Source organism: Triticum aestivum, chromosome 7B, assembly GCF_018294505.1.
Source record: "Triticum aestivum cultivar Chinese Spring chromosome 7B, IWGSC CS RefSeq v2.1, whole genome shotgun sequence".
In the NCBI taxonomy this organism is placed as follows: domain Eukaryota; kingdom Viridiplantae; phylum Streptophyta; class Magnoliopsida; order Poales; family Poaceae; genus Triticum; species Triticum aestivum.
The window spans coordinates 38,675,582-38,747,137 of record NC_057813.1 but is presented as its reverse complement, the minus strand read 5'-3'; the positions used below and the strand labels follow the sequence as shown (position 1 = coordinate 38,747,137).

The 71,556-nt window shown below is 46.6% G+C and overlaps 3 protein-coding genes, 1 long non-coding RNA gene and 1 pseudogene across 7 annotated transcripts in view; 4 read left to right on the top strand and 1 right to left on the bottom strand.

Annotated features, from left to right (window-relative positions):
• The window catches only part of LOC123161052 (COBRA-like protein 10), a 2,410-nt gene extending 691 nt beyond the window's left edge, over positions 1–1,719 (top strand). The window contains exons 1-2 of the mRNA XM_044578905.1: positions 1–44; positions 125–1,719. The exon at positions 1–44 is cut by the window's left edge and continues 691 nt beyond it. Of these exons, the coding sequence (XP_044434840.1) occupies positions 1–44; positions 125–1,554 (1,474 nt within the window). The 3' untranslated portion in view covers positions 1,555–1,719. The remainder of the gene's footprint in view (positions 45–124) is intronic.
• Positions 1,720–16,250: 14,531 nt separating this feature from the next.
• LOC123159304 (4-hydroxyphenylacetaldehyde oxime monooxygenase) lies at positions 16,251–18,325 on the top strand. Its single transcript, XM_044577132.1, has 3 exons — positions 16,251–16,672; positions 16,838–17,415; positions 17,593–18,325. The coding sequence occupies exons 1-3, from the start codon at positions 16,324–16,326 to the stop codon at positions 18,205–18,207; spliced, it is 1,542 nt and encodes a 513-aa protein (XP_044433067.1). The 5' UTR covers positions 16,251–16,323; the 3' UTR covers positions 18,208–18,325.
• A 15,005-nt stretch (positions 18,326–33,330) lies between these two features.
• LOC123159305 (4-hydroxyphenylacetaldehyde oxime monooxygenase-like) lies at positions 33,331–38,013 on the top strand (annotated as a pseudogene).
• Positions 38,014–48,506: 10,493 nt separating this feature from the next.
• Positions 48,507–51,450, top strand: LOC123160117 (vesicle-associated membrane protein 711). Its single transcript, XM_044577938.1, has 4 exons — positions 48,507–48,862; positions 49,737–49,927; positions 50,205–50,368; positions 50,962–51,450. Exons 1-4 carry the CDS (start codon positions 48,643–48,645, stop codon positions 51,050–51,052), a joined length of 666 nt encoding a protein of 221 aa, XP_044433873.1. The 5' UTR covers positions 48,507–48,642; the 3' UTR covers positions 51,053–51,450.
• Positions 51,451–53,777: 2,327 nt separating this feature from the next.
• LOC123161206 (uncharacterized) lies at positions 53,778–67,870 on the bottom strand. 4 transcript variants are annotated; one of them, XR_006480602.1, is made up of 9 exons: positions 67,512–67,870; positions 67,317–67,376; positions 67,163–67,240; positions 67,023–67,094; positions 61,349–61,525; positions 61,027–61,230; positions 60,543–60,653; positions 60,389–60,468; positions 53,778–60,123 (listed from the first exon to the last, which is right to left on the bottom strand). It is a non-coding gene; the product is annotated as an uncharacterized lncRNA (long non-coding RNA). The 4 variants fall into 4 exon arrangements; XR_006480601.1 differs by having other exon boundaries at positions 67,023–67,240; XR_006480600.1 differs by having other exon boundaries at positions 61,349–67,094.
• Positions 67,871–71,556: the final 3,686 nt, after the last annotated feature.

Sequence of the window (71,556 nt, the reverse complement as noted above, 5' to 3'; positions counted from 1 at the left end):
GCTCACCAATCCCGGCTACCGATGCCCCGCGCCCACCCACAAAGGTACGCAGTGCTCCGCCATGACTTACCAAAATCGCAGCATGCAATGCATGCGTGCTTAAACTTACACAATGTGGGTGCAGATAGCGTGATGTACGTGTGCTGCGTCAAGGACCCCAAGTTCAAGGCGAAGAAGGCCAACAGCACGCGGTACCTGCCACGGCAGAAGGCCGACCTGACCATGGCGTACGACGTGCTGACGTCGTACGGCAACAAGTACGTCGCGCAGGTGACCATCGACAACTGGAGCCCCATGAGCCGGCTGGACAACTGGAACCTCACCTGGGAGTGGAAGCGCGGCGAGTTCATCGAGAAGATGCGCGGCGCCTACACGCTGCTCAAGGAAGGCCCCGCCTGCGTCTACAGCCCGGCGGCGAGCTACTACAAGGACTTCGACTTCACGCCCGTGTACAACTGCGAGAAGCGGCCGGTCATCGTCGACCTCCCGCCGGACCGGGAGAAGGACAACGACGTGGGCAACCTGCCCTTCTGCTGCAAGAACGGCACGCTGCTGCCGCCCATCATGGACGAGTCCAAGTCGCGGGCCATCTTCCAGCTCACGGTGTTCAAGATGCCGCCGGACCTCAACCGGACGGCGCTCTACCCGCCGTCCAACTGGAAGATCACCGGGAAGCTCAACCCGCACTACGTGTGCCGGCAGCCCATCCGGGTGAGCCCCATGGAGTTCCCAGACGGGTCGGGGCTCATGTCGACGACCCCCGCCGTGGCGTCGTGGCAGGTGGCGTGCCACATGACCCGCCCCAAGAAGCGCGCCTCCAAGTGCTGCGTCTCCTTCTCGGCCTACTACAACGACTCCACGGTGCCCTGCAACACCTGCGCCTGCGGCTGCGGCAACGACACCGCCACGTGCGACGCGGACGCCCACCCCATCCTGCTGCCGTCGGAGGCCATGCTCGTGCCCTTCGACAACCGCACGGCCAAGGCCCGGGCGTGGGCCAAGATCAAGCACTGGCGCGTGCCCAACCCGATGCCCTGCGGCGACAACTGCGGCGTCAGCATCAACTGGCACGTCATGAACAACTACAAGTCCGGCTGGTCGGTGCGCATGACCATCTTCAACTGGCAGGACTACACGTTCAAGAACTGGTTCGCCGCAGTCAAAATGGGCCAGCACTATGGCGGCTACGAGAACGTCTACTCCTTCAATGGTACCAGGCTGGACGCGCCCTTCAACAACACCATATTCATGCAGGCCCTGCCGGGGCTTGAATTCCTTGAGCCCATCACCGACGGCAGAACGTCGGCGTACCCGAGGCTGCCCGGGAAGCAGCAGTCCGTCATCTCGTTCAAGAAGAAGGACGTGCCAAACATCAACATCCCCAAAGGAGGAGGCTTCCCCAAGCGGGTGTACTTCGACGGCGAGGAGTGCGCGCTCCCCCACAAGTTACCGTCGAGTGCACGCCGGCGGGCAGGGGCTCCCAGCCTCTTGCAGGCTGTCACCGGGGTGGTTCTTGTGGTGATTGTTGCTCTTGTGGACTCCTCGTGCTTATGATCTGTGAAAATCTCTGGGGATTGTATCATTGTATAGAGATTTGTGTTAGGGTGCTACATCTGCTGAACATTTTTATTTGGTGGTTGGGGGATATATTTTCACTTCAATTCAGATGTTACAGTGACCCCCAAACGAAGGAATTGCTCTCGAGCAACTACAGACTTACACTTTACATATACTTCAGGTGACTGAAAAAATTATTATGGTCAGTCGATTTTCCAAAGTGTGCACACACCCGTACACTACTGCATGCATGCAGCAGAGCTAGTGCGTACATGCAGCCATTGAGAGCATTAATGGTGCATGCATGTTTGTGGAGAGTAATTAAGATCAACCCAACGACCTCATTTTAGTTTGAATTTAGCAACATCTTTTTATGAATTTTGTCTATCATGTGCAACGTGCAAGTCCAAATGTTTTCCATGTCTTTTCTTTGTGTCCCCTTCGTCTTTTCCTTTTCATTTTTAAATGTGTGTGCGCACATGCGTGCGAGTGTGGGTGTGTTGTGTCGCGCGTGTGTGTGGGTGTGTTGTGTCAACGTCAAGGTCAACCTTTTTTTATATTATAAAAAGACGTACACACTTATTTTTGCACGTTCCGAAAAGATGCAATTCTATGTAAATTGTTCGTAAATTTTATCATTATCTGTTTTAGTTTTAGTTTTCATTTTTAAGGTAATACTAACACCACAAATTCATTCTACTTAGAAAACTTCATTATTTTGATTTCATTCTTCCTCTGAAGTTTTTATTATTTTTATTTTGTTTCAGTTTTTATTTCATTTTGTTTCTTAACTTCTATGCAAATTTTGTCACTATTTGTTTTAGCATTTTTTATTTTCTTTTGCCTTAAAGTGTAATACCAATGCCACTAATTCATTCCCTCAGAAAACTCATTATATTGATTTTGTTATTCTTCCTCGGAAAACTTTATCATTTTGATTTTTTTCTCTGTTTTTATTGCATTTTCATTCTTCTTAAAGGGTAATACCAATACCACTGATTCATTCTTTGTTAGCAAACTTCGTTATTTTGAATTTGTTTTGGTTTTTCTCTCCTTTTCTATTAGGGGTAATACCAATGCCACCAATTCTTTACTTCTTAGGAAACTTTTGTTTTGCGGAAATTTCACTATTACGTGCTTATTCTTGCACACTCTACAAAGATGCAAATTATGTGTAAATTGTATGCAAAATTTGTCATTATTTGATTTAGTTTTATTTTTTATTTTCTTTCTTCTTAAAGGGTAATTCATTCTGAAAGACTTCTTTATTTTCATTTTGATTTTAGTTCTTATTTAACTTTTTTTCCTCTTTAAGGGTAGTACTAATGCCACCAATTAATAACTTCTTACAGAATTTTATTTTGCAGAAATTCCACTATTACGTACTTATCCTTGCATATTATAAGAAGACGTAATTTCTGTATAAATTGTATGCAAATTTTGTAAAAAAAATCAGTTTGTTTCTTTTGGAAGGGTAATATCAATGCCACTAATTTATTCTTTCTTAGAAAACTTTATTATTTTGATTTTTGTTTTCATTTTCTATCTTCTAGAAGGGTAATACCATTGCCACTAATTCATTCTTTCTTAGAAAACTTTATTATTTTGATTTAGTTTTAGTTTTTCATTTTGTATCTTCTTCAAGGGTAATACCAATGGCACTAATTTCCTTTCTTCTTAGAAAACTTCTTCAAGGGTAATACCAATGCCGCTAATTTCATTTTGTATCTTCTTCAAGGGTAATATCAATATCCCCAAAGGAGGAGGCTTCCCCAAGCGAGTGTACTTCAACGGCGAGGAGTGCGCGCTCCCCCACAAGTTACCGTCGAGTGCATACCGGCGGGCAGGGGCTCCCAGCCTCTTGCAGGTTGTCACCGGGTTGGTTCTTGTGGTGATCGTGGCTCTTGTGGACTCCTTGTGCTTATGATGTGTGAAATTTCCGGGGATTGTGTCATTGTATAGGGATTTGTCTTAGGGTGCTACATTTGTTGAACATTTTTATTTGGTGGTTGGGGGATATGTTTTCACTTCAATTCAAATGCTACAGTGACCCCAAACGAAGGAATTGCTCTCGAACAACTACAAACTTAATAGCAAAGTGCAGGTCTGTTGCAATGGATCCAAATGGATTGCATATGCATGTTTACTTACTTGAAAAAAATCACCCTAGTTTTTCATCTAGAATATATCCCTCTTAGCAAATATAAATAAATATGGTGTGTGTTTTGGCATGTGGATCCCATTAGGTAGTGAGCTATTTGTTTTCATCCTTCACCACGTATCATTGTGCCATCAATTTTCCCATCCCATTTTCTACTGGTCGCCCACACCCCTCCTTCAGCCACCCGCACCTCTCACATCCACACCGCGAGGACATGTGAACCGTAGAAGCGGCAACCGAGAGGACACACAATGTTGGTGGGCCCTCGCCCCAACAGCGGCGTCACACGCGCATGTGATGGATCGATGAGGTGGTATCAACATGCCAACTTGCGACAATTGGTTTTGGGGGCTAGGGTGGTGGGAGTAGGCGAAGCCAGCGACAATTGGGTATGGAGGCCTTGTTGCATTCTAATGAACCCATAGTACCGAGTGTCGAGCCTTGGTGTGGGATTGGGCCTGGCCGATATCATCCAAGTGCCTTGTTGCATGCTAACAAAACTACATTGAATAGTTGGGGTTAGCCTACTAACTCTTTCTTTAGGGGTCCCCTGATGAAGATCCTTTCGAAGTGTCAGCAGACGACCTTCCTGTGGTTGTACATTTGGTGAAACTCACATTAGACCTCAGCATTTCCGACAGGGTTCACGCATGGTCTTCAAAGGTCAAGGACGCCATAAAAGATTAGTGTAGATTGGTATTCGAGAACATGAGGTACATACATATGTGTAATTTTCCATGATCAAACCTTAATTAGAAAATGTAATTTTATTCATCAATTGTTGGTCAAACTTAAATCTTGAGAAATCAGTTGGGCCGTACCCACGAAGATTGAAAGCCGATAGCCCGCGCAAAATGGACGGCACGGAAATAACTCGTGGGCGCCAATACCTTCAATATATATGAATTGTTGGTCAAACTTAAATCTTAAATAAAATAATAAACAGACTAAGATGAAAAAATTTGATCCAAAGTTTAGACTAAAGAGCGACAAGAGATTTTGGAGAATTACAAAGATGAATAGAGGACAATCAACTTAACGACTAAAATGAAACAAACAACGTGCATGCCTACATCCATAGGAAGCATGCATGCCCACAAGGACAAAGGCATACCAAATCAAGGAACCACTCAGGTGGCATAACAAGCGGGCGCCTCATGTCCTCGTCGCGTCGTTGCTCTTCCAGCGATCGTATCCCTCCAGCGCGAGCTCCGCACGACGCCTCACCTGGTCCTCGACCTTCACAGACTGCTGTACTGGAGCGTTTTCATGGCCCACCTTTGTTTTCTGTAGCTGCTCGCGTAGAGCCACAACCTCCGCGTCCCGCGCCGCCAGCTCCTTCTCAAGCACAGCTCTTGCTGCCTTCACCTTCCCGAGCTCGGCATCCAGTGCCGCCACCTTATTCTCCAGCAGAACTCTCTTTGCCTGCTCCTTCTCGAGCTCGGCATCCAGTGCTGCCACCTTATTCTCCAGTAGAACTCCCTCTGCCTTCTCCTTCTCGAGCTCGGTACACCGTGCAGCCAGCAGCTTCTCCAACATAGCTCTCTCTTCTTTCACATTGTCCAGCTCGGCATTACGTGCCGCCAACTTCTTCTCCAGCTCCAGCGCGTACGAGGACGTGTAGTTCACTGTCTGCATGCGTACATTGTTTCCGCGTGAGAAATAAACAATGTGATTCTGACCACACACACCCAACTACGGTAAGATGAACAATTTGCTCATGCAGCATACCTGGAGCATTGATTCGTCGGCCTGCGGGACGACGCCGGACGGCTTTGCCGCCGTCAAAGGGCGTTGCTGCGCCTTTGTCTTGCTGTCATGGCCGGCGCTGTCGATGTCGTGCGTGTCCGGCAGGGGCAAGTGCAGTGGGATTGGGCCGAAGCCCGGCGGGGCGCTGGCCTGAGAGCATCTCCAGCCGGCCCCCAGGATGCCCCCCACTAGCACTTTTTGGCCGCCGGCGCCTAATTTTTCTCCCAGCCGGGACCCCAGGAGCTCAGTTTTTGCCGGATTTAGCGAAAATTAGCGCCAGCGCGCGCAGGCGAAACCCAGCCTGTCGGGGGGCTCTTGGGGGCGGAGAGAGAAGATTTTGCATGCGTTTGGCCCACATTCGGCCTCCCACTTCCTTTCTCTCCAACCTTTTTCTCTGCGCGGGCACTCCTCCCCGCCTCGCTCACCGCCTCCACGCCAGGAACCCGTCGCCCTCGTTCATGTCGCCGCAGCCGAAGGCCACGCCGGGGAGCTCCGTCTTGGCCAGCGTCAAGGACTCGGCGGCCGGCGACGCTGTGGGCGGGCGCGGGTGGCGAGGCCTGCCACGGGCGGCCCCGGCACCGGGCGCGCCGGCCACGGGCGGCACCGGCCCCTCGCACGGGCACGATTGGCGGCGGTCGGGATCCACGGGCGCGCCGGCCAGCGGCGGCCAGGGCGGGAGGCTGGGCGGCGCGTGGGACGTGGCGTGTCGGGCGCCCCCCCCCTCCCTCCTCCTTCTCCTCTCCATCCTCGGCGGCGACGGCCAGGCTTGCCGGCGTCGTAGTGGTGAGCCATGAAGCGCTGGATGGACGCCAGGGTTGTCGCAGAGGTCGTGGTTGAGGAGGTACGCGGCCACCTCCCGCAGCACGGCGTGCTCGCCGCGGGCAGTCTCCTCCGCTCCCCTGTCCGCGCTGCCGACGGGTTGGGGTCGAGCTCCAGCCCAGGAGCACGCCTCTGTCGCCGCTCGCCGAGTCCGGCATGGCCGGCGTGGCGGACGGGCCGGCCGCGCCCTGCTTCCTCCCCGCCTCGTCGCGTGGCGGACGACGCCTTGCCCTGCTTCCTGGATGCCAGGCGGACGCGCGCGCCCTGCTTCCTCCTCGTCGTCTGGCGTGGCGGACGCGCGAGCTGCGGGACGTCGCGGTGGAAGCGGCCGCGGAAGGCCGGCGAGACGCAGAAATCGTCCACGCAGAGACTAGCAGCCGGCGGCGGCAGTGGCGTCAGCGTCGTCAGGAAGCAGCCGCGGTCGCAAAGGAGGGGAGCTCGAGGAGAGGGGGGGGGGGGGCGTGCGTGGGGGCGAAACGAGTGGATATTTTCTCGATCGCACGCAAAAAGTTTCGCCGGCTGCCCCCAAGAGGCGATAAAAATGTCTCCTGGGGGGCTCTATGGCTGGAGATGCCCTCAGTAGGCAGCGGCGCACTCATCTCAGAATGGTGAAGTCCAGTACTTGGACTAGCCTCCTCATGCTTCCTCTTTTTCCCGGATAACGCCAACGTTGGCATGGTGCGGTCGGGCTCAGTTTTCACCTGTCCAGTTCCGAGCGCCGGCGCCTCCCCATTCTTCACGGATAGACCTGACCCTATTATGCAGCACAAAAGTGAATTATTTGCTCAAGAAATCATGGATTGGATACTTGAAAGAAAGTATACCTTTAGCGATACTGGAACCATCAGAATTTTGGGGCGGTTGTGGCGACGGTGTGGACTCGCCGGCCAGGCTAGATGACAAAGCCGTGGTAAGATCGGTCTTGAAAACGTAAGTTCGGAGATCAACCGCAGTGCCATGTTTCTCCCGTAGCTTTGCCAGCAATTGCTTATCCTTACTAGTCAGCACCAGATCGGTCTTTGGCCTAGCGCAAGCCCAAAGTGGTTGAGCACTTGGCAGAAAAAGCTGGGCAGCGGGAAGCATACTCCGGCCTTCAAAGCGTGCTCGTAAACGCAGACGGCGCTGTCTTGTTGCGGCGTGCAGGCGCGTTGGTCGCCGGCGGGACGCGCCGTGTACCCCGTCGAGACAGGGTACTTCCTGCAGACGTCGTCTACTGCGCCCTGGGTGAGGAGCGACGAGGCGTAGCGCTCAGCGGCGACGGGACCTGATAGCCCCAGGGCGGCAGTGGCGGGGGTGGAGCGAGGCGGGTTGGCGCCGAGGAACTCGACGGAGGACGTGGAGGAGTCGGACTCGGACGAGGAAGGCATCGCGTTGGGTGCTTGTGGCGTTGCTGCGTACTCCTATGGAATGGATAAATAGCCGAGAGAGAAGCAGAGTCGTGCTGTAGTGTGTGACCTCGAGCTCTCTGCAGCTTTGACTCGAGTGAAACACAGTGGGAAAGGGCGCCTCTCGAGTAAACAAATAGTTTGCAATTATAGTTTTTATGACCTGCATTAGCATTTTATTAGTTAAATTTTTTTCTAAAATTTGTCATAAAATATAAAGGGGACCAATAAACCAGGACGAAGGTAGTACTTTCAACATATTTGTCTTATACCAGTATAATATAAAAAAATACATTTAAATTCTGGTGGTGCATCTAGCATCATCTGAGAGCATGTGTTGGTGTGTCTAACAGATTTGACAAAATCTTGTTGATGATTGTCTTTGGTGAATCTGCACGAATCTGATTTTTGCTTGTCTATGTTCGTGCATCTTTAGATTGGATTATTTCGATCGACGCTTCTCTTAATCGGTCTTATGAGTCTTTAACACGATGACTTCGAAAGAAATATGTCCTAAAGGCAATAATAAAGTTGTTATTTTATTATTCATGATAAATATTTATTATTCATACTAGAATTGCATTAACCGAAAACTTGATACATGTGTGGATACATAGACAAAACTACGTGTCCCTAGTATGTCTCTACTACACTAGCTCGTTGATCACAGATGATTAAATTTCGTAGCCATAGACATGAGTTGTCATTTGATAAACAAGATCACATCATTAGTGGAATGATGTGATGGACAAGAGCCATCCGTTAGCTTAGCATAATGATCATTCAGTTTTATTGCTACAGCTTTCTTCGTGTCAAATGTATATTCCTCCGACTATGAGATTATGCAGCTCCCGGACACCGGAGGAATGCCTTGTGTGCTATCAAACGTCACAACGTCACTGGATGATTATAAAGATACTCTACAGGTATCTCCGAAGGTGTTTGTTGGGTTGGCATAGATCAAGATTAGGATTTGTCACTCCGAGTATCAGAGAGGTATCTCTGGGCCCTCTCGGTAATGCACATCATATGAAGCCTTGCAAGCAATGTGACTAATGAGTTAGTTACGGGATGATGCACTACGGAACGGGTAAAGAGACTTGCCGGTAACAAGATTGAACTAGGGCCCTGTTCGGATATCCACCAGATCCGTGAAATTAGAGGAGTTGCGGAGCACCTAATTTGCAGCTCCAGTATTTTAGCGTACAACTCCGCCGGCTCCGCGGAGCCGAGTCTGGGAGCGAAGGGACTTCGAACACTCCCTAGGTATGAAGATACCGACGATCGAATCTCGGACAAGTAACATACCGATGACAAAGGGAATAACATATGTTGATATTGCGGTTCGACCGATAAAGATCTTCGTAGAATATGTGGGAACCAATATGAGCATCCAGGCTCTGCTATTGATTATTGACCGGAGAGGTGTCTTTGTCATGTCTACATAGTTCTCGAACCCGTAGGGTCCGTACGCTTAACGTTCGATGACGATATGTATTATATGAGTTATGTGTTTTGGTGACCGAAGGTTGTTCGGAGTCCCGGATGAGATCACGTACATGACGAGGAGTCTCAAAATGGTCGAGAGGTAAAGATTGATATATTGGAATGTGGTATTCGGACACCGGAATGGTTCCAGAGTGTTTCGGGAATTTATTGGAGTACCGAGGGGTTACAGGAACCTCCCGGGGGAAGTAATGGGCCTTATGGGCCATAAGGGAGAGGCAAGGCAGGCCACAAGGAGGTGCCCCCCCCCCCCATGGGAGTCCGAATTGGACTAGGGGAGGGGGCTAGCCCCCCCCCCCTTTCCTTCTCCCTCTCTCTCTCCCATCCCCCTTTCCCCCCTCCGGAAAGGAAGGGGGTCCGAATTGGACTAGGAGTCCTAGTAGGACTCCCCCCTTTGGGGGGGGGGAGCCCTGGCCGGCCCTCTACCCTCTCCCTCCTTTATATACGGGGGCAGGGGGCACCCCAAAGAACATCAATTGTTCTTAGCTGTGTGTGGTTCCCCCCCTCCACCGTTTACTCCTCCGGTCATATTGTCATAGTGCTTAGGCGAAGCCCTGCGCGGATCACATCACCATCATCGTCACCACGCTATCGTGCTGATGGAAATCATCTACTCCTTCGACCCACTACTAGATCAAGAGTTCCAGGGACGTCATCGAGAAGACGTTCGACTACATCAACCGTGTTAAGCTAACGCTTTCGCTTTCAGTCTACGAGGGTACATGGACTGATACGTCTCCATCGTATCTATAATTTTTGATTGTTCCATGCCAATATTCTACAACTTTTACATACTTTTGGAAAAAAATTATACTATTTTTTGGACTAACATATTGATCCAGTGCCCAGTGCCAGTTCCTGTTTGTTGCATGTTTTTTGTTTCGCAGAAATCCCATATTAAACGGAGTCCAAACGGGATAAAAACGGACGGAGAATATTTTTGGAATATTTATGATTTTCGGGAAGAAGAATCAACGTGAAACTATGCTCGAGGGGCCCACAAGGCAGGGGGTGGGCGCGCCCCTGACCCTCGTGGACAGCCTGTAAGGCGGTTGCTGCTCTTCTTTTGCCGCAAGAAAGCTAATATCCGGAAAAAAAATCTTATTGAAGGTTTCAATCCAATCGGAGTTACGGACCTCCAGATATATAAGAAATGGTGAAAGGGCAGAATCAGGAACACAGAAACAGAGAGGGACAGAGAGAGATAGAGAGACAGATCCAATCTCGGAGAGGCTCTCGCCCCTCCCACGCCATGGAGACCATGGAACAGAGGGGAAACCCTTCTCTCATCTAGGGAGAAGGTCAAGGAAGAAGAAGAAGAAGAAGAAGGGGGGCTCTCTCCCCCTCTCTCCCGGTGGTGCCAGAACGCCGCCGGGGCCATCATCAGCACTGTGATCTACACCAACACCTCTGTCATTTTTATCAACATCTCCATCACCTCCACCCATTTATCTACAGCGGTCCACTCTCCCGCAACCCGTTGTACCCTCTACTTGAACATGGTGCTTTATGCTTCATATTATTATCCAATGATGTGTTGCCATCCTATGATGTCTGAGTAGATTTTCGTTCTCCTTTCGGTAATTGGTGAATTGCTATGATTGGTTTAATTTGCTTGTGGTTATGTTGCTGTCCTTTGGTTCCCATCATATGAGCACGGCGTGGATCACACTATAGGGTTAGTTGTATGTTGATAGGACTATGTATTGGAGGGTTAGAGCGACAGAAGCTTCAACCTAGCATAGAAATTGATGCATATGGGATTGAAGGGGGGCCAATATATCTTAATGCTATGGTTGAATTTTACCTTAATGAACATTAGTAGTTGCGGATGCTTGCTAATATTTCCAATCATAAGTGCATAGAATTCCAAGTCAGGGATGACATGCTAGCAGTGGCATCTCCCACATAAAACTTGCTATCGGTCTAGTAAAGTACTCAATTGCTTAGGGACAATTTCACAACTCCTACCACCACTTTTCCACACTCGCTATACTAACTTTATTGCGTCTTTATCTAAAAAATCCAAGTTTTTATTTATGTGCTCTTTATATTCTCGCAAATCTATCCAACAACACCTACAAAGTCCTTCCAGTTTCATACTTGTTTCAGGTAAAGCGAACGTTAAGCGTGCTAGAGTTGTATCGGTGGTCGATAGAACTTGAGGGAATATTTGTTCTACCTTTAGCTCCTCGTTGGGTTCGACACTCTTACTTATCAAAAAAGGCTATAATTGATCCCATATACTTATGGGTTATCAAGACCTTTTTCTGGCGCCGTTGCCGGGGTGTTATAGCGTGGGGTGATTATTCTCGTGTGTGCTTGTTTGCTTTATCACTAAGTAGATTTTATTTGCTGTTCTAAGTTGTTCTCTATCTTTAGTTATGGATATGGAACACAAAATACCAAAAAAATAGGTGTGCTTTCTACTCATGGAGATGGGGAACCTCCTAAAACCCTCGATGCTAGTTATGTGAAAAATATTATGTACTACTTTAATAATCCTAAAAAAATCCATTCAATTATGTAATGGGAGACACGTTGGATCAACGTGAATACTTTAGGGATTATCGCTTGACTCAAAAAGGGAAATTATTATGGGATCAAATTCATATGTTGCATTGGTATGCTCGGGAACTATGCTTGAGATATGATTACACTTGTTGCTCTAGGATGAAGGCTTCACACCTTCCCTTTTCATGCAAATTTAGTGATGATAAAACCTTGGCTTCTTATGCTAATGGTATATATATGATTACAAATATGTGGAAAAAATAGAAGAATTGGTTGCTTTTATGGGTGATTATGAATTTAGTTTAGGAGGTTCACTAGCAGTGCAGTCTACAAATGTGACCAGCTTGGTTTTGTCCTTATTGAGAGTGACAGTTCTTGCTTCAAAATCCAGAGATATGGGGCTGTGCTTTTTGAGCATATCACAACCCAGGACTACATCATACCCTTGCAGATCAAGCACTGTTAGGTCATTGGAAAATGTTTCATTCCCTATTCTGAAACTTGCATTTGGTGCAATTGCTCCAGAATTCAATGATCCTCCTCCAGCAACTTTTACTCTTTTTGTGGGTGTGTTCAAGAGGGGACAATTGACCTTAAGAGCAAATTTCATGTCAATGAAAGTGTTTGTACTTCCTGTGTCAATTAGTGCCACTCCTTGTTTGTTCCCAATCATGATCTGGACAGCTAGTGTTCCTTCAGAAGTGTTGCCTGAAACTGCTTGTGCAGATATTTGCATGCATTTGTCAGAACTATCAAAAAATTGCCCTTCAGCAGCTAGAACTGCTAGTTGTGCTTCTTCCTCTTGGGACATTTCTTCACTTTCATTTTCACTAGCAATAGCATGAATGCTTGGAGATTGCTTGCATTTGTGCCCTGGGACCCATGGCCCATTACATCTCCAGCAGACACCAGGTTTCCTAGTTGCAGGTGCTGCTGGTGGAACTGAGGTATTTCTAGCTGTAGTAGTAGGAGTTTTGTTCTGAGTAGTATGGAATTGCAACTGCTTATCCTGCTGGGTGACATAAGCTTGGTACTTAGCTTGAATACCACTTTCAAAATCCTTAGCCATCTAGTAAGCTTGGGTGAGGAGTTTGGGTCTCTGTGGTCTTAGGTTACATCTGGTCGTTGGTTTCAGTCCATTGATGAAACTCACAAGATAGTAGTGCTCTTGCAGGTAGGGGTGCTCATCTCTAACCACACCCATGATCTCTTCAAACTTATCAATGTAAGCTGCCACTGTCAATGTTCCTTGCTTGACATTGTGGAATTTTTCTAATATCTCATAGATACTAGAATCTGCAAAGCGATCACATAACAACCTGCAGAAATCTTTCCAGGGTATAGCATAATTCTCTAACTGTGCACCTCTGACCCAGTTATCAGCTCGCCCAATGAAATAGGTGAGGGATAAGTCTGCCTTGCATTCGTCAGGAACTTGAGCCAGTTGGAAATACTTATTTACTTGTCTGATCCAGCCCAGAGGATTGTCACCATTGAAACATGGGAAATCAATCTTAGGGCCTTTGGAGATGTTTTTGAGAAACTGAGTTGCACGTTCAGATCTGTGCTGCTCACTTGTGGTCAGATGAGTTTCTGCTGTTTTTGGTTGTTGCTCCGCTTGTTTCAGATGTGTTTGTACAAGTACTTCCATTTGTTTTTGCAGATCTTGCACTGTGAGCTGTTGACTGGGAGCAGAGTCTTGTTGCACTGCTGTGTTGCGTGACGACGAAGGTGAATCAGGGTTGGGAGGGCGGGTATTTTCACCTTGCATTTCTCTCAGGAGAGCAAAAATCTCGGTCTGAATCTTGGAATTATTCTCGACCAGTGTTTCCACCTTGCCGATCTGGGCTTCCAAGGCTCCTACCTTGGACAGGCGGGAGTTGATTTCTTCCACTTGATCTTGGATCTGACCTTGCTTGTGCGTCATCGCCGTGACTTCGGCGCAAAGAACATCTAGTTCTTCTGAGATCTCCTCCATGTGCTTGGTGCGCGACGGCATGGTGAAATCACTCGTAGCTCCAGAATTTTACCACGGGAAGAACCCAGAACCCTTGCTAGAGATCACCCTGATCGGTTGCCAACAGTGGGATTTTACCGAGCCGAAACCCAACCACTGCAGCCTCGATCTGAATTTCGCCGAGATTCGACTGGCTTCTGGTACCAATTGTCAGGCTGTAACTCTCTTTGAACGCGATAATCACTCGAACTAGCCCCGATTGTATTGATGCAGCGGATAATTCTCTTACAATTCAGGGTACAAGTCAAGGATCGACCGAATTCTACCAAGTATATCTAGGGTTCTACGATAGTTCTAGCTATTACAACTTGGAGAAAGGGGAAAGATGCTGGGGATCCCGATCCGCTGAGGCTTAATAGCTGGCGAGGAGGTGGCTGCGCACGTGAGCGCTGTAGCTGTCTTGGCGTAACGGCAACGGCTGGAAAAGGAACAACGTTCCATGACTGGTGCCAGCCGTTGATCTTCAGGCGATCATTTCATCGTAGCCGTTCATTTCCCAGGTGCGTAGCTCTTCGTCAGTGTCGCTTTCTTCAGGCTGGGTGTCCATATCTTCAGTTAAGTGTTGTTGATCATCAGGGTCCTGACAAAGCTTCACACGGGGCTCCCCCACCGCCGCGCCCTGCGCCGCCTCCACCGCGGCCTCTGCATCTTCACCCGCGACGCTCTCCCTGGCGGCCGCCATGCGGCGTGATGGAAGGGAACGCCAGCGGAGAACCGGCACCCACTCTTCCTTGCGCATTGGTCCTTGGTCCTGGTAGCGAGGGGCAGATGTTCGACGAAATGCCGGACGACGGAGCGGCAGTTCAGGGCGCTGCTTGTGTTCGATCAAAAGGCCCAGCAGAGGAGAAGCGTACTTAGGAATCAATGCAAAGTCTTGGCCATTAGTGGTCGTACTTTAGGAATCAATGCAAAGTCTTGGTCATTAGTGATTTGGGAGACGATGCTCAGATCAGCTCAGCTCGACGGCATGCTTGACAGGAGGCGCTCATATACAGCCGGCTTGTTCGAGCTGCAGAGATGTATGTATCCAGTGGCACAGGACTGAATCAATGCAAGGGCCTGGCCATTTGTGGGCTGGGAGACGGTGTTCAGCTCCGCTCGATGGAATGCTTGACACAAGGCGTGCATGTTCAGCTCCGCTCGATGGAGCCTGCCCTCCCGCCACGATGGATATGCAAGCATGATAACTTATATGCTGTTTTATATCTCCATGAATCTAGGAACTTTTGCTTGCATTGTATTATTTGGTCTACGTACCGGAAGGTCCGGAACTGATAACATTCGAGATTATGCAGGATTATACACGAAAGATCCTTTTTTGGCCCACTTCCTATCTAGGATTTTATTTACTAGTCCTTTATATTCCAACGTGTCAATCGCCAAATGCTTTGGCAATTTCCCCGGGTCCGATGAAGCAATATAATTTTGAACCAGACCTTTTGATCTTTGGTTATCTTTCGGAGTGAAGAAGTGCTGGGCTCCTTTTGGTGGCTCGAGAGCATTGCATTCGGTGAAGATGTTTAGTGCTGCAGAGTGCAGACATGTGTACCCAGTGGCTGTTTTACATGGACTGATAGCAACAGGAGATACTATTGAATCAGTTGGTTGACACAAGCAGCCACATTTGGAAGTTGGACCAGCACCTCTCCTAAAGTCAGTGTTCATCTTCTATCAGTCAGGCAAGTTGTAAAGAGAGATGAATATAGAAACAGGAAGGGGGGGGGGGTCTTTTTTTTAGATCAATGCAATTCCAAAGTTTGTCATTCAAACATGATTTGGGATTGAATCCTTACTAAGATTCCATGAGCCAATTCAATGAACAACCAAACAACATAATTTGTATTTAGACCCATTTCAGTTTTCCTGGTGAACAGTATTCCAGCCCAATGCAATGCAAAGCTCTCCAATTCATACATCCAAACAGAGCCTAAGTTTCTGCTCAAGATATATCTGCTTGATTGTTTTTTTTTTTCAAAGTTAACAATTTTGTTTTTCAAAACCTAGAATGTGGGTTTGGGTGTACACCATTGTAAACGTGCTATTGACCTAGAAAGTGTCATGTTTATACTAGACAGGCTATCATATTATCGACTCTGGGAACGAATGCCACATGTTTAAATTTTAAAACTTTACAATAGTAAAAGGCTACATGTATCCATTGATGCAGAGGCCGGGTTTTTACCCTCTTTTAAAACTGTGCTCCTGATACTTGTATCTCCCGCCAGCAGTGTCAGTGGTGTCAATTACCCTCCTAGACAGTAACCCATGAGCTCACTTAAGAGTTAACCCATCTAGCTATCTAGAGTGTTCCATCTTGGAATTATTTCCTTTTCTTTGTCCATAAAAAGGATTACCAAATTGAGTAGTACTTTGTGCACGTGCTCTGTTTCTCAAAGTCCAATGCGTGATACGCATGATCGAGACTGAAAGATGTTGCAGATAAGTTTCTGCGTTGGCTGAGCCCCATGGTGATCGCGACATGCCAACTTTCCACAGGCACCTCAATCATTCACCTGGACTACACAACCCAATCAATCAGGTGCCATTTTCTCCCAATCTCTCTGTGTGTGTATATCTAGCTGCCTACACTGTCTTCTCCAAATAGCACAACAACAATGGCGCCTGATCTTAACCCATTTCCAGACCTCAAGCATGTCCTCCAGTGGGCCGTACCACTACTCATCATAGCTCCCACGGTAATCTTCTTGTACCTGCATGCCATTGGCAACAAGAAGAGTGGCATCCGTCTTCCCCCGAGCCCCCTGAGGCTACCAATCATAGGGCATCTGCACCTGATGGTGCACGAACCACACCGCTCACTGCAGAGGCTAGCCCGAAGCCTCGGCCCCGTCGTCCACCTGCAGCTCGGCGGCGTCATGGCCGTCGTGGTTTCGTCGCCGGAGGCCGCCAAGGAGGTGCTGAAGACGCACGATGTCCATTGCTGCAGCCGACCCTCTTCACCAGGCAAGTTCTTTCGCCCCCCTAATGCTACTATCTGCAAGGTCGACCGGTTCTCAAAACATTTGGAAAATAAACAGTCTCTAAACATCTCCAAATGTTTGAGAAATATATTTGTAAACTAAGCAAGTTATTTCTATCTGAAAAGAAGATAGTAGTATTGAATTCCAGGTGCCAAATTGATCACCTACGGCCAACAAGACATCGCCTTCTCGCCGTACAACGCGAGCTGGCGTGAGAGGCGCAAGCTGTTCGTCTCAGAGCTCGTAAGCACCAAGCGCGTCCAGTCCTTCGCCTACGCACTAGAAGCTCAGGTCGGTGAGCTAATCCAGTCACTCTCACTATGGTCTCCGCCGATCGAGCCCGTCAACCTTAACGAGACCCTGTTCACGCTCATCGACGGTTTCATCGGCACGGTGGCGTTTGGGAGCATGAAGGGAGCCAAGCTCATGAAGTACGCCAAGTTCCAGCAGGTGTTCAGCGAGGCCATGGTCGCCCTCTCCGCCTTCTCTGCGCAAGACTTCTTCCCGGCGTCGCCGATGAGCCGGTGGTTCGACAAGCTCGTCGGGCTGGAGGCGCGGTACCGGAGGATATTCCTAGAGCTGGACTCGTACTTCGAGATGGTGCTCAACCAGCATATGGATCCGGGAAGGGTGAAGCCTGACAAAGATGACCTTGTGGATGTGTTGATCAGTCTATGGAAGGGGCAAGGAAAGGTCACAAAGGACCACCTCAAGGCTCTTCTAATGGTACTAACTGAACTTGTTCTTCTCTGAAGCCAACTGCATATTTATACATTTTAAGTACTCCCTCCGTAAACTAATATAAGAGCATTTAGAATACTGAAGTAGTGATCTAAACATTCTTACATTAGTTTACAGAGGGAGTAAATCATAGTTAATATGGTCATATTTGCTTTTGATTAGGATGCATTTATCGGTGGCACGACCACGAGCTCGGTGACATTGTTGTGGGCTATGTCCGAACTGATCAAGAATCCGAAGGTGATGAAGAAGGCACAGGCAGAGATAAGGAGTTTGGGCAGCGGCAAACAGAGACTAGTGCAGGTCGACGACCTCTCTAAACTCAACTACCTCAAGATGGTCGTCAAAGAAACACTACGACTACACCCGCCGGCACCGCTGCTCGTCCCTAGGGAGACCATGGACCATGTGAAGGTCCTCGGGTACGACGTCCCGGCAAAGACAAGGATCTTTGTGAACGTGTGGGCTATGGGGAAGGACCCTGCCTGCTGGGACAAACCTGAAGAGTTTTACCCGGAGAGGTTTGATGGCATCGACACTGATTTCTATGGATCGCATTATGAGCTCCTTCCATTTGGCGCCGGGCGGCGGATCTGCCCTGCTATCCCCATGGGCGCCACAATCGTGGAGTTCACGCTTGCTAGCTTGCTGCATTCCTTTGACTGGGAGTTGCCTGACGGCATGAGGAAAGAAGACGTGAGCATGGAAGGCACTGGCAGACAGGTTTTCTGTAGGAAGACTCCCCTGTATCTTGTTCCATCTTTTTATACGGGCTAAAGCATGAATTTAGACTGCGAAACCACATCTTGTATTTTCGAATGGAGATAGCAGTATTTTGCTCTCTTTCCTTTAGTATTTAGAATATGAAGAAAAAAAAACTAAGTTGTCGCCTGCATATTTTCACTAGTGAAAATATTCTCTTTATGACTTAATAATCTGTTAAATTGCTTTGTCAACTCTAGCACATATGTAAAATCTGAAATAAAGTTTAAACTTTAAAACACCCTCTGACTTGTTTGTTTGCAATAATGTGCTTTTGCTTTCTAATACAGCTTGCAAAAGTCTATTGTTGCACATGTTGCTGATGCATTCATCTTCAATAATGTAACTGGGTTCTTCAGATTGTAGCCTACAACTGTAGTATGGAGGAAACTTCGAAAATTACACTTCTAAAATGTTACCTAGGCTAGCATTGGAAGCTTTCGCCACTGTTGCCGCCTCTTCCTCTTCCCCAAGGTGAGTTTCCCTATTTTCAACCCTAGAATGCATGGATGTGTGTGGTATAGATAAAGAAATGGATGGATGGATTTATGCTTGCTCAAGTCAGATAAAGAAGTGTATATTAGAGAAATGAATGGGTAAATGCATCGGGTATGCATGTATTAGGGCTTAGATGAGTTGATTGATCAAGTCTGAGATGACAACTTATATGAATAGTGGGATGGATTTAATTTTTTTTTCGAGAGTACGCAATTGCGTACCGTAATTTTATAGAAGAAGGAGAATCAAGATTTACAAGATCCCGCACGACAATGCGAACATCATCGTGGGGCACCCACTCCACACGGATATCTAGGCTAATGTCTCACAAAACGTTGCAATCCTCCTACTCTGCTAACCGCTAAGTTCCACTCTCTAATCTCCTCTAAGATAACGCCAGCTAGATCTTTAGCCGCCATTTGCTGCTCTCTTCTGTTGAAGACTCTGGCGTTTCGTTGCTTCCACAACGCCCACGCCATGCATATGACCAGACTATCGAAACCTCGCTTCTCCTTGCCATGAAAGCTTCTGCGCTTCAGTAGCCACCAATCCACAATCGTGTCCTCCGTCGATGGAGCCGTGGTTGGCAACTGCAGCCTGTTCATGCAGGTGAACCAGACTTCTTGGGCATACACACAGCAAGCAAGGAGGTGCTCCACATTGTCTTCCTCTTGCAGACAGGTAAAACAAGGCGAGGGGAGCTCTTGCAAACCATGTCGAGCTCTCCGATCCGAAGTCCAAATCCTATGTTGCGATGCCAGCCAAGCAAAAATCTTAAGCTTTAACGGCGCATAACTTCTCCAAATGGCGGTGGCTGCCGGAGCTCTGATCAGACCTTGACAGAGCCTGCCGTAGGTGGCGTTAGCTGAATAAGTGCCCTCCTCACCAGCGCAAGGCCAAGTGAACTTGTCCTCCTCCACGGGATCTCTCCGGAGTGTGGCTACCGCATGCCTGAGATGCATAAGTTGTAGCTGCGCCATGAAGGACATATCACCTTGTATGTCTTGCTCCCACCTGTTGTCCGCCAATGCCTCCTGCACGGTCCTCGTGTTGATCACTCTAGTTGCCACCATTGCTTGTATGGATGGGGCAAAATCCTGAGTTTTGAAGCCCTATATCCATCTATCCTTCCAGAAGAGGACGCGATCTCCACGCCCGACCTCAATTCCCACCAGTCTATCAAACACCATTGTGGCATCGTCGTCCACCGAGAGCGCAAGGTTGCTCCATGGCCTATCCTTATCAACTCTTCTCAACCATTCCCATCTGACTCGAAGCGCTAGGGCTTGGAGTTTCAAGTTTTTAACTCCCAGCCCACCGAAGCAAGTAGGCCTGCATATGGTGTTCCATGCCACCAAACATTGACCTCCATTTGTTTTATCTTTGCCCGCCTAGAAGAAAGATCTCACCCATGCATCAATCTCTTCAAATACCCAATCTGGAGCATCCATGATAAGCAGTTGATGAACAGGCCTGGCCGTGACCACAGACTTGATCAACACCAGTCTGCCCGATCTCTGAATAAACCCTCTCTGCCAGCCAGGGACCATTTTCCTCACCATGTCGAGCAGCGGCTGCCACTCATTTCTTGTTAACTGTCTAGTGGCCAGCTGCAATCCAAGATATCTTATAGGAAACTCTGCCAGCGAGCATTGCAGCAGGTTGGTCACCCTAGCTTTGTCTTCCTGATTCCCTCTGATGACCGTCGCCGTCGACTTGCCATAGTTCACCTTCAGGCCCGAGGCCGATCCAAACACAAGCAGCGCCTCCCTTACGAAAAGAAGGTCTTGGAGCGTGGGGCGAATGAAGAACGCGACATCATTGGCATAGATAGAGATGCGTTGAGCCGCCGAGATGCCTCTAAAAGAACTGAGCACTCCCTCCTCCGATGCTCTAGAGACTGTGGCTGTGAGAGCGTCCATCGCAATAACAAACAGCAGCGGGGAGATAGGATCACCTTGCCTGAGACCTTGCGCATGTATGATGCTTCTTCCCGGCCTGCCATTGACAAGGATGCGCGTGGACGCTGTATGCAGAAGTATGGACAACCATTTGATCATCCTATGCCCGAAACCTTTCACCTTGAGCACTTCAAATAAGAACGGCCAGGAAAGGGAGTCGAACGCTCGCGAGATATCCAATTTGAGGAAGACTCCCTTGCATTTCCGTGCCTTGATCTTTTTGGCCACTTGTCTAACAAGGAGAAAGTTATCATGAAGGCGTCATCCTTTGATGAAAGCCGACTGGTTGAAAGTGACCAAGTCCTTCATGAATGGCCTGACTCGAACAACCAAAAGCTTCGCGAAGATCTTCGACAGGCTGTGAGGAAGACTGATCGGGCGGAAGTCATTCACCTGCTCTGCATTTGGCCTCTTGGGAATCAACACCGTTAGCGCTCTGTTTAGTTTGGCAAAGCCTCTCCCATCTCCCACATAGAGCTTCATGATCGCAGCCATGATGTCGTGCTTAATGACAGGCCAAGCACACTGGTAAAAATTTTCAATGAAACAATCCGGTCCGGGGGCGCGGTCAGGGTGAAGCTCCTTGATCACAGCCCACACTTCATCCTCGGTGAAAATGACCTCCAAGTTTTGTAAATCCTGCGCCTCCATGCCCAAGAAGTCCATGTCTAGCGTATAGGGTCTGGCCTGGGCCGTGCCAATGAGAGCATGAAAAGCATCAGAGAAAACCTCTTCCATTCTACTTTGCTTTGTTATGATTTCATCCTCCCATTTGATGTGTGGAATGAAGTTTTTAGCTCTCCGCCCATTCGCCACAGCTTGAAAGAATTTAGAGTTTGCGTCACCTTCTTTGAGCCATCGGAAGCGAGATCTTTGTCTGTCGATGGTTCTCTCTAGCGAGGCCAACCCAAGCAGGCAAAGTTTCAGCGTTCGCTGCAGCCAGGTTTCCAAAGGCGAAAGCTGGCGATGGTCCATGACCTTATCTAACCGGAAAATCACCCATGTGGCCACCGCCATTGACAACTTGATGTTCCCTGTTTTCCTCTGCCCCCACGCTTGCAGGGCCGCACCCGCATTCCTGTAAAGTGCATCCAGTCTCTTAAAGGGATCAGTGATTGCCTCGTCGCATCTCCAAGCACTCTGGACAGCCTCTTCAAAACCCTCTAGTTTCGTCCAATAGAGCTCGAACCTGAACCTCTTTTTCTGGGCAAAAGGCGCACATGTTGTTAGAAAGAGAGGTGCATGATCAGAGATGCCAGTGGACAACGCTTGAAGTAAGCAGTCCGGGTATTCCAACTCCCAGTCGACTGTTACGAGAACTCTGTCGATCTTAGTTAATGTCGGGCTGGCCCTTTCATTCGTCCACGTGAATAGGCATCCGTGCATGTACAACTCCTTAAGCTCCTGATCGTCCACAAATTGTCGGAACCTGTTCATCATGTTCCTGTTGATGTTCGCCTTATTCTTCTCCGAAGCTCTCAAGATCATGTTAAAATCGCCAAGCACCATCCACGGCCCTGGGCAAAGCGTCCTTCGCTGCGCCAACTCCGCGAGAAAGCTAGTTTTTCTAGCATCTCCTTGTGGTCCATACACAACAGTAACCCACCACGCCACTCCCACCCTTAGGCAAACCATACCAGTGAGTGAGTTCATGTCCATTTGTAGGTTTTGGACGTCAATCACCGAAGAGTTCCATGCTAAAAGAATGCCACCACGAGTCTCCATCGCCGGCAAGTACGCAAATCCGTCAAATGACGGCCCCATGCATTGCATTACTACAAAGGAATCTATTACATCCATCTTGGTTTCTTGAAGACAAACTAAGCTAGCTTTAGTGGTATCTAGGAACTCCTTAACTGCCTTCCTTTTCGCCGGATTGTTCAACCCTCGCACGTTCCAGCATACAATAGATGGGTGTGTATCCATGGAACCATAAGCACTCCAACGCCTTGACACAACGCGGCTCACCGAGCCTCCACCATCACCCTTGTCTCCTCTTCCATCTCAAAGGATGGCACCGGCTTGCCAAACAAAGCCACAATGATCCGAACATGTTGATCACGCAAAGGCGAGTCGAATAGGTCCTTGAGCTCTTGCACATCTTCCTCATGAGGCACTAGATTAGCCGGGACTAATCCAAGCGCCCGCAGTAGCACATTTTCAGCCGGGGTGGCTTTCGTCACTGACACTGTTGAAGATCTCTTTGAGGCTCTCGTGGTGCGCCTAGGAGTGCATGGCTCTGGCTCCAACCTTAGCGCCGAGGCCTGGACTTCCTTGAGCAGAGGTGGGGCGAGTCGCTTCACAATGTTGGAGCAAAAGGTCTTGAGTTTGGCGAACGCTGCTGCCTCTTGTCTTGTCATTCCTTCGGTTAGCGCTGCGAGCTCCACTTCCTTCGCTGTTGTCCCATCCTCCGCTTCATCCGCAATGTCAGCCAAGCTGAGCGCGAGCTCACCCATCCCCACCTGCTCAGTCTCAGGGATCATGGCGCGCCCAAGCTCAAACTGCGCCGAAGTATCCTTAGGAATCGTACGTGCATGTGTGCCGGTCCGATCAAGCATCCCCTCTTGCTGCGCAGTTGCACTCTCTACGTACGGTCGTGCATGGGTGTGGGCCCATGCATGATTCCCATCCACCTGCTCCGGCCCCCTCTCCACGCCATGCAGAATTGCAGGGCACTCATTGGCTGCAGCAAGTGGCCCACAATCTTCCTGGGGCCTAATCTCCTCGATTGGCGCCAAAGTGCGCGGTGCCACTACTTCCCTCTCCTGCGTCCCGCCAAGGCCAATGATGGGAGACACCGGAGATTCCATCGCCGCTGTAGCATCCACTGGTGGTGATTTCTCGATCGTGGGAAGCGGTGGGGTCCCCTCTGGCGGAGGCGAGTTACTCTGCTCCCTGTCCCCTTGCAGTGGGACCCCCCTTTCCTCAAAATTCTGCGCCACCACACACGTCTCCGTCTCCACCATCAAACCCGCGCCCGGCCCCACCACAATCTCGCTAGCTGGCAGGTGCGGAGTGGATACCAGAACTTTCTCCTCCTTATCCTTCCCATCAACGCCAATCATTGGGGGATCCGTTCTCGAAGCCGCCACCAAACCGCGGTCTCCATTCGCCGCCTGATTTGAATTATCGCTAGCTGGCGCCCCTGGCCCCAAAAGGCGGTCAAAAGCTGACGGCCTGACGGAGATCCTGTCCCGGACCGTCACTCTTGGATGGACCTCCAACGGCTCCACTACCGGTGGCATGGCGGCAATCTCCAATCCTGCACCGCCGGCGGAGAGCCGGTGACCTCACCGCCGCACCCGGCATCCCTCCGGCGACGGTCGCCATCAGAAGTCGCCGCCCCTCCTCCCCGCGCATCCCTTGTGCTTCTTTGCCATGGTCGGCGCGTTGTGACCGGTCCCGCCCCACCCGAGAAGGAGCCAGGACTCGGTACACCACTCTGTCCACTGCTAGACGAATCGACAGCACACCAAGCCGGCTCAACCACGTCGGCGTAGTCAGTCACCGCATCCAAATGTATCAAGATCTTGTACTGCAGCAAAGTCGGCTCTCTCAACGGCGGTCTCTGCCCGGGCTCCGGCACAGCCAACCAGCGAAGTGAGGGAATCGCCTCCGGATCCGCCGTCCACGCCGTGAGCTTGAAGGACGAGAGGTCGGACCTATTGTGAGTCTCCGGCGCCACCTCATCCACAAGGCACGATGAACCCAGCAGCTGCTCCGCCACCTCGCGCTCCCAAGCGTGCGGAGGAATGCCCTCCATCTCCAAGCGGACCTTGAACCTCATCAACGCGTGCACTGCTTGAGCTTGCCGGTCCATGGCCTGAAGTATAGACGGACTCCAAGATGCTCTAGGAACGGCCGTGCACTCACCCTGCTTCGGTGCTCCGCCCTGCCGAACATGACCAGGAAATCTTCTGGACTGTAACTGATGACCGAGACCCACTCGCAATCCACCTCTATCTGCACCTTGAGCGCATCCAGGACAAACTCCGGCGAAAGGTCACGCCTTGCACCACCGGCGTACGCCACCATGGCGAACTGCAGGCGCCTCTCCAAGTCCTCCATGGACTGCGAGCGACGCACTACACAGATGTCCGCCGACTCCACCTCCTCCGGCGTAGAGTCAGATCGCACCTCCAGGCGGGGGACGAACAGTGTCGGCCAGACCGGCGTCGACGGCAGACCCTGCCTCGCTGGTGGCAGCGGTGGGGGGGGGGGGGGGGGGGGAAGCGACGAGGCCCCCGAGGGGCGAAGGGCAGGCCCTCTCCTTTCAGCTTCACGGCGCGCCGCCTTGGCCGCCGCCTTGCGCCTCAGATCTTCCACGGCCGACGGACTCCGGGGGCGCTTGCCGTCGCGTGAGCCATGGCCCGAGAGCCCGCATCTGAAGCAGGCGATGTCGTTGGTGCAGTCCTTGCGGTAGTGCCCCTCCAGCAGGCAACGGAAGCACTTGTTCTCCATCTCCGGGGAAACCTCTCTGCGCGGCGGCGGAAAGAGCCGCGCCGGCAGGGCGTGAGGCTGCGCCCCCGGCTCCACCTCCAACCCGACGCGGCGCTTCCAGAGCGTCTTCTTCGAGGGCGGCGGCCTCACCCACGGCACGCCCCTCGGCCTGGACTCGACCTCAACCACCAGATCCGGAGCGCCCCCACTGCCCGACGCCTCCGAGTCAGAGGAGAGGCCAAGACCCGACACCACCGGCCACTCGTCGCTCCGGCGAAAGGAGGAGGAGATGGACTGCGGGCTCGCGGCCATGGCGCAACGGGGGAGCGGGGAGGGAGGAAGGGTGGCCGCCGTGGCCGGAGTGGCGAGCGGCGGGAGGAGGTGGCCGCCGCTGCCGGAGTGGCGAGCGGCGGAAGGGGGAGGGCGCGGAGCGAGAGCTCAGAGGCGCAGGACTGCGGCAGTTGGCAGTGATGCTGTCTGACTCGATCTCCCGAGTGATTTGATGGATTTAATTTAACAATGAATTGATGGATGTTATTGTGCACTCGATTCACAACTCAAATGACAATGATGCTCATTCACCCGCAAAAAAAAAAGGACAATGGTGCTCATCATCTATTGGTATAGGTAGCATCTTGCGGCCTCAAGTCACAATCTACTAGAAGGGGATCTGGGTCTGTCCAAACCTACTTGACTTTCTATTCCTTGTGTCTCTGCTACTCAGTGTATGACTATATTTCGGAAAATCAAGACTCAGGATGGCTATATGAATTAGAGTATTGATGCTAATAATTAGAAAAATAAATCTCAACATTTTTTAACAGGTGCAAGAAATTGTAGGAAAAGCTTGGAAAAAGATGGAATTATATTCATTCACCTAGTTCGTAAATAGACATGTTTTCCAAGGATCAATGATTCCACTTAGCATAATTAATAGTACTCCCTCCGCTCCATAATGTAGTGCATAACTGCATATAGATATTTTAGAAAGTCAAACTTTATATACTTTGACCAAATGTATAGATAAACCTATTTATCTTTAGAATACCAAATTTATATAATATGAAAATATGTCTTTATGATGTATCTTCTTTCAGAAAAGAGGCCAATGATATGTTTTTGGTATTCTACATGTATATGTTTTTCTCTACAGACTTGTTCAAAGTTTGTAAAGTTTGACTTTTCAAAAAATCTATACGCACCACATTGTGAGATGGAGAGAGTAGTTGATATTGTAAAGTGCATACAAAATAGGCTAGATGGTGTACTAGCTTTATTTGGCCGGCAAATTTATTAAACAATATATTATTTAGCCAAGTCACATAGTTGTATATTTTGGGCTAATAAAAATAGTTACCTATTCTTTTTTTTCGAAAAGGGGAAACTCCCCGGCCTCTGCATCAGAACGATGCATACGGCCACCTTAATAAATAAAATAGGTTCAACAAAGTCGTATAGTCTTCAACAAAATAAAGGCAAGCTCACCGAGAGCCTCGCAGCTAAACCAAGACAAAACCACAATGGCCACAACCGGCTGGTAAAATAAAAGATAGGAAAACTAATTGCCTATTCTATTACATGACCGCCAACCAAACAGGTTGAAGATATCCCGCGTTACCATCTCCCACCGGACAGATCCAGTAACCAAACGCTCCCTGGCCTCCGTCGGAGTGAGTAAGGTGTTGGGTTTCGTAGTAATTTCAAAACATTTCCTACGCACACACACAGGATCATGTGATGCATAGCAAGGAGAGGAGAGTATTGTCTACGTACCCAATGCAGACCGACTGCGGAAGCGATGACACGACGTAGAGGAAGTAGTCGTACGTCTTCTCGATCCAACCGATCAAGTACCGAAACTACGACACCTCCGAGTTCGAGCACACGTTCAGCTCGATGACGATCCCCGGACTCCGATCCAGCAAAGTGTCGGGGAAGAGTTTCGTCAGCACGACGGCGTGGTGACGATCTTGATGAACTACAGTAGCAGGGCTTCGCCTAAACTCCGCTACAGTATTATCGAGGAATATGGTGGCAGGGGGCACCGCACACGGCTAAGGAATAGATCACGTGGATCAACTTGTGTCAACTTGTGTGTTTAGAGGTGCCCCTGCCTCCGTATATAAAGGAGGAGAGGAGGGGAGGCTGGCCGGCCAAAGGGGGGAGGCGCAGGAGAGTCCTACTCCCTCTGGGAGTAGGATTCCCCCTCCAATCCTAGTCCAACTAGGATTCCTCGGAGGGGAAAAGAGGAGGAGGGGGCCGGCCACCCCTCCTAGTCCTAATAGGACTAGGGGAAGGGGGGGCGCGCAGCCCATCTAGGGCAGCCCCTTCTCTTTTCCACTAAGGCCCACTATGGCCCAAATAGCTCCCGGGGGGTTCCGGTAACCCTCCCGATATTCCGGTAAAATCCCGATTTCACCCGGAACACTTCCGATATCCAAATATAGGCTTCCAATATATCAATCTTTACGTCTCGACCATTTCGAGACTCCTCGTCATGTCCGTGATCACATCCGGGACTCCGAACAACCTTCGGTACATCAAAATGCATAAACTCATAATATAACTGTCATCGTAACCTTAAGCGTGCGGACCCTACGGGTTCGAGAACAATGTAGACATGACCGAGACACGTCTCTGGTCAATAACCAATAGCGGGACCTGGATGCCCATATTGGCTCCTACATATTCTACGAAGATCTTTATCGGTCAGACCGCATAACAACATACGTTGTTCCCTTTGTCATCGGTATGTTACTTGCCCGAGATTCGATCGTCGGTATCCAATACCTAGTTCAATCTCGTTACCGGCAAGTCTCTTTACTCGTTCCGTAATACATCATCTCACAACTAACATATTAGTTGTAATGCTTGCAAGGCTTATGTGATGTGTATTACCGAGAGGGCCCAGAGATACCTCTCCGACAATCGGAGTGACAAATCCTAATCTCGAAATACGCCAACCCAACATCGACCATTGGAGACACCTGTAGTACTCCTTTATAATCACCCAGTTACGTTGTGACGTTTTGGTAGTACCCAAAGTGTTCCTCCGGTAAACGGGAGTTGCATAATCTCATAGTCATAGGAACATGTATAAGTCATGAAGAAAGCAATAGCAACATACTAAACGATCGGGTGCTAAGCTAATGGAATGGGTCATGTCAATCAGATCATTCTGCTAATGATGTGACCTCGTTAATCAAATAACAACTCATTGTTCATGGTTAGGAAACATAACCATCTTTGATTAACGAGCTAGTCAAGTAGAGGCATACTAGTGACACTTTGTTTGTCTATGTATTCACACATGTATTATGTTTCCGGTAAATACACTTCTAACATGAATAATAAACATTTATCATGATTATAAGGAAATAAATAATAACTTTATTATTGCCTCTAGGGCATATTTCCTTCATAAGGACCACATACGGATCAGTGTCGTAGCACGAAATAAAACCTACAAAAAATGAATAGTAGTTATTCTGTTAAAAACCAAATCATTTCTGCAGTTCCAAATTGCCCATAACAACGCATACACTCCTACATGAATATGTCTAGCTGTATCGGACTCTATCCCATCCAGCCACGTTCCAAATAACGACCCGACCGTACTCGGAGGAGTAATGTTAAAAGCAATTTGCACAGTGCGCCACAGAATTCTCGCCAAAGGACAGTCAAGGAAGAGATGATTAATGGTCTCGTCCTGATCACAGAAGCTACACCTAGTAGATCCAGTCCAATTGCGCTTGACCAAGTTGTCTTTTGTTAAAATTACATGTTTATGGACAAACCACATAAATACTTTAATTTTCAAAGGCACTTTTACTTTCCAAACATGTTTGGTACTAGGAATGACCATGGAATTGATGACATCGTTGTACATCGACTTTACAGTAAATTATCCGTTCCTAGTAAGCTTCCAACATAGCTGATCGGGCTGTTGCGCTAGCTGGACTTCCATCAGTCTACGCACCAGATGGAGCCAAGCTTCCCATCTCTCACCAACAAGCACCCGCCGAAACTGAATATTAAGGGGAGTGGACTGCATAATCGTTGCAACTAGCGCATCACGTCGCTGGACAATACGATACAAGGTGGGTACTATATCGCTAAAGGTGTATCACCCAGCCAGGTGTCCTTCCAGAAACGTGTGACATTTCCATCACCGACAATAAACTTTGTTCTATTAAAGAAGGTTACCTTAACTCTCATAAGCCCCTTCCAAAACGGCGAATCAGTTGGTCTCACTGTCACCTGTGACAAAGTTTTGGACTGCAGATACTTGTTACGAAGAATCTGCGCCCAAGTTGCATTAGTCGGACCCGAAAGCTTATACAGCCACTTACTAAGCAGGCATCTGTTCTTTACCTCAAGATTTTTGATACCCAACCCCCCTTGGTCGTTAGGTCGACAAATGACATCCCACTTGGCGAGTCTATACTTTCTCTTAAGTTCATCACTCTGCCAAAAAAATCTTGATCGGTAGAAGTCCAGTCTTTTCCTAACCCCAACTAAAACCTCAAAGAAGGATAGTAGGAACATCGGCATACTCGTGAGTACCGAATTAATAAGAATTAATCGGCCTCCATACGACATAAGTTTGCCCTTCCAGCAACTCAGTTTCTTTTCAAACCGATCCTCAATGCATTTCCACTCTCGATTTGTAAGCTTACGATGGTGAATGGGTATACCTAAGTATGTGAAAGGTAAAGCCCCTAATTCACATCCAAACAATTGCCTATAAGCCTCCTGTTCCTCCTTGGCTCTACCAAAGCAGAACAATTCGCTTTTATGAAAGTTAATTTTTAACCCAGACAATTGTTCAAATAAGCAAAGCACCAGCTTCATATTTCTCGCTTTTGCCAGGTCATGCTCCATAAAGATGATAGTATCATCAGCGTACTGCAAAATGGACCCCCCCCATCAACTAGGTTGGGCACCAAGCCTCCCACCTGACCGGCCTCCTTTGCCCGACCTATTAGGATTGCCAACATGTCAACCACAATGTTGAACAAAATAGGGGACATTGGATCTCCTTGCCGCAGACCCTTGTGTGTCTGGAAATAGTGCCCAATATCATCATTTACTTTAACTCCAACACTCCCTTTTTGCGTAAAGGATTCTACATGGCGTCGTCAAGCCTCATCAAAACCCTTCATACGCAAGGCCTGTTGAAGGAATGGCCATTTGACTTTATCGTACGCTTTTTCAAAATCCACTTTGAAAACAACCCCATCCAGTTTTTTCGTGTGGATTTCATGGAGCGTTTCATGAAGGACCACTACCCCCTCAAGGATATTCCTGTCCGGCATGAAAGCAGATTGGGTAGGCTGCACAATAGTATGCACAATCTTTGTGAGTCTATTGGTCCCGACCTTGGTGAAAATTTTAAAACTGACATTAAGAAGACAAATTGGCCTGAATTGCTCAATTCTCACAGCCTCTGTTTTGTTAGGAAGAAGGGTAATCACTCCAAAATTTAGCTGAAACAGATGAAGCTGCCCAGCAAACAAGTCATTAAACATAGGCAACAAATCCCCTTTAATGATATGCCAGCACTTCTTATAAAACTCTGTTGGGAAACCATCAGGGCCCGACGCCTTGTTATTCTTCATTTGCGAGATGGCCTCCAGCACCTCTTTCTCCGAGAAAGGAGCCGCAAGAATATCATTCTCCACCGATGTGAGCTGAGGAATATCCTCAACCCTTGACTCGTCCAGAGACACACAGTTCTCTTCTGGAGGGCCAAATAGCTGCTTATAGTATTCGGTAATGTACAATTTTAGGTTGTCTTGGCCTACAATCGTACCCTCATCTTACTCAAGCTGAAAGATCCTCTTCTTTCGATGCGTACCGTTAGCGATCATATGAAAGAATTGCGTGTTCGCATCCCCCTGGACTACTCGCCGGACCTTGGCCCGCAACGCCCACTTCAACTCTTCTTCTCTAAGAAGTTCTTTGAGCCGCAATTCCGCCTCGAGCTTGGCATGAAGCTCCGCAGTCGGCAGTATCGTGGTTTCCGCTTTTACATCCAGAGACTGTATAAGGACAAGGAGATTTTCCTTTTCGGCCTTATAAATCCCGCTCAGATGTTTAGCCCACCCACGTAGGAAACTCCTCAAGTGCCTAATATTATTCTGCCAGCGCTGAAGCGCGGTCCTCCCTCCTGAATCCTTAGCCCACTCTCTGGCCACAAGATCCAGGAAGCCATCTCTTTCAAACCAAGCCATCTCAAAGGAGAACACATTTTTGTTCCCCAGGTGTGTGGGTTCACCAGAGTCGACAAATAACGGCGTATGGTCAGAAATACCACGGGACAAGGCCTGGACAGTCACCAGGGGAAACTTCAGTTCCCAATCAACGCTAGCCAACACACGGTCCAACTTTTCCTACGTCGGATTTGGTATCGCGTTCGCCCAGGTAAACTTTCTATCCAAGAGCTCAATTTCTCTCAGGTCCAGACTTTCAATGATAGTGTTAAACATAAACGACCATCGTCCATCAAAATTATCATTGTTCTTATCCTCACGCCGTCTAATAATATTGAAATCACCCCCCACCAGGATGGGCAACTGCTCGGAACCACAAATCCGAACAAGATCAGCAAAGAACTCAGGCTTGAGCTCGGGCTGTGCAGCACCATATATCGCGACAAGAGCCCAATTAAACCCATCAACCTTCGATCGCACCCTAAACTTAACAGCAAAGTCTCCCATGACCACACTGCGAACCTCAAGCGCATGAGAGAAACTATCCTATATACACAATGGTCTGTCCTTCATAGCATGTATAGCTACATAAAAACATTCATTTGTATTCAAAAACATAAATCAAAGTTCATGTCATAATTTGAACGTCAGAGGAATTAGATCAATTCATACAGATGATCAAAGGTGCATAGCAATAAGTACTCGTACAATAGAAAAAAGAAAAAAAAACTGCAATATTGTAGTATTGTCGCATCTTAGATTGAAAAAAATCAGATACCCTCAATCGAAAATGCACGGCTGCACAGTGGCAGCTGCACATCTCTATCAACGGTGCTTTGAATGTCAAGATTAGGGACCCGGTCATTGGTTCTTTGCGAATAGGAAGTACCAATACCTTTCTATCAACCATATAGTAGAGGTGTCAGTGGTATTCATTGGTTGGACCAACGACTAGAAGCGCCACATGAGGAATGTAGCAGCCACATGCACAAGAATGAGCCCACATGAAGACTTTTGGTGGCCATGAGGTGTCACGCTGACTCCATCGCCTCCAAGGCCCCCTCCGCTTTACTGATCCTTTGATCTTAGCCATCATGACTTTTTTACCGTTGTCTACGCAATGGAAATCGAGATACCGACATGTTTTGTAGTGTCAACAAACAACATAGCTTCACGCCGCGCCCTCCTGAAGACGTGTAAGTTGTTATGGATGTGCACGACTAGATTCTAGCCGATCCAGATATCCTTGAGCAAAATCTCTGGCAGTAGTTCCAGAACTTGTCGACGGCCAGATCAAGGAGGACCAATCATGCAGATTGTTGCCATGATGCGATAAGAGCACTAGGACCGCCACCACACCGCTGCCTCCACCACGTCGACGCCATCACCGCCACAACGGAGGACACCAGGCCACGCTGTCCACAGCCCACGCCGCCGACTGAAGACGGGCGATAGATCTGGGAGAATCCCGATCCGCCGCCCCCCTCGCCTGCACGATCTGCACCTCGAAGCCTGCCATGCGCCGCCGGTCCCGAGCGCCACCGCCACACCACGGTGAACCTCGCCATCGCGGTGTCCCGGTCCAGCCACCCCGTGACGGAGGCCCTGCGCAAGAAGGCAAAACGCCTCGCCGCCGCTGACGCCGGCCAGGCTTTGCCCGGCCATGTCCTCTGGGGACAGCTAGGGAGGAGGGAGGGAGAGGAGGGTGCCGCCGGCGGCGGCGGGAGCGCCCTCCCCGTTGCCCATGGAAGCGACATGGGAGGCTATGTGAGATCCCTATTGTCTTGTAGGTGAGTGAGGGAAGCAACCGCGAAAGCGAGGGTTGACAAAGTTTTTGCTAACAGACAATTGAGTATGACAACACAATCGTGATCGCGACATGTGACATGTCAATCCTCCATAGCCATCTCAAACATTCACCTGCTCTGCACAGCCCAATCAGTGAAGACGCACACTCTCCCCATCCCTCCGTGTGTATATAACCATATATCCAGCTACCTACTGTGCCCCATTGGCTTCTCCAAGAGCACAGCAGCAACAATGGCGCCTGATCTTCTTAACCCCTCTCCAGAACTCAAGCATGTCCTCATGTGGTCAGTACCAGTACTCATTATAGCTCCTACGGTAATCTTCTGGTACCTGCAAGCTGTTGGCAACAAGAAGAACCCCATCCGTCTTCCCCCGAGCCCCCTGCGGCTACCCATCATAGGGCATCTGCACCTGATGGTGCACGAGCTCCACCAGTCACTGCAGAGGCTGGCGCGCAGCCTGGGCCCCGTCATCCACCTGCAGCTCGGCGGTGTCGCTACCGTCGTGCTTTCATCGCCGGAGGCGGCCAAGGAGGTCCTCAAGACGCATGATGTCCATTGCTGCAGCCAACCCCCCTCGCCAGGCAAGTCTTTTCGCCGGCTACCATACTCCTTTTCATATTGTTCACCTCACAAGTGGTTTTCACTTTCAGTGAGATTTGATGAAATTCACCGAATTTCAGTAATTTCGGTAGACTCTCAAATATTTACTTCCGGCCAATATATTTCAGTAATTTCAAAGTACACAGCAATTCAAATATTTTCAAAATTAATTTAAAAAAAATCAATTTTTAAAATTGAAGTCAAGTGAATATTTTGGCCTTTTGGCCGAAATTTACTGAATTTCGGTAATTTGGGTTGGTGCTAAAAAAATTCTGAAACTGAAACTGAAATCCTAAATCTAGTAGTATTGAATTCCAGGTGCGAAATTGATGACCTACGGCCAACAAGACATCGCCTTCTCTCCGTACAACGCGAGCTGGCGCGAGTTGCGCAAGCTGTTCGTCTCAGAGCTCGTGGGGAGCAAACGTGTCCACACCTTCTCTCACGCACTAGAAGCTCAGGTCAGCGAGCTGATCCAATCCCTCGCACCGATGACGGAGCCCGTCAACCTCAACGAGACCCTCTTCACGCTCATCGACAGCTTCATCGGCACGGTGGCGTTCGGGAGCATGAAGGGCGCCAAGCTCATGAAGTACGCCAAGTTCCAGCGGGTGTTCAGCGAGGCCACGGTGGCCCTCTCCGCCTTCTCCGCGCAGGACTTCTTCCCGGCGTCGCCCATGAGCCGGTGGTTCGACAAGCTTGTCGGGCTGGAGAGGCGGTACCTCAGGACATTCCTAGAGATAGACTCCTACCTGGAGATGGTTCTCACTCAACATATGGATCCTGGGAGGGTGAAGCCCGTGAAAGAAGACCTTGTGGATGTGTTGATCAGTCTTTGGAAGGGACAAGGGAAGATCACAAAGGACCACGTCAAGGCTCTTCTAGGGGTACTAACTAAACTAGCTTGTTCTTCTCTGTAGCTTCTCAACTGCATATATAATTTCTTATACTTCCTCCCTTCTAAAATAAGTGCCGTTGATTTCGTACAACTTTATACCAATTTTAGACTAAATCAGTGACATTTATTTTGAGGCGGAGGGAATACTTTTTAAGTAGGAAATCCTAATTATGTTGTTTCATATGCTTTTTTAAAAATCAGGATGCATTTATCGGTGGCACCGCGACGAGCTCGGTGACATTGTTGTGGGCTATGTCCGAGCTGATCAAGAATCCAGCGGTGATGAAGAAGGCACAGGCAGAGATAAGGAGTTTGGTCGGCGGCAAACAGAGGAGTTAATTGCACAAAACCACCACATTTGAGGCATCGTTTGCAGAAAACCACGAGGTCACTAAGTTTTTGCAAAAATCACCGCGCTTTCGGTAATCTTGTTGCAAAAAGCACTTACCGAGTGATTTAGGTCATTTAATCACTTTCTGACAAGTGAGGCCGGATTGTCAGGAGCCGACTTGACAAAACATTTACATACATCCCTCTTAGATCTAAAAACAAAAAGCAATCGACCCCCTCCCCCCTCCTCGCGACCTGTCCCCCACCTTGACCAGCCCGACCTCGACCAGCCCGCGCTGCCAGTCCGCTTCTGCCCCTCGCCGCGCCCCGCGCGCGCTCACCGCAAAACGCCACCGCACCGCCCTGCCTTCCCCCTGGCCTCACCCTCGGCGGCCCAGCTCGCCGCGCCGCCGCTGCCGCGCGCCGTCGCCGCCCAGTTGCCCTCTCCTCCGCCTGCTCGCCGTCTAGGTCATGCGGCCAGCGCATGCATGGGGAGGCGACCTGGAGCGGGCGATGGCGACGCGTGCTGGGGTCTCCGGCCTACACTAGAGTTCGTCCTCGACTTCCCCCTCCTCGGCGTGGATCCAGTGAGTAGAGGAGACAACAGCGGTGTGGGTATGCGCGCCTGTGCATGGTGGGAAGCATGTTGGAGAGCGGCGGGGCTGCGGGCCGCCGCGGAATCCGGCGCCGTCGACATGGCCGTGGTTGCAAGCGGCTGGGGCAGGCAGAGGCGAGGTGCGCGTCGTCCCGGAGGAGAAGGAAAAAAGGGAGGAGGAAGGAGATGGTAGGCGGGGCAGCAGTGGTCGTCGACGTGTTGTCGGCGGCGGCGAGGTCGCCGGAGTTGCACGGGGGTTGCAGCTCGGCGAGGTCACCACAGTGAGCATCGAGTCTGCTCACTGGTGGAAAAAGGGCCTTTGGTCGCGGTTCGCAACTGCCATTAGTCGCGGTTGCGCAACCGCGACCGAACGGGCGCGACTAAAGGCCCCCCCCTTTAGTCGCGGTTGCTTAAGAACCGCGACTAAAGGCCCGTCCACGTGGGCGCCAGGTGGCCGTCGGGGCGGACGACCTTTAGTTGCGGTTCTTGTGGCTAACCGCGACTAAAGGCCGCCACAGGTTTTTGAAAAAAAAATTGAATTTTTTTTTTCAAATTTCTGAATTATTTTAACCTCTAGTCTCTAATCACCACCCCTCATCACTTCTCAATTTATTCTTTTATCACCCCTCATCATTCCAAATCATCTAACTTCCCAACCGGTCACCCATCCCTCTCACTACTCCAGCCCAAACACGCTTAACTTCCGGGTTCTATTCTCCCACGCTCCAAGTCTGCACTTGTTGTTTTCCTGACAATAATAAGATGTCAATCCTATTAACCTTCAGGAATTTTGCTTGAGCATGAAGTGACACATTTCACTGTTTGACTTTGAAACTATTGTTTTAAAAAACAATAATTATTTAGTAACACTAATATTTCTTGAATAATTAGTTTGACCATTGTTTGACCACAGTTTGACCACAGTTGACCACAGTTTGACCAGATTTGACCAAAATTGAAATAATTAAAATAATTATTTAGTAACACTAATATTCTAGAATAATTAGTTTGACCATTGTTTGACCATAGTTTGCCCACTGTTTGAATATTTTTCAATTTTTTCCACTCTAGATCTTACAAGCCCCGTAACTTTTTTTCTATTAGGTTTTTGAGGATTTTGAAAATGTTTAACGGGGTTCCCCCGTTAAATTTGGATGTAACTTTTCGAGTAGATGATTTTTCATATAAAAAACTTTTTCATCCGAGTTAGTATGCAAAAGTTATGCCCATTTTTACAAATTTCAGAGAGATTTTGCAAATAAAGTCAAAATTCACATTTGCAAATTTTCCCAACAACTAGACCACATATCACATGAGAAACTTATTTTCTTTTATTTTTTTGACATTTCCATTAATTTCTTTTATTTTTTTTAAAACTGAAAAGGCGATCCCGGGGGGGGGGTTAGAGTTTAAAAATGGGACCTTTAGTACCGGTTCGTGGTACGAACCGGGACTAAAGGTCTCAACCCCATTAGTTCCGGTTCGTGCCACAAACCGGGACTAAAAGGGAGGAGCTTTAGTCGCGGTTGGCCTGGCCAACCGCGACTAAAGGCCTTTGGGCACCTTTAGTCCCGGTTGGCCTGGCCAACCGCGACTAAAGCCCGCGAGCGCCCTGGGCCCAGGCATTTGGTCGCGGTTCATCTGCCGAACCGCGACTAAAGACTTCATTAGTCGCGGTTCCTACAGTTTCGCGACTAATGGGGCTGGACGGAAGCCTCTTTTTCTACCAGTGGCTCCTGGCAGTTATGCACGAGAGGGGGTCGATTGCTTTTATTTTTTTAGATCTAAGGGGGTGTATGTAAAGGTTTTGCCAAGTCAGCTCCAGACAATTCAACCCCACTAGTCAGAAAGTGATTAAACGACCTAAATAACTCGATCAGTGCTTTTTGCAATAAGATTACTGAATGCGCGGTGATTTTTGCAAAAAATTAGTGACCTCGTGGTTTTCTGCAAACGATGCCCCAAATATAGTGGTTTTATGCAATTAACTCCAAACAGAGACTAGTGCAGGTCGACGACCTCTCTAGACTCAAGTACATGAAGATGGTCGTCAAGGAGACACTGCGACTACATGCGCCGGTGCCGCTGCTCGTCCCCCGGGAGACCATGGAGCATGTGAAGGTCTTCGGCTATATATCCCCGCCAAGACAAGGATCTTCGTGAACGTGTGGGCTATGGGGAGGGACCCTGCCTCCTGGGACAAATCAGAGGAGTTCTACCCGGAGAGGTTTGACGGCGTCGACACTGATTTTTATGGGTCACACTATGAGCTCCTTCCGTTTGGCGCCGGGCGGCGGACCTGCCCTGCTATCCCCATGGGATCCACCATGGTGGAGTTCACGCTTGCCAGTTTGCTGCATTCATTTGACTGGGAGTTGCCCAAAGAAGACGTCAGCATGGAAGGGACCGGCAGACAACTGTTGTGCAGGAAGACTCCTCCGTATCTTGTTCCATCATTTTATACCGGCTAAGAGCATCTCCAACCGATGATATACATGTATAAATAATCAAAATTTACAGCACCAAGACCTAAAAATGATGCTTCAACATATGATGTAGATGCAAAATTTACTCCATATTTGCTTCACATGTAAAATAGGGCAGTTGGTGATGCAACTTTGCATCACCAGCCACACCCGAGCAAAACGCAGGCGGTCGCGCACGTACCCCCAACTGCCACGCGGATACTCCCGCCCGCCCGCCGGCCGCCGGCCATGGCCATCCAACCGCATGACCAACTGTCCTCCCCATTCAAATGAAACTTGAATGAAAAAAAGATGAAATTCATGCTAACCAGACAATAACTGCTAAATTTTAAAATATTTACAACCAAAAGAACAAAACTTAACAAAGTTCACCTAAATCAGATGAAAATTAAACTAAACCTAAACTAAACTAAGTGAGGTATCAGACACTGACCTCGTTTGCATGGCTTCCTTGGCCGGTGACACCTCCGTCGTTGCCATCAGAGTCGTGGTCCTTCCAGCAGCGGAAGGGCACAAAGGGTCGTGGCAGAACTGATTGGCCACCGCGTGGCGCTCGTGGCGCAGCTGGTCGGCTGCCTCCGTTGCCTGGCGCGGGCACTCAGCCGCATCGTCCTGGTGGCGATGGTTGGCCACGGGCGCAGCCCCAGCTCATCTGCCCTTGGCCATTCTCTTGCCGAGGGCACATGCGACACGCTCGGACTAGGACAACCCTATTTTGAAGAGTTGGTCACTGATCCAGTCCCGACGTGGGGCGGACATCTGGGCGGTTGTCCGGGTCCGGTCCTCGATCAAGGCCAACACGAGGTCGGGGTGTTGAGGACCAGTCTGGCAGGACGTTTGAAGTGGCGAACACAGGCTGTCGTACCTATCCTGGCGCACCAGCTCGGCTTCCATCTTGTCGACCGCCATCATGGTGAGCAAGAAGGAGCCGCGCTACTGCCGCCACGTCCAAGGTAGTGGAGACGGCCACATGCGCCACCGATCGGGCCGTGCGCCTCCTCCATCCTCACCGGGCGCCAGTACGACCGATGGGGCGGCGCCACCTCCTTGCCGCGCCGGAAACTGCGTGGTGGGGACACTGGTTGGACGAAACACATGGACGTCCTGTGCGGCGGCGGCGGCAGGTTCTCCTTGATCTCTTTCTCACGCGGCGTCCGATTTGGACGTCGCGATAGGGCGACGCCGACGGGTTCTCCTTGACCTCCTTTGTCCCGCAGCGTCCGATTTGGACGTGGTGGTAGCGCGACGCCGACGGCTCCTCCTCAACGTGGAGGTTGCGCGACGGCAAGGGCGGCGCCATACCACGGTCGTGGTGCGACCGCTCGATCAAGAGTGCTATATGTGTCACGAACACTTCATCATCCGAGGAGAGAACCACCTCTCCTTCATTATGGCCGTCGATGGGCCCGAAGATCATGGGTGACGGCGCCAAGATCCACACAACCTTGGAGATCCACCTGCCAGCACCGGGAACCACCGGGAGTCGGAACTTGCCCATCATTATGGAGTGCGGAGGAGAGGAGATGAGAGGTGTCGGTGCGTGGATCGAAGAAGAGGATGTAGGATTTGCCGACGAGACTGCGTTGAAATATATTACCCGCCTTCCTCCATCAGTTCAGACTTTTGGATGAGTTAGCTGGTGCATGAATTCAATATGGTATCCGAGCCAAGAGGTCTTGAGTTCAAGATCCTGCCAACGAAGTATTAAATAAAACGATTCTGCGGCCTACATTAATCCCACGTCTAAGGACTAAAATAGCCTAAACGTGAGGGGGGAGTTGGCTGGTGCATGAATTCAATATGGTATCCGAGCCAAGAGGTCTTGAGTTCAAGAACCTGCCAATGCAGTATTAAATAAAACGATTATGCGGCCTACATCGATCCCATGTCTAAGAACTAAAATAGCCTAGACGTGAGGGAGAGTGTTGAAATATATTGCCCCCTTCCTCCACCAGTTCAGACTTTTGAATGAATTGGCTGGTGTATGAATTCAATAGGCTGACTCGTGTCTGCTCTGGAGCGGCAGCGCGACATGAATGAGGGGAGACGGTTCTGGAACGAGACACACGACAAAGACTGTTGTTGGGACTGGCAGTCGGCCAGTCGGTGCCTCCATGGCGTCTGTCTAGACGTTTGTAAACCTCCTTTAGCTTTGCTTCTAGTTTGCGGGAATTCAAACGTTAAGTCTATCTGTAGACGTTTGATACACGATTTTGGACAACACGAAATATCAGGACTACATTTCCGGATGTTTAGCGGCTTTTTATGCACAACGTTGGGATGTCCTTACCTAAAGAAATAGCATGAGTGTAGCCGTGTGCAGAGCACGTTGCTGAATTCCCGAGGATAGGAACGGGCCTGAGCGTGATTCCCCAAACCCAACGAATCTAGGTTATCCACCCACCCACGCACGACCGCCTCCGTTTATTTTAGATAATAACGAGAAATAAACGAGACAGAAACACAATTTTTTACGTAGAAACCCTTGCAGGAGAAAACCACGGACGCACGAAGGCGCAATCATTATGAGGAGGAGTATTACAAGCATGAGACGACAAGCCGTCTTAGGTGCGACTACATGGGGTATATATAAGGGCAATACATGAGAGTCCTTGAATGCGTCGGTACCAACGCAAAGGCTCACATCGTATGTACTACGTCTAGTCCAATACGGTAGAATTTGGATCGCAATTTAACAATCTCCACCTTGAGCCAAATTTCCTCCAGTAGTCAAAGAAAGCAAATAACTCCATCCAATCAGCATAAACACCTTGTGCGTAAAAGTCCCTAGGACTAGTGAGAAATACCAACTAAACCTGAGCAAAGCTCAAACTTATTGGTCAGAACTGGCTTTGTCATCATATCAGCAGGATTATCATGAGTACTTATCTTGCATACCTTCAAATTGCCTTCAGCAACAACATCTCGATATAATGAAATCTGACATCAATGTGCTTTGTCCTCTCATGATATAGTGTATTCTTTGTAAGATATATGGCACTTTGACTGTCAGAAAATATGGTAGGGCAAGATGAATCTCCACAAAGCTCAGTGTACAAAGTTCTCAACCAGATAGCTTCTTTGCATGCCTCAGAAATAGCCATATATTCAGCATCAGTAGTGGAACAAGTCACAATAGACTGCAAAGTTGCTCTTCAACTCACAGCACAACCACCATTGGTGAAAACATAACTTGTGAGCGATCTTCTCTTATTCAAATCACCAGCAAAATCAGAATCATCAAAACCAACAAGTCCATCTCCAGTTTTCCCAAACTGTAAATAAGCATTAGAAGTACCATGCAGGTATCTGAAAATCCACTGAACTACTTTCCAAGACTCTTTTCCAGGATTAGCCATGTATCTACTGACAACACTCAATACATATGATAAATCCGGACAAGAACAAACCATGGCATACATAAGTGAACCAACTGCACTCGAATAGGAAACTCTAGACATGTACTCAATATCTGCATCTGACTTAGGATATAAAGTTGATGATAATTTGAAGTGTGCAGCTAACGGAGTACTCATCGGCTTGGCATTATGCATATTAAAACGACAAAGAACTTTATCAATATATCCTTTCTGACTTAGATATACTTTTCCAGACGGTCTATCTCTGGATATTTCCATGCCAAGTATTTTCTTTGCTGCACCCAAATCCTTCATCTCAAATTCATTACTTAATTGCTTCTTTAGTTCATTAATATCTGACATACTCTTTGCAGCAATAAGCATATCATCAACATAAAGGAGCAAATAAATAGTTAAACCATTGACAGTTTTCAAGTAAACACAACTATCATAATTAGACCTTTTGAAACCTTGAGATAGCATAAATGTGTCAAATCTCTTGTACCACTATCTCGGGGATTGCTTCAATCCATAAAGAGATTTTTTTAACTTACTGACAAGCTTTTCTTTTCCAGAAATAACAAAACCTTCAGGTTGTTCCTTATAAATATCTTCTTCTAATTCTCCATGTAAGAATGCAGTTTTAACATCCAATTGTTCAAGCCCAAGATCATGCATGGCAACAATACTGAGTAAAGTGCGAATAGAGCTATGCTTCACAACAGGAGAAAAGACTTTGTTATAGTCAATACCTGAAATCTGACTGTAACCTTTAGCAACTAACCTTGCTTTATATCTTGTCTCATCATTAGGAGAAACACCTTCTTTCCTCTTGAAAACCCACTTGCAATGAACAGGCTTATTCTCTCTAGGTAATCTTACTAAATCCCAAGTGCCATTCTTTTCAAGTGATTCCATCTCATCATGCATAACGGTCATCCACTTATTACTATCATCAGAAATAATAGCCTCAGAATATGAAGAAGGCTCAACATTACCTTCAATTTCTTCTGCAACAGATAAAGCAAAATAAACAATATTGCACTCTTCAATTAACCTGTCAGGTTTATTAGTACCCCGCCTAACTCTGTCACGTGCAAGATTCCAACTTGGTGGAACAATAGGCTGATTTGGAGTGGGAGTGACATGTTCATCATCAATGACGGGTTCATCATGTGCATCAACATTTTCATTACCAGATGTATCACCTGAATCAATAACATGCTCCACCTGAACAGTAGGCTCCTGAACAATAGGCTGTTGTTCACTCTCAATAGGAACGTTAGTGGATGGAACATCATGTAACATAGCAGATTCATTGAAGATAACATTTCTGCTAATAACAGCCTTCTGGGTTTTAAGGTTCCACAATTTAAAACTTTTAACACCAGAATTATAAGTTATAACCAAGAAAGATGCACTTAACAACCCTAGGCTCCAACTTTCCATTATCAACATGAGCATAAGCAGTGCAACCAAAAACTCTCAACTATGAATAATCAGCAGGTGAACTAGACCATACCTCAATTGGAGTTTTCTTATTAAGAGCAATAGATGGTGAACGGTTAATGAGATAACAAGCAGTGGAAGCGGCCTCGGCGCAAAAACGTCTATGCAAACCTGCATTGGACAACCTACAACGGGCTCTGTAAATAATGGTCCTATTCATACACTCAGCAACACCATTTTGTTGAGGAGTATAAGGAATGGTGTAATGTCTGACAATGCCTTTAGACTTGCAATAATTCTTAAATTGCTTAGAACATAATTTCATACCATTATCAGTGCGAAGTATTTTTACCTTCTTTTCAGTTTGTCTTTCAATCATAATCTTCCATTCCTTAAAAGCTGAGAGTGCTTCATATTTATGCTTCAAGAAATAAGGTCAAACTTTTCTCAAATAATCATCAATAATAGTCAGCATGTAACTAGCACCACCTAGTGACTTTCTGCGAGATGGTCCCCATCAGAATGAACATAATCAAGAATACCTTCAGTTGTATGAACCGAAGTGTTGAACTTCACCCTCTTGTGTCCAAGAAGACATAACTAGAGTAGCTTCAAGAAATAAGTCCATCAAGAAGACATCTCTTATTTAACTCTGTCAAACCAAGTTCACTCATATGTCCAAGACGCATATGCCAAAGGTTAGCAGCATCACAATCAGAATTCTTTGAAATAACTAGAGTAGCGTTACCTGAAATGGTAGAACCTCGAAGGTAATAAAGACCATTGGTCGAACTTAAGTCACCTTTCATCACAACAAGGGAGCCTTTGGTGACCTTCAAAATACTATCTCCACCTGAATACTTGTACCCCTTTGCATCAAGGGCACTCATAGAAATAAGTTTTCTCTTCATCTTCGGAATATACCGAACATCTGTCAAAGTTGTGATTGTCTCATCAAACATCTTGATTCAAATAGAACCTATGACTCCCATCTTGCATGGTGGTTTATCAAAACCCAAAACGGAACCAGCAAAAATAGTGTGATCAAAAGTATTAAACCAATCTCTATGTGGACACATATGAAAAGTGCATGCAGTGTCAAGTACCCACTCATCATTGGTCTCAGCACATCCAACAATAACGACAAGAGCATCATCGGAACTATCATCACGAGCAACGTTAGCAAAATTTTCACCTTGTTTGTTACCTTTTCTCTTTTCTTTATTCTGCAACTTGAAACACTCTAAGATGTCATGCCTATCTCTCTTGCAATATCTGCAATATTTCTTGTCTCTGAATTGCGACCGACCCCTGTAGCCGTTTTTACTTTTGCCTCTGTTTTCATTATTGGAGTTCTTCTCCTTTGTCCTGCCACGAATAGATAATTCCTCGGCTTGGGATGAACTCGGACCATCATGAGGCACCATTAATTTCATCTTCTCCTTAGAGTTCAAAGCTTCATGAACTTCATTACGTGTGAGAGTATCACGACTGTATAATATGGTGTCTCTAAAATTGGTATAAGAACTTGGCAGTGAACAAAGTAACATTAAAGCAGTATCTTCCTCTTCATACTTAACCTCCATTGCAACTAGATCAGATATGATCTATTCAAATTCTGAAATATGATTCAAAACATTATCTCCCTCGGGTAACCTGTGCAGGAATAATTCTTGCTTCAGATGCATCTTGCTGGTGAGGTCTTTAGTCATGTAAACCCCTTCCAGCTTTAACCATATAGCGGCGGCAGTTTTCTCGCTCAAAACTTCCTGCAAAATATTATTATGCAAATGGAGTTGGATTTTTGACAAAGCCTTACGATTAATTCTTCTCTCCTCATCAGTCCAGTCCTATATTCGGTTCTTCCCGAAACTATCCAGTACTTCATCATAGTCAGTCTGTGCCAACAATGCCCGCATCTTGACTTGCCATAAGGTAAACCTTGTGTCACGGTACATCAGCGGAAGATTGCACTTCATGAAAGCCATGAGTAGATAAATCTGTATACACAAAGTAGTACAAGCCGTAGAAAAAAATCTTGATAGAATTAATTATGCGGAGCTAAAAACTAAAACAGATAACACCCGGTAGTTTCCTCGGGTAGGTGTAGCGACTGGAGTTTAAAAGCACAAGAGCCAAACTAGCACAAGTTCACGTGAGAACTAGGAGACTCAAATAGTTCTTTGTAGATGAACTGGCTTCGATCGTGGACTAGCAGCCGTAGCGATCAATTGAGTATCTCGTGAGTAGTAGCAGCAGCAACGCAATCCACTTCAAGCGAAGAAAAGCGCTAGCAGCTGCCTCGGGACTTGAGCAGTACGTGGAGAAGCACCAGAACTCGGCGACTTGTGATTTGACACCAGCGTGGATTGCTCGGGTAAGAACCGGATCAGCAGTAGAAAAACTGTCGGTCTCGACTTTTAATCGATCTCGCTTCGGATCGCCAGGTCGCGTTGGCGGCGGCGCACATGACGTCATAACCGTAATTCTCTCATCTCCAATCTCGTATATGCGACTTGGCTCTGTATACCACTTGTTAGATAGTAACGAGTAATAAACCAGACAGAGAGATACAGATTTTTACGTGAAAACCTTTGTAGAAGAAAACCACGGACGCACGAAGGCGCAATCACTATGAGGAGGAGTATTACAAGCACGAGACGACGGGTCGTCTTAGATGCGACTGGGGGTATATATAAGGGCAATACATGAGAGTCTTTGAAGGACAATAAACGAGTTGTACTCGTACGCGTCGGTACCAACGCAAAGGCCCACATATGTACTACGTCTAGTGCAACACGCTAGAATTTGAATCACAATTGGGAAACGCTTCCACCCGGTGCGCCAGCCGAAACATTGGGCCGGACGCACGCGGGCGTTACGCATGGTGGGGCCAGACATCGCTTTCTGATCTCTTATCTCTTCCCGTTTTCACGCATCTGTTTATTCTCCTCCACTCATCCCCCTCATTCCTCTGCTTTCTTTTCCTTTTCACCTTCCCACGCAATGGATGCTTCCACCATGTTCTGTCTTGTCATCTTCTTCCTCGTCCCTGTGTTTCGCCAACCCCCTGAGCCAGCGCCCCCCCTTCCCTTCCCCTCGATTCTCTCTCTTAGCTGCATCTGCTACTGCTCCATGATGACCGAAGCTACAATGGCCATGGCTGGCGAGTTGCATCCATGGCCGATGACGTGCAACACTGTTTTTGCTGCAACTGGCTATGAGGAAACTTCGACCGGCTCAAGGTAGAGCTGCAACCAGCAACTCCTTTTGCTACGACCGATGCATTTTTTTGTTGGATCGAGAGAATTGAGTGTTGTGACCGGCGTTCATCCGAGGTGCAACCAGCATCACAAAATGCTACATCGGGCTAGAGCGAACTGGCTATGACCGACGTGCGGAGGAGCTGCAGCCGGCAGTTCCAAATGCTACAATCGGCGTCCTAAACTGCTACGTCCAGTATCTTTAAAACCTTCAACACCAGACACGGAAGCTGGGTGGCCATGGCGCAACCGAAAAAAGGCTGCAACCGACAGATGAAAATGCTACATCCGGCACCTGAAAAAGCTTCATGAGACTATGGTGCTTTACAACCTAGATGCGACCGGCGACGGGAGGACGGCATTTTTGCTGCAACAGCCTTGATTTTTTGCTAAATTATGATGGTGACCGCTAGGTGCCGGTGCGCCGGTCCAATTTAACCGGCATTTTTGCTGCAACCGCCGACCAACGAAGTGCAACGAATCACCTCGCTGGTCACCACCGCTCGTAGGTCGGCCGCGGACGACAAAGAGGAGGTAAAACTGACGACGAGCAGTGGAAGAAGGTGACTCTGCCGTGTTTTGAGTTTCATCGTATTGCGCTTGTGTCATTGTCGCCGTGGCCACGCTAAGCTCGGCCAACCCAAGAAGAGCCTAAGACAATCATCATGTATCCATGCATGCTGGATCGATCCTGACATGCATGTCTCTCTTTGGGTAGCTACTAGGAAATCACCAGCACGCCTGCATATCTCTACAGAGCATGATTATTTGCAGATCGATCCGGTCACAGAGAATACCACAGAACTTTGAAGTAATGTGAATGGTGCTCTAAAAAATACTACATCCGTCCTGATTTATTGATCCCCTGGTATTTTATGTCAAATTTTGACCATAAATTTAACTAACAAAATATTAATACGTGTCATCAAAAATTATATCGTTGGATTCGTATTTGAACATAGTTTTCAATAGTATAATTATTGGTGACATGTATTGACATTTTGTTAGTTAAATATATGGTCAAAATTTGAAACTAAATATGAAGGGGGCCAATAAATCAGGACGGAGATAGTAAGGATGAGCCTTTAGACATGATCTAGTTTAGTACGACGGAAATTGCAATAAACATTTCTTTGTCGGGTGTCCTAGTGCTCCAAAAATGCCTCCTGCCATGGAAAGTGTGCCACCACCATGGGTTTGATCATGCGCTCGCAGATCCGAGGAGGCTGCCTGGCTTGATCCAGCCGACAATAATGTTTGAAAGAGGTGGGGAACTTCGGATTGAAGAGGCGAAGATAGCGGGCAAGGAAACAAGGAGAGATTTAATGGGGGGAAATCGACAATGCCACCTGATGCGTCGTAAAAGTGACAATTTATGTCCAGCTAACAAGTGTTGAAGTATTAAAATTTGTATACACATTGCAATGGACAGCCTGGTGGACTTAAAAAACATTTAACTATAATGAATTATGCACCTCTATTACTGGCAAGTTCTGCCCATATGCCACCAGCTCCTGCATGGTTCATGTAGTTATAACATATGCCACCAGAAGTTAATATGGGAAAGAACAGAATATTGTTGAGAAGGGATTGTGATGAACATTGGGTAACCTCGAAGATCCCAAACAGTGTGTTTGGGATCTTGTGACCAAGATATGCATCAACGTTGACGGTAGGTTTGGGGGGGGGGGGGGGGGGGATAGCCGCCGCGGTCACAGGCCACAAATAGAACTCTGGAATATACATGTGCATTGTTTCCGCTTGAAACGGGAATGGGAACAGGAACTGGAGATTGGGAACCAACCGGACATGTGATTGTGAGTCAGGAGTAGGCTCTGGAAATAAGGGGGGAGGGGGGGAGGGGGGGAGGGGGTTGCACGTCAGGCTAAAAATGCCCAAAAACGACGATCCAATCACCCAGTTCAATGCCCATCCGAAACTTTTACCAGCTGTGTTTTACGGGGGTATTTCACATGAAACCGACAAATCCAATCAGGCGCTTAAGTCGTTCACAATGAAAAACATCATATATTAATACTATGCATATGCTATTAGCATATAATATTACCTCCATAATCGATAATATTAGTGACCTTATTTATTGTCATGCATACAGTAATCAGAGGAGTGAGTGTATGCGGTGTGCAAGAGTGCATAGCACGTTGGAGAATTCCCAAGGACATTTTTTCTAAAAAAACAAATAAATCCCAAGTACAGGAACGGGCCCGAGCCGGACTCCGTTCCCCAAACCAAGCGAACCCGGGGCCGCCAGCGAGCCGAGGCCGCGCCCAACCGCAACAGCTCACGTCGGCTCACCCCCGGCCCGCGCGGGCCCCGCCGCCAATTAAACAACGGCTCCACCCAACCCGAGCTGTCCCTCGCTGCTGCCAGATCATCCTACTCCTCCTACTCCTGCCTACCTACATACCCCGTCTCCCCTCTCTCCCTCCCCTTTTCCTTTTCTCCTCCCCCCTGCCCCCCGACCCGAGGAAAGAGAAAGAGCAGAGTCCACACGGCAGAGGCCAAAGGCGGGAGGAGGGGCGGGATGCCGATCCTGTACGCGGTGGTGGCGCGGGGCGCGACGGTGCTGGCGGAGCACAGCGCGGCGGCGACCAACGCGGGCGCCGTCGCGCGCCAGGTGCTCGAGCGCCTCCCCGGCGGCGGCGCCGACAGCCACGTCTCCTACACCCAGGACCGCTACGTCTTCCACGCCAAGCGCACCGACGGCATCACCGCCCTCTGCATGGCCGACGACGCCGCCGGACGTAAGCGCCGCCAGCCCCCCGCCCCTCCCCTCTCTCCCCCCATCTGCTCTGCTCCGTCGAGCCGGAGCGCCGCGCCGCCGCGGCTCTGTTTTGTTTCTTTCTTTAATCGAAGCGGCCGGGGTGTAGGGAATTTCGAATCTCTGTGGGGTTTTGGTTCCGTCAGCGGGGGAATATCGGAGATCCGGGGGAATTTAATGTGCTGTGCTGGGGTTTGTCAGTACGCGCGTCTCCGGTCTCTCTGTGTCTGCTGCTGCTCGAGTCGCAGGCCTGCAGGCCTGTTTTGGGGGATTGCTAGATCGGGTCAAACGGGTCAAATTGTTCGGATTGATTCAGGGCTCGCCAATTGCCGTTCGAGGATACATGGAGTCCAGGCTGCCCCCCTGGATTTTGACCTTGAGGTCAAACGCATTAGGTGCTGTGAAAGTGCTGCTAGTGTTTATCGCTTAGCTAACTCCAGCTGTCTGATCTTTTTAAAATCTCAGTATTGCACATTAGTATTATCGAGCCTAAGCAAGTAAGCATCTAGTCTGGAAAATTGTGCGATTTTGGCAAAACTCTGCTGCAATTCGTAGCCTATTCCTTGTAGTACATGGAGTTAGGTGGGGATGGTGATGATTGTTTGATGTTCAACCAGAGGTGTTTAAGCTAACTTGTCTCTGCTTGGCCGCCTGGTATACTGTCGAGCTCTTTGCTAACACAACCCGTCAAATCCTTTGTAGCAAATCGAGTCTATTATCTGCTAACCAAATCTTTCACTTTTAGCATTGACTGACGTCTAAACGTTCATACCTGTAATTTTTTGTCTCTGTGGCTTACTATGTCCCTCTTACGCGTATGAGATAGCAATCTTCTTATGAGCTTATTTTTGTTGTAGGACGTATCCCATTTGCTTTCCTTGAGGATATCCATGGAAAGTTTGTCAAGACATATGGCCGTGCTGCACTGACAGCTCTTGCTTATGCAATGAATGACGAATTCTCAAGGGTTCTCAGTCAGCAAATGGATTACTATTCAAATGACCCTAGTGCAGATCAAATCAACCGTATGAGAGGCGAAATCAGTCAGGTATAACCTTGTTTTGCAGTTGTTATTTTGTGAACACCATAGATATATTTTGGCCAATATGCAGGTGTTTTCTGGAGTATAATATTGAAAAGCATATGTTCTAGAAGTTAATTGAGCTCATGCTGTCATTTTTAAATCTAGTAAACATGCAGTGGTCTGTAGTGTACTTGAACTGGCATTTTGTTTAAAATTGCTAGTTGTCAGAATTGTCAGATGCATGTTACCCAGTAGATTTGCCAGTTCAGAATGATACCTACCCTTCATTATTCTCTTGCAGGTGAGGAGTGTTATGATTGATAATATTGATAAAGTCCTTGAAAGAGGTGACCGTTTAGACCTATTGGTGGACAAGACTACAACTATGCAAGGAAATACAGTTCGATTCAAAAGACAAGCTCGCCGCTACAGAAGCACAACTTGGTGGAGAAATGTCAAACTCACGTATGTAGTCCTCTCCTATTAACTTTTGTCACTCATTTTTCATTCCATAAGTTACTATATTTGGTTCATGAACTTCTTAGCGCCAATCTTCTACACCCACCAGTAAGCACTTTCTGACAGGGTTTTATTCAGGATTAGTGAATGCGACTTTGTGGTAGTATTTTGAGTGCACCATAGACTGGCCTCTGTATGTATGTACATCAGTACTTGTTAGTTCTGTCAGTAACAAAGTGAGCAACGTAGATTCTGACATAGGTTATCTTCTGGTGGGCACAAAGACTGGAAACTGCTGTATGTGAATAAGTAGATTACCTTGATATGTACACTGTATGTTATGAATCATCTCTCAATGAGCTTGAAGCCATGTGCTATATGAACTTGAAGTGTAGTAGGTTTAGTCTGAAACTCGTCTGTTTTTTTCTGTGCCAAGCAGCTTGCTCACGTAGCTTACACGACCTAACAGCGACTTGTATTTATATGCCAAGGGTGGCTACCTAAACCATCAGCTGTTCTCTTTATCGGCTGCTTTTTCAACCTCTTGTCGGCAAAATAAATAAACATCTCATATATTTCCTCCTTTTTTTTTCCTGCAGGGCCGCGTTGATACTCCTCCTCCTTGTAATAGTATACATCGCCCTCTTCTTCGTGTGCCACGGCTTCACCTTGCCGACTTGCATCCGGTGAGAGGGCCGGGGGCATATAAATTCGTCTGGTGGTGTGTGCTTGTGTCCACTGCTTGTCTGTCTCCCAGCCCAGGAGAGCGACCGTTGCAGCTCCAGTGCAAGTGCAACCAGTCGCATTGCAAAAAAAAATTTTGTGTGTAGAGAGGAAGGAGACTGACCTGAGCCTGCTATTTATTCTGTAATTGTGACGCCTTGGATTGTGAAGACTCCGTTTGGAACGTAATCGAGTGCCTTGCTCATTCAACGCTGGAGTGGGACCGTTGTGTTGTGTTGTGTAGCCACCGTTGCTGTGGGTGGTTGTACATATATGGTTTCAAACTTTCAGCAACTCGTATGCTGACATGGGTCCAGTCCAATAAGTATCATCTGTGCAGGTTGCAACTGTTTTTCTTTCGCCCAGCACGCCGACCTCTTCATTTGCATCTTTGTAACCATCAGATCGTGACGCCGGGTGGATCAAAGAGGAATTTGCCATATTCGGATCATTAGAGACGCTTGACGCCGATTCTGTATAGTGCGATTTCGAGCGCCCGTGCAAACAGGCTAGAAGCTTGCGGGCTTTCGCTGCGCCCTGACACACTGACATTTTTTTTTGGCGAGTATGCACGCTTACATCTATATTGAGTTTTTCATGGCATCGTGCAAATGAAGTTGCCTTTGACATGGAGCTGCAATATGAGAGCTAGAGAAATACGAAATGGTTCTTACCAGCCTAAGAGCAACTCTAGCAGATGCGTTATCTGCCTGTCCCACAAATCCATTATACGGGCCGCCGCAAAAAATAAAATAAATTGCTGCTCCGCGAGGGTTTTGGTGGAACAGATCCAATAAACTTGAAACACATTTTTTTGTGGTACAAGTTTACAGGATCTGTTCCGCATTGAAGCTCTCCCGGTACCGCAAATTTTTTTGCAGGTAAATATTGACATGATCTAGATTTCATATATATGCACGAAACTCATAGAAAATAGGCATTGCCGCAATGGTTCACATCCAAAATTATGCGCAATCAAACAAAATACAACATGATCAAGCACAATCGGCCATGATCAGATCAAGCAACATCATTCTTGCCAAGATCAAATCCACCACCACCGGCCATAGCATCACGAGCACCACCTTCATCAACAATGACCGAAGAATGAGCACCATGTTCACGAGCACCATCATCGTAGGCCGGAGCAACACCACCACCATTGGCCGAAGCACCACCACTCCATTGTCGTAACCTTCGCCACCACCACCTCCAAAAAACCCACCACCACCACCTCCACCTCCAAAACCACCACCACCATAGTTGAAACCAACACCACCTCCCCCCCCCCCCCCCCACCACCACCACCGCCGAAAGCAAAACCTCCTTACACCCCCCCCCCCAAAAAAACACCACCACCATGGCCGAAGTCACCCCACCTCGATTACTGAAAGCAAAAGCACCACCGGGCATAAGATTTTGAAACTCCATCCTCCTCCAGCACATGATCTCCATTCTTTTCATCTTCCAAAATTCTCTTGTCATCGCATCCCGATACGCCCATTTTGCTTCATGTTTTACTACTGTTATTTATATTGTTTTGAAGTTATATTCCATATTATGATGCAATTCTAATGCCTTTTCTCTCTTAAAATGCAAGAATAATGGATGTTATTTTCAACTTGATTCACGACAATGATTTAGTAGCATCTTGAGACCTTGAGTCACAATCTAATGTAGAGGGCCATCTTGATCTATCTTGGGGCCCAATAACACTTGGGCGCCCCCTAGCTTGTAGGACAAGCTAGAGGGGGTGAATTGGAGTGGGGGGAGGAGTCCTCCCCCTTGGCCGGCGCAAGGGAGGGGAGTCCTCCCCCCCCCCCCTTGTGGTGCCCCCTCCCTTCCCTCCAACCTACATATACTAGAGCTTTTGGCCCTTGGAAGACACAAGTTTTGGAGCCTCCTCTAGTTCTCTAGTTCTAGTTGATCCAACTAGAGCTAGATCTAATCCTCTATAGTCCTCATAATTAGAAGACCAGTGTGGTTCTAATCTTCCCCCTCTAATTTTTCAGCATCAATTAACTCTGGACGGCAAAGTGCTGTTAGATCATGAAGACCATGCGCTTGCAAACTATGGAGAGGTCGTGCTTTCAGTCTTTCGTTTGAGGGATTGTTGGTGAACAGTTCGAGGGACTTCGAGTACAATCTACACTGACTCTTCTTCCACTGCAACTCAGAGTTGCTAACGATCCAATCTAAATTGATAATGCATCTTCGTAGTGTTCCTGGTTTGATCGTAGGATGGATTTTTTTGTTTCTACGACATTTCCCAGCAGCGGCATGATGAGCGGTTCTATGAGTATATGTAGATTTTGATCTAGATCACATGTGGATGTGAGGGTTTGATGATCTTTTTTTGTTTTCCTTGTGTTGCTTCGGTTCAGTTCATTGGCGACATGATGTAGCTTTGTACAAAGTTCTGACAATCGATCGACTCTAGCTATTAACGATCTGCTAATAGTTCTTTGGGCTTCATCATAATCAAGAATAGTGAACTATCGCAAACATGAGAGGGCAATGAAGATGTTTGAACTTCACGGGGGTCACGCGTATTGACGAAGTTTAGTGTGGGGCTAGAGATTTTTAATTAAGTCTCTTCCCTCACACACCCAACAAAGTTCAACAAGAATTGTTGTCTTGATGGTGGAGCTAGTGAAGGATCTCGGGGGGGGGGGGGGGGGGGGGAGAGTGCACTCTACTAAATTTGACCCTTCACAAGAAAATTTCCTTCACTGATTAGCAATACTCGGGGCAGCGACGCCCCTAGTAATACATGTAGCTCTGCCCCTAGACATAGGTAGCTAGAGTTCTCCAGAAACCCTAGAAGCCACATAATTAAAATTTGCCAAACCGATTAGAGGACGTCAAACTTGGTTTTGCAGGATGCATGTAATGTGGTATAGCCTTCATCATGATAATGAGTTTATGTATGAGATGGTTATATGATGTAACGTTAAGTGACTTGCGTGTCACAGTATGACATGATGGCTGGAGCCAAGGGATTGTCAGTTTAATGACCTGCGTGTCAACCTTGTTACTTTATTTTATCGACAGGAGTGATGGACTTGCTACAGAGGACACCGGCGCAAGAAGGCTTCACCAGGCGCAAGAGACCAAGGTGGTTTCCATGACAGCACTTCAGAGTACTTTCATGAAGACCTTGGAGGATCATGGAGACATCCACAGCGCCAGGGGCAATACCATATCATGCTATTATAAATTGCCTGAGATGTTTATCCTTTTTTATTGCACCCTTTGAAGTTCACATTATCGGTGATGTCCACATCAATGGTTGTGAATAAGATCAGGGTCTTGAATCACTCACTTTGAATTATGAGAGATATTTATTTGAGTGGGGTTGCACTTTATATTAAAATTTGTTTAAACACTAGTGCAAATTAATATGATTAATGTCCAAGTGAATTTTGTGTTTATCATTGTAGATCAATGGCTCACAATGTTTTCAACTTAGCCCCTATGTTAGAGAAAGACAAGTTGGTTGCAAACGGTGGAAACTATGCGGATTGGATCCGGAACCTAAAATTTGTTCTCATGAGTGTTAAGAAAGAGTATGTGCTGGATCAACCCCTAGGTGATCCTCCTGCGCCAAATGCGTCGCAGGAAATTGCAGCTGCTTATACTGCTCGTACTGATGACTATGAGTCAGTCCGGTGCCTCATGCTGACTTGCATGGATCTTGAACTACAAAAACGTTTTGAACAGTCTAGTACTCAATTTATTATTGGATCATTGGATGCTTTGTACAAGAAAAAAGCAGGCACCAAACATTTTTAGATAACCAAGGCCTCGATTGAATGCAAGATGGTAGAAGGTTCCTCGATGAGTGAGCATATAGTGCTGGTTGGCTATGTTGATAGAATGGCTTCTCTGGAATTTGGAATTCCTCCAACACTCGGTACAGATATTGTGCTTGCTTCATTCCCCCCATCTTACGATGGTTTTATCATGAATTACAACATGAATGGGATGGAGAAAAGTGCAAACGAGTTGTTCGCTATGCTCAAAACTGCGAAAGCTGGAATGCAGAAGAAAAAGCAAGTGTTGTTAGTCAATAAGACCGACAGTTTCAAGAAGGGCAAGTCCAAGAAGAAATCTAATGGGGCTGGTGTGACCGTATCCCGGAAGAGGAACAAGGGTGGAGCCAATAAGGAGACTGAGTGTATCTACTACAAGCAAAAGGGACACGGGAAACACAACTACAAGAAGTACTTGGCAGATAAGAAGACAGTTCTTCCGGCAAAGGTATGAAAGTTATACAAAATGATGTTATCGATATCCTACTAGCAAATAATTCCTATAAGTCATGGGTATTTGATACCGGATTGGTTGCTCACATTTGCAACACGATGCAGCAACTACAGAAAGTTCGCAAGCTGGAAAGGAATGAAATTGTGACGTGTGTCGGGAATGGTGATGGGATCATTGCTCAAGACGTCGGAGTCATGTCTTAAGTTTACCTTGAGGATGTATCTTAGAACTTTAGTAATTTTTATTTCATTCCGAAGTTGCGTAAGAACATTATCTCTGGATCATGTTTAATAAACAACGGTTATTCTTATAAGTCCAAGAGCAATGGTTGTTCAATTTATTTTAAGAATATGTTTTAAGAATTTGTCCCTATTGTCGGTGGTTTGTTCATATTGGATCTTGAATGGGCAAAAGGTATCTATAACATTAATTCTAAATGTTTTAAGAAGACTGGTAATACCACCTACATCAGAAAGAAGCATATGCAAAAACTTCATAAGGATGGAGTGTTACCATCTTTTGATTTTGAATCATTTGACACATGCGAGGCTTGTCTGATGGGTAAAATGACTAAGACGCCATTCACAGGTCATCGTGAATAGGCAGGTGAATTATTGAAGATAATACATAGTGATGTATGCGGTCTGATGCACACACCTGCACAGGGTGGATACTTATACTTCATAACCTTCATTGGTGATTTGAGTAGACATGATTACATTTACTTGATGAAACATAAGCCTGAAACATTTAAAAAGTTCAAAGAATTTCATAACAAAGTTAAGAATCATCGTGGCAAAAATATAAAATTTCTACAATTAGATCATGGAGGAGAATATCCGAGTCATGAGTTTAGCGAACATCTGAGTGATTGTGGAATTGTATCACAACTTACTCCTCCTGAAACTCCATAGAGAAATGAAGTATCTGAGAGGCTTAACCAAACCTTGTTAGACATGGTGAGGTCAATAATGTCACTTACCGATCGACCTTTATCATTTTGGGGACATGCACTTAAAACAACAACAATAATTCTCAAAATCTGATTTTTTTTGTTAGTCAGTGCTCATTTATCATGAGGGGCCGAAAGAAGTGGAAACCGGCCAGTTACAGGAAATATTGACCGAGAAACAAACCCTTCCTGTAGGTAGCCATTCGAAATGTCCAAAGAAGGTATTGACAATGCACAGCTTGTCCTGATGCAATTTAGTCATAGGCGAATTGCTTCATGAGTTTGACCACTGCATTTTAGTCCTTTGAATTGGCTAATTTGTTGGATGCTTTATTTTGGTGTATTGAGTAGGAGGCAGTGTGCCATGGAGATATCGTTATTCTTGACAGTGAAAGCAAGCTTGAGCATTACGCATTGAGTCTGGTTCTGATGATCTGAGCAAGGACGAGCATTAAGCATCTGATGTGGCTAAGGCATGCCTATATAAAGTTCGATTCTGAAAATCTAAGCCAACTTAACATTAGCCATTAAATCCAAAGAAAAGAATGGATGGTTCCAAAAAAGGAAAGCCTGGTAATCCATTCAAATCTAGACATATATGCAAAGGGAAGCTTCTATGAAAACATTAAGGAACATTGGCTCAAAATTCTAAGATCTAAGGATTTACCGGGAGAAGCATATAGATTGATAGAGGAAAGAGTTGAGCTCCATATCTCTCTCATGCATGATGGGTGGGAATGTATGTTACCTCGTCGTGTGGCAGGTAAGACTTCTCTATTCGAACCTTTGGATACCTGTATGTGGGAATGTTGCATGTGGGCATGGACAAAAAAAGCGGCAGCAGCATAGCTGGATAAGCGACCGAGACTGGAATGCAGGGAGTCTGGTGGTGCACGACTGGCTGGCTGTCCTAGTCCACTGCCACCTAGCCAGGGCGGCGTCACACGCGGTGTCACACGCACCCTGACGAACCACGCCAACCGCCACCGCCCCATCACTACACACCGACGGCAGGCACGAACCCATTGTCTGCTCCACTGCCGTTGCTGCTATCAGCGCGAGATGAAGACGATAGGGGTTGAATGTATCATTAAGAAAGAAGGTTACGTGGTTCGTTGAAATATTACATGTTTTTTTTTGAAAGGTTGAAATGTTACATGGTTCATTGAGGCATGTACCGTTAATACTGAAGGTTACATGGTTCATTGAGGCATGTATCAATTAAACTAAATTGTCAATGAGAGCTACCTCGCGCTGTAGTATTTTTAACCAAGATATCAGTTTTGTTCAATTACCAAGTGAACATAGGTTCATATATTGCTAGGAAACAAAGATGCAGCTAAAAAACATGAAACGAAGATGGGTTCAGATATCGTGAGACATATATTGCGACGTTTTGGATATTTATTAGGCCTTCATTATATATGATGAATGCTTCTGTATTTTCTCCAGAAAGTTTCATGATTTTAATGTATGCCTATTCCTACCAAGGCTCTTCTATCTGTAGCTGAATCTGAAGGATACATGAAGTGAGAGTGATGGTAACTGACACTAATGCATGAAGTTACTTGATAAAAACATAAATAGGTACATAAGCTTCCCCATATCCATGCATGTCCATGCTGAACCCAGTGTTTTGAATCCGAATTTTTGAAAGGTTTTACACACCATACTTCTATACACTAAAAAGGACTAGAAAACACAAAGGTTTTACAAACCATAATTTTCGAATCCGAATGAATTAGTAAACCTATGAGAACATAGACTAGTAAAATTATGTAAATATTCATAATGAGAAAATTCTACAAGAACAAACAGAACCTTAAACTTCCGGTTTCTCCTCCTAAAGTTGATATGATAATTTACCTCCATGACAAAATTTGTAAAAAAAAAATTTATTTAAAGGAATATAATTAATAATAGTACAAGCTAGTTTGTAGATGGGAATTTTTATCAGTAATGAAGGGGATGCAAGCCAATAGTCTACATTAGAAGTAGCTAGTAGTAACAAAAAAAAATAACCATAGCAAAAAAGCCACAAAGTCAATAAAGATTCAGACTTATGCGTAAAAAAACCAACTTTTTTCAATTTCACAATTCACAAGCTTCATTTCTTGAGAAAATAATGTTCGGAGGATAAATGGGCACACACTCCTGCAAATAATGTTGAACGACAGGTAATTCTGAATGGAGGGAGTATAAATTATCATACAGGTATACCTCGAAGATTCAAGTCGCTAACTACCGAGAGTGTTTATGTGTGCAACCAAATCTCTTGTGCATTTCTTCCTCCTCACCTTTCTTCTCCTGGTAGGCCTTGTTTTTCTATCCACGTCCACTTTATTGTCATGATTGCTTTGAAAAACGAACCAATATATCATAATTTGCTTTGCTGAGTAAGTGTTCTATTCTAATTGTTAGGAAGTTACAAATCCAATAGATCATATATAATTCCTACATTTGAAGCTCTAAATGACTTTTGTTTACTAGAAAAAGGCTCATGCGTTGCAATGGAAGAAGAAAAATCCTCTCATATCTCTAGCTGGATCAGTTGGACAAACTGTGCATGGCCAGTTGGTAGGTTATGAGATCGAACCCTCCCATCGGCAATTTTATTTTTTTGCCAGTTCTCCGGACTTGGGCCACAGTGCACCGCTGGTTGGGCTTCCTCCGTTGGGACAAAAAGGGTGGCAAGTAACGAAACCAAATAACGTACGTGAAATTAATTGAAGCGGGACCAAACCAAGAATATCACCTCCCTTTAATAGTAGGTATAGATTAGTCATATTTAGAGTGAAACCACCCTTGATATGACCTAGTTATTTCTTCTTTGTATTTCTTATCTAAATTGCATAAAAAAAAGGGCAGTCTGGTGCATGTAGCTCCCACTTGCACAGGGTCCACGGAAGGGTCCGACCACTTTGGGTCTATTGTACGCAGCCTTTCCCTACAGTTCTGTCAGAGGCTGTTTTCAGGCCTTATCTAAATTGCATGATGTGATAAAAATATCACCAGCACTGAAAGTACATGTTTACAAAGGGAACTGCAACAGTGTGGATCTTCGCAATGTGATAAGCTAGACCAGTTTTGGAGAAGTATATTTGATTTTGTTTTGACAGGGTAAAACTAAACCAACCTCTAAACAGTAGGAGAACAAGTGTAAACACAATTGTTTTGGGAAAATTGCTACTTGATCTTTTCGATTGGATTGAGTGCATTATATATGGTGAGTTAAATCTAATTTTAAAGTGGGAAACTTCTAAGCATAAGAATATACATATATCAGAAAGTCATATGGTGCCTAGTATCTTCGATACATGATGATAATATTGATATGTCAGTTTGAAGGGGCATGATGTGTTCCTCACTCGAGTTCCTGGGGCCATTGATACGCTAAAATAGAAAAGAAGTATCCCTCATTAGATAACTTCAATGGTGCAGCAAGATTGTTTCCAATTCAGATGAATATATAAACATTTTAAATAAAGTTTATTTCTTGACTCCAGAAATAAAAAAAGCCGAAATTAGCACCGCCATTGATTGTTTTAATGTATATACTGCCTATACAATGTTAATGCTTAAGTGGCTAGTTCCGGTTGTCAACTCTAGCATATCTTATGATAGACATATTTGTGCTCATATAATGAAGATAACAAAAACAAAATATTGCAGAGACTGTTTTGTTCATTGCAAGTTAGGAAGTGAACAAAACAAGAGTAACCAATTTTCCAAATCTGAGCACCTCACCTCCGACTAAAAGGAGCATGTGATTCAAAATAGCGATGAAGGCCTACGGCAGACCAAACTGAGGCACCCCCTGCATGATTAGCAAACCGAGGAAATAAGAAAGTCTTATACTCACAGTCAGGTCTAGTCTGGGAAATAAGAACAATCACAAGCTTATATCCATATGAAAATCATGGAAATCACCTGGACAACAGTTAACCAATTAGACACATGTAATTCAGATTAGTGCAGAAGAGAATCGGTACACTCTCAGCTCACAGATCAATCCACTGAGAAACATCTCATTTCAGAAATGATCAAGGGGTGATGTACATTCTCAGCTCACAGATTTATACCTTACGTAGACTGTGCCATGTCAGTACTGTAGATCCTTGTAGACTTGTAGTCCTACTGGCTCACATGGCCAGCCTTGTACCTGCACTTGCATACCAGGATTTGTAAGCAGCAGTTGGAGTCGTTCAGATTATGTTCAGTTGGGTAGAGACACACCACTTGTTATCTTTTCCTGGAGCCTGGCTTGATTGGGAGCTCATCATTTCAGTTAAATAGCTGTGAAACAAATTCTAAAAACCAAATCCACCACACCACGTGCTGGCAACCCTGGTTGTTTAGAAACTCAGTCAAGATAGATTAAAACAGAGAGATAAAACTGGAAGCAATTAGGACTATGTGGAATGAAGAATTGAATAATTTTGTTTCCTATTTGCAGAAAGGGACTTGCCAGCTGAATATCGAATTCAGTTAGAATTTCATGTCCGCATAATTGGTTCAGGATGGTGCGTGCAATGAATATTTTGTATTGCCATTATGAAAGGATGAAGCAGAGTAGAGCTAGCAGCAACTGAAAGCCTGAAATCTTAAATTATCTTGCCACTGCACCACAGCTGGCTCTGCTATTTGAATTCACATGTCCAAACAATGCAGTGTGATATCGGGACGGAGAGGATCATGAGATTGGGGAGGACAGGCTAACCGGCGTGAGGAGATGTGGGTGAAGATGCCCTCGGTAGCACGACGACGGAAAGCTCGAGGAGCATGACTGGATCCGCCGCCACCCGCTGTCTGAGGGAACCAGCCGCGGTCGAGGACGACGGATCGCCGTGCTCATCGTCATGCAGCTTCCTCTGGCTCACCTTATCATGCATCATCATGGTCGCTGTCGTCCAGCCGCCTTGCACTTGTTAGAGATAAAGATGTCAGCTTTGGCCTCTCAGTAATATTAAGCTGCTTTTCATAACATGGTATAAGAGACAATTAGGTAGATTTTTTCACCTGCTTTTCATAACAGGACTCACCTTCTGGGCATCGTTTTGGTCGTTGTCGTCCAGTCACCTCGCTTTTTCAGGGTGACGGCGGCAGCGGCCTGGATCCCACGTCGGTAGCTTGGACCTGAGGTCAGCGGGGAGAAGAGGGTGGTGATTGGGCCTCAGCCTCGGCCCACTGCATTAGCATTGTCCGCTTCTCCTCTTCTCCTAACAACAACATCACGGCACGTCCATCAGTTCGAGCCCCAAGGCTCCGGGATCTAGCGATGGTGAACCCGTAGTGTCCGATTCCCGTCAGCTACATCAAACAGCATCACTCGGTGACCGTGCATCCATACCAGCAGATGATCGAAGCAGCGGGTCAAGGATCGCACAGAGATGATGCTAGGGCTCGGTCTGGGAGGAAGGAGGGGTCATGGGAGCTGGGCAGGGTTGGCGGCGCTGGAACCCTAGAGGTCTGGTTCAAGTGGTCAGATCGGCTAGAGAGGAACAGACAACTTGGGATGGAGGAAGGATCCGGATGGGTTCTCATGGAGGAGTCAAGCGAGGGAGGAAAAAAATAGAAACAAGGTGGGACAAAAGGTAGGTAGAATGCAGTCCTATGCAGGAAAAGGAACCTTACTTACTTTTTAAGTAGTAGAGATTTATACTTTCAACGATTTTTGTCATGTCCTGTTGTTAACCTTATTATTGTTGTTATTGTCCTTTGTCATCATGGCTTGATTAATCATACTAAAAGGATATGTCCTAATTATAAGTGTGCTCCCAAACAAATTGTATTAGCCGGCAAAAGTTTGTTTAAAGCTACGAAAGATAAGCTCAGAGAGTATGACCTTGGAATTTTCTTTGATTTGGAACTCAGAAGCATTGAGAACATAAAGTTATTGATGTTTCACATGGATAGACCACATCCGAGTACGCTTACCTTGGACATTGCTAATGATAAGTATCTGAAAATTTACTAGGCACACCATCTATTGTGTTCTTGGTCTACTGAATAGGGTACAAAGATTGTTGTAACCGGTAAACACATCCAAAAAGAAGCATTATAAAATTAAAGTAGAAGATCGGCATCGATCAATGTGTATACGTCAGGGTGCAACATTTAATTGAACAAATTGCAGAAGATAAAAAAGGGTGTTGTTTCTAAGTCAGATACTTCATAATGATCCTCTTTAACAAGCTACTTTTGCTTGAGCCTTGTGACTACATCACTGGAAAGGAGGTTGCACTAACGAAGGACATCAACGTTGCGTTGATAAATTGAGCTAAATTAATTTTGATGACATTGCCTATTCCACTCATTCATGACGCTCAAAGAAAACCGGTGCCACTAGCCCATCTATTCCTGGATGTGTGTTGTTTCTAGTTATGAGTATCATATAATTTTTCCTTCAGACTCAAGCATCAACCTGATTTTATCCATGCATATCCTCTTGGTATTGGAGTTACGAGTGTCTTAATGTGTTTTCTTTTATAGGTTATATCTGGATATTTTGTTGTGAGATCCTTCAACCAATCCCATCGTTACACCATGCATAACTAATTTTACAAGGGAGCAAATGTTGAATCTCATAGAGCAAGATAAGAGTGGATGACGGGTTTGAAACATTCAGGGTTTTGCGAGTAAATTGCTCAACTATTGAATTCCCAAACGCATTTCTTTGATAACATCTTCTTGTACTAGTTTAGGAGATAGCACACCACTTGCTACACTGAGGGTGGTACATCCCCTTCAATGAGTGTCCCTCCTCCAGCCAGTTCAATAGATATACCTTTTGGATCCCATTTTGCTCCTCCTACATTTTTTGTTAGCATGCATCATCATCTCGTTGGTTCGTACGAGATGATGATGCATGCTAACAAAAGTTGCAGAAGAAGCATAAAAGGATCCAGAAGGAATATCAGGTGAACTCAATGGAGGAGGGACACCTGTTGAAGGGGATGCAACCTATATGTAGACTTTGTTGGCTCCGCAATTAGTACAAGAAGAAATAAAAATAATAAAAGATGTTATAAGATGTTATCAGATAGTTGAGCAACTGAGCGACAAAGCCTCAGATGTCTCAACTTTGCTATCCACTTTGTTATCTTGCTCTATGAGATTCAACATTTGTTGCATCATAAATCAGTTATGCATGTTGTAATGATGGGAGTGGTAGAAGGCTCTCGCAACAAATTATCCATATAGTAAACCTATAAAAGATCATACATTTAGACACTTGCAACTCCATATCAAGAGGGTATGCATGGATAAAATCAGGTTGATGCTTGAGTGTGAAGAAAAAATGATATGATAGTCACAACAAGAAACAACACAACCATGAATAGAGGGCTAGAAGCACTGGTCTTCTTTGAGCGTCGCGAATGAGTGGAATGGCCAATGTAATCAAAACTAATTTAACCCAATTTACCAGGCGCAACATTGTGATGTTCTCCGTTAGTGCAACTCTTTTCTTGTGATGTAGTCAGAAGGCCCTAGCAAAAGTGGTTTGTTCAAGAGGATCATTATATGAAGCACCTGACGGAGAAATCAACACCTTTTTATCTTCTGCAATCTACTCAATTAAAAGGTGCACCATGATCCTTGATTGATGCCAATCTTCCACTTTTGTTTGTATAATGCTTCTTTCTAAATATGTTTATCGGGTATAATAATGTTTCTACACCTATTTGGCAAACAAACAACACACTGGATGGCATGCCTAGTAATTTTCATGCGCTATCATTAGCAATGCATGGTAAGCATACACAGATCTAGGCTATCCATAGAAACATCAATAATTGTGTTCTCAATGATTTTCAGTTTCAAATCCAAGAAAAATTGGAAGGTCATACTCTCCGATACTATCTTTCATGGCTTTATACAAAGTTTTGCTAAAAATATAATTTGTTTGAGAGCACACCTACAACTAGGGCATATCCTTTCAGGACGATTAGATCGGCAGAATGGTGGCTTGGTTGGATGCAAGATGTTGCTCGATCGATCGATCAGGATGAAGAATAGCTTATTCTAACTGAAAGGATATGCCCTAGTTACAAGTGTACTCCCAAACAATTTATTTGGGATATGCTAGTTGTTTGTGCTTTAATGCATCTTTTGTGGTCATTGACATACTCTTTTGGTGCATATTTTGTGGTCATTGACACAATTTTTTTTGTTGACGTGCTCCACCAAGTTTCATGTGCTATAGAAAAGTTTCTCGTATACCTAACCAATTGTGCATTTGCATTCAAGAGCAAATTTTAAATAATGCACAAATTTAGGGGGAGCTCTTGTATACCACATGCTTCTGAAAGCGTTGTTTTTATCATGATGAATTGTAATTTTATTGAATATTTGATCAAAATCTCCAATGTGAATTTTGGTAATTCATGTCAACAAAGCTCAAAGAACTAATGGCACTTCAAAGTATATTTCAGGAAAAGTTCTTTTAGGTACAACATTGGAATGGAAGTGACCACTGAAAATGCTTAAAGTCAAGTATTGGACAAGCTAAAGGATTCTACCCCTTTCATTTTAGTGATCCATGATCACATTGAGTCCAGACATATGCCGATACTATCAAAAGGGACGAGGATGTGAATTTGAGTCTTTTGCTCCATGTGCTTAGAGATCAAACTCCAAAACTCCTCAAAGTTTTAAACTATATGTAGCTAATTCCATGCAACTCGGTGTTGCTAAAGCATTTCTACTCAGAGCCACCGAAACAGATGGATTCCGAACGCCTAGTTCAATCAGAGCTTCCAACATTTCATTTGGAGCCACTGAAGCAACCGGGAAAACTTTGTTTCCACGTCAAAAATTCCGACCCATTCCACTCGAAACTTCTGAAGCGTAAACAAAGAGTGTGCCACCACTGAGGTACTCACTTCGAAGCCACCATTTTATTTCATTTGGACCTACTGATGCATCTAAAAGTTGACTCTTTTGTTCATTACGGAGCCACCGAGCAAATCAGTCGGAGCCTCTGAGATTTGCAAAAATGTGTGTAGTAATTGTCAGATTTCTGGTCCAGCCTACATATACCCCCACATATCCCACCAGTTCAACTCAAGCAAGCTCCACTCCAATCATTTGTTTTGAGAACTCCACCTCCTTGTGCTGATTTCAAAGGAACATCTACTCCAACCATCCAATCAAACCCTTTGAGATCTAGTCCCCTCTTTCTTTCCACTCCTACCTATTCAAATCCATAGCCAAATCTTGAGAATTTGAGTATTGAGGAGATTATCTTTTGAAACACAAAAGCAAGGGATTCATTGTCTAATCAACCGCTATCTTGCTACTTTCAGAGGGTGTGCGCCTCCTAAATCGACTAGGTGTACTTGGGAGTCTTCAAGTTTGTGAAGAAGCCAAAAGTTTGTACGGGCCCGGAGATCGCCTATTTCCTGAAGATTTACCATAGTGGAGGCTAGTCCTTCGTGGGCGTAAGTCATGGTGGAATAGGTGTGGTTGCTCCTTCGTGGACACGTCATAGGTGAGTGTCCGAAATGGACCATTCCTCCGTGAAATCTCGCAACCAAGATCTTTGTGCTCTTATATCCTTCATGGATCGAAGTCTCCATCAGCGTGGATGTAAGATAACGCCAACTATCTTAATTACAGAAAAAATCTTCACCAAGCCAATTGTGTTTGCGATTCTATCAACTCTACCTCCTTGTCTTTTACTTTCCGCTCTATACTCTAGACTTGCATGTGTAGGGTGCTCTATAGCTTGCTAGAAAAGCTTAAACTCTGACAAGAAATTAAAACTTGGGAAAAGAGTCCATTATTGTGCTTAGTAGTCTAATCACCCCCTCTAGACACTTATCAATCATACATTCATTACTTCGATAAATATATAAGTACAAAAATGACATGTTACAACATCACACTAAAAAAGGACTAGAAAAATAAAGGTATTGCACACTGTAATTTCTGAATCTGAATGAATTAGTAAACCAAAGAGAACATAAACTATTAGAATTATGTAAATTTTCAAATTAGAAAAAATCTACCAGAACAAACGGAACCTTAAACTTCTGATTTCTCCTCCTAAACAAGAAGTAAACATAAATCTCTAGGATTTTGAATTTAAAATCTTCAAATGATAATTTACATCCATGACAAAATTCGTACAGTTTTTTTTAAGGAACACAATAAATAATACCGTACAAGCTAGTTTGTAGATGGGGATTTTTATTAGTAATGAAGGGGATGCAAGCCAATAGTCTACATTAGAACAAGCTAGTACTAACAAAAAAACCAACCATAGCAAAGAAGCCACAAATTCCATAAAGATTCAGACTTATGGGCATAAAACTAAGTCTTCCCAGTTTCAAAATTAAAGAGCTTCAGTTATTGAAGAAAAGAAACTTTTTAGGCAAGATGTACATGGTATGCGGCATTGTTGGGCACTCTTCCATCAACCATGGCCTCTACTTGACGAGTAAAAGAAAACTAATACTTACACGGTCTATGAACAAAAACAAGGACGGCACCTGCTCGAACACATACCAACTAGGAAAAAAGATATTAGTCTCGAGTATTAAGCTTGTAGGACATCTATAAGCGAAACAAATAAACTGGAGGAGGAGATCAAAACTGAAACTGCAATGCCTAGCCTATGCCTGTTGGGAACTTGGGATATGATTACTAAAATACAGATACTTAAACTTCTTAACTAAATCAAACATATTGAGAGGATAAACGGGCACATACTCCTGCAAATTTATGGAGAGGGGGCGATACTGGAGAGCTCCATTGTCGAAGACCTGGTTACCGACCGTCTTGCTGGTAGGAGATGTAGTCCACATCAACAAGCAAGCCAACGGTCAACGAAACCTGATGCCAGGACTCACCAGCGCTGTTGCATGACTGGTCGGCCTACTGTGAATCGACGACCACCCACCACAGTGGGAAAAATGGAGTATATATTTCTAAGAAAATGAAGTTACAGTGTTAAATACATGAATAGAACCACAAGTAAGCATATTACTGTAAAATGTAGGTAACCTTCTTTGACAAAAGGCTCGATCCCTGCTTTAACAAAAGTGATAGTTCGCTGGGTACCAGCTGTTACAGGAACATCAAACTAGTTACTTGGGAGGAGCATGGCAAAGCAATTTGGAAAGAGCATGACCAAGGGAAACCTAAATGGAAGGTAATTGTAATTTTGGAATGGAAATCCCTGGAATTGGGGTTGCTCACCTCCTCCCGGTGCACTCACACACAACCAAACTTCAATTCGAACAGCAGCGATGCCGTCACGTCACGTAGCAGCCCATGCACGGCCACCCACTGCAGCGCCGCCGCGATCACCGGCCACAGCTCCGGGCACAGAGCCGCCCAAGACCTAGGCAGACGCCGCACACCACCATGCCCCAATTGCCCAGAGGCCATCCCAGCGTCGAGATCGCCGGCCCGCCGCCGCCGCCGCCGCCGCCCTCGACCTGGATCTCGACGCCTCGTCCTGCGCCATTCTTAGGGTTTGGTTGGCTCGGCCGAACCACAAGATCGCCTCCGTAGCGGTGATCTACTTATTCGGGAGGGGTCGGTTGTCAGGCCCCTGCTTCTCCGCACCTGACGAAACTGACAAAGCCCGGAGAAATCGACGCTGAAGATTGCTTCGAGGCGAAGATGCACGCCGAGTGGGAGATGGACGGCTACGATGCGCCCCCATGGATGAAGTGAAGATCGACGCACCAGATGGACCGATGCCTCCCCTGTTCACCGTCATTTGCCGGGACGGGAGATTCTAAACGAAAGGTTCGATCCCCGACGACCAGATCAGATCACAGGCCATATCCCCATAACCCCAGTCAGCGCAAGTAAACACAAGGAGGCAATCACCGAGAATTATTTGTTACAGTAATTCTATTGTTTCGTTTCAGGCAGAGGTACTTGAACATCCAGAAAGGGTTACATACACAAGTTCAGACAATCTTATTACTTTGCAGGAATCAGTCAAGACGAAGGCTGTTCGTTGTTGACGTTGCCGGTGCTCTGCCGTGGCGCCGCCGCAGCAGCAGCATGGTCAGTGAGGTTCCATGTCCACGCCGGGGTCATGCGAGAGCAAGATCATCTCGGCAAGCTCGCTCGAGGAGCCGTCGACGAAGCTCGTCCTGGACTCCGAGTTTGTGCAAAGGAGATCGTTGACAACCATATGAACAGAGGTGCTGTCAGTTGATGCCCCACTCTTGCCTCCATCGTCGCCTTCGGCGCGGACCGCAAATGAGTCCGTCGAGTCCGACATTTCATGAGCAGCTGCCACATTTTTGGTTCGGTAACTTTGGCATCGCGTCTCCTCTGCTTTGCTCAACTCAACATCATGAGCAGGTGAAGAGCTTCGACGTCTGTTCGGCGAAATGGTGTTGCTGGTAGTACCTTCATCATCATCTTCAGAGCCTGTCAGTGGGTTTGCAGCTTCACCATCCTTGCCCTGAGGGATTCCAAGGATCATGAGGGCACTTGTGTCCTGATGATCAGTAGCCACCCTTTCCAAAGTTCCATCCTCATCATGTTTGGGCGACGATTCCATGGTTTCAGGGTTTCCGACGATCAACATTCTATCTGCATTGACCCCTCCAGAGCAACTCCTAGCACTTTCGTTTTGCTTCACTTGGAGGGATGTTTCAGTGTCCAAATGGCCGAAACCCACCTCACTGCCAGTTTCAACAATGGGCTGCATGTCACCGAAACTGAGCCTGCGAAACAGGTTTGCATTTCCAGAATCTCCGAGAATCGATGATTTATCACCTGTGACATCTTCGCAGCAGCCTTGGGTCCTTTGCTGTTCATCTTGCGGTTGCACTTCGGTTTCAAGATAAGCTCCAGGCATCTCAGTACAGGTGTCATTAGATAATAAACAGATGCTATTGAGTTTGCAGTTTTCATCTGATACTGTCAGCATGTTCTCAGTATCACCAGCAACATCTTCACAGCAGCCTTGGTTCCTTTGCTGTTCATCTTGCAGCTGCACTTTGGTTTCGAGATAAGCTCCAGCCAGCTGAGTACATCTGTCATTACCCGACAAACTGATGCTCTTGAGTTTACAGTTCTCATCTGATACTGTCAGCATGTCCATAGGTTTGGTGTCTTTTGGAACCAATGCAGTTTCCCTTTCATACTCCTCTCCATGGTAAGATGCACTTGCTAACCGTGTCTTCTTCCTTGCTGCTTCCTGAACATCGGCAGTATAATCCGCTCCTCCTTCAAAATTTGGATCCTTAGCACGCCGCTTAAAGTCCAAGAAAGGGATACTGATTTCTTCTTCAACAGTGACTTTGCAGCTCTCATGTACTTCAGCAAATAGGGGTTTATTTGATTCTCTGTCACAAGAGCTGTCGAAGAAACTTGTCCTGGACTCCGAGTTTGTTCCAAGTTCGTTGATGACCAGATGAACAGAGGTGCTGTTAGCTGACATCCCAATCTTGCTTCCGTAACCCTCGGCGCAGACCACAAATGAGTCCATCGAGTCCGACATTTCATGGGCAGCTGCTATATGTTTGGCTTGGTAACTTTGGTACCGCATCTCCTCTGCTTTGTTCAACTCAACATCACGAGGAGGTGAACTGCTTCGACGTCTGTTCGGGGACAGGGCGTTGGAAGTAGTATTTGCATCATCATCAGAGCCTGTCAGTGGGTCCGTAGCTTCACCATCTTTGCCCCGAGGGAGGGTGCCGGTGTCCTGATGATCAGTAGCCACCATTTCCAATGTTCCATCCTCATCATGGCTGGGTAAGGATTCCATGGTTTCAGGATTTTCGAGGATCAACGTTGTATCTGCATTAACCACTCCATAGCAGCTCCTAGAACTTTGGTTTTGTTTCTCTTGGAGGGATGTTTCAGTGTCCACATGGCCAAAACCCACCTCACTGCCAGTTTCAACAATGGTCTCCATGTCACCGAAATTGAGCCTGCGAAACAGGTGTGCATTAGAATCTCCGAGAACCGATGATTTATCACCTGAGACATCTTCACAGCTGCCTTGGTTTCTTTGCTGTTCATCTTGCAGTTGCACTTCGGTTTCGAGATAAGCTCCAGCCATCTGAGTACAGGTGTCATTAGATGACAAACTGATGCTATTGAGTTTACAGTTCTCATCTGGTACTGTCAGCATGTTCTCAGTGTCACCAGTAACATCTTCACGGTAGCTTTGGATCCTTTGCTGTTCATCTTGCAGCTTCACTTCGGTTTCGAGATAAGCTCCATCCATCTGAGTACATGTGTCATTAGATGACAAACTGATGTTCTTGTGTTTACAGTTCTCATCTGATACTGTCAGCATGTTCTCAGTATCACCGGTGACATCTTCACAGCAGCCTTGGATCCTTTTCTGTTCATCGTGCAGTTGCACTTCAGTTTCGAGATAATCTCCAGCCATCTGAGCACTGGTGCCATTAGATGACAGACTGATGCTCTTGAGTTTACAGTTTTCATCAGATACTGTCAGCATGTCCATACGTCTGGTGTCTTTTGGAACCAATGAAGTTTCACTTTCATACTCCTCTCCATGGTAAGATGCACTTAATAACCGCATCTTCTTCGTTTCTGCTTCCTGAACATCGGCAGTATAATCTGGATCTCCTCCTTCAACATTTGGATCCTTGGCACACCGCGTAAAGTCCAAGAAAGGGGTCCTGATTTCTTCTTCAACAGTGACTTTGCAGATCTCATGTACTTCAGCAAACAGCGGGTGTTTATTTGATTCTTTGTCACAAGAGCCGTCGAAGAAACTTGTCCTGGACTCCGAGTTTGTTCCAAGTTCGTTGATGACCTGATGAACATAGGTGCTGTCAGTTGACATCCCAATCTGGCTTCCGTAACCCTCGACGCAGATCGCAAATGAGTCCGTGGAGTCTGAGATTTCATGGGCTGCTCGGTAACTTTGGTATCGCATCTCCTCTTCTTTGCTCAACTCAAGATCACGAGGTGAAGTGCTTCGACGTCTGTTCGGCGACAAGTTGTTGGTACTATCTTTATCATCTTCAGAGCCTGTCAGTTGGTTTGTAGCTTCACCATCTTTGCCCTGAGGGAGGGTACTGGTGTCCTGGTGACCAGTTGCCACCATTTCAAAAGTTCCATCCTCATCATGGTTGGGCAAGGATTCCATGGTTTCAGGATTTTCGATGATCAACATTGTATCTGTATCAACCACTCCAGAGCAGCTCCTAGCACTTTGCTTTTGTTTCTCTTGGAGGGATGTTTCAGTGTCCACATGGCCAAAACCCACCTCACTGCCAGTTTCAACAAT

Excerpts from the sequence above, each read along its gene's own strand:
- LOC123159304 (XM_044577132.1), top strand. The coding sequence starts at position 16,324 with ATGGCGCCTGATCTTAACCCATTTCCAGACCTCAAGCATGTCCTCCAG. Across the intron at positions 16,673-16,837 it reads CAGCCGACCCTCTTCACCAG|GTGCCAAATTGATCACCTAC; the intron begins GCAAGTTCTTTC and ends ATTGAATTCCAG. Across the intron at positions 17,416-17,592 it reads ACCTCAAGGCTCTTCTAATG|GATGCATTTATCGGTGGCAC; the intron begins GTACTAACTGAA and ends GCTTTTGATTAG.
- LOC123160117 (XM_044577938.1), top strand. The coding sequence starts at position 48,643 with ATGCCGATCCTGTACGCGGTGGTGGCGCGGGGCGCGACGGTGCTGGCG. Across the intron at positions 49,928-50,204 it reads TGAGAGGCGAAATCAGTCAG|GTGAGGAGTGTTATGATTGA; the intron begins GTATAACCTTGT and ends ATTCTCTTGCAG. Across the intron at positions 50,369-50,961 it reads TGGAGAAATGTCAAACTCAC|GGCCGCGTTGATACTCCTCC; the intron begins GTATGTAGTCCT and ends TTTTTCCTGCAG.